General features: G+C 47.9%; 1 protein-coding gene and 1 long non-coding RNA gene across 3 annotated transcripts in view; one reads left to right on the top strand and one right to left on the bottom strand.

The window, feature by feature from the left end:
* Positions 1 to 5,501, bottom strand: part of NCOA1 (nuclear receptor coactivator 1) — a 261,684-nt gene extending 256,183 nt beyond the window's left edge. For both annotated transcript variants that reach the window (XM_083178823.1, XM_083178822.1), the window contains exon 1: positions 5,188 to 5,501. The gene's annotated coding sequence lies outside the window, so the exon portion shown is untranslated. The remainder of the gene's footprint in view (positions 1 to 5,187) is intronic.
* Positions 5,502 to 19,552: 14,051 nt separating this feature from the next.
* LOC146062810 (uncharacterized) lies at positions 19,553 to 49,070 on the top strand. Its single transcript, XR_014471531.1, has 4 exons — positions 19,553 to 19,581; positions 20,446 to 20,529; positions 33,126 to 33,217; positions 48,978 to 49,070. It is a non-coding gene; the product is annotated as an uncharacterized LOC146062810 (long non-coding RNA).
* The last annotated feature ends 23,019 nt before the right edge of the window (positions 49,071 to 72,089 follow it).

Genomic DNA, 72,089 nt, shown 5'->3' on the forward strand with positions numbered 1-72,089 from the left:
TGGTTCAGGGTGCTGGCTGTAAATCTCAGTATCTATTGTACTGAGCGCAGTGCCACTACCTTGGTTCAGGGTGCTGGCTGTAAATCTCAGTATCTGTTGTACTGAGCGCAGTGCCACTACCTTGGTTCAGGGTGCTGCCTGTAAATCTCAGTATCTATGTACTGAGCGCAGTGCCACTACCTTGGTTCAGGGTGCTGGCTGTAAATCTCAGTATCTGTTGTACTGAGCGCAGTGCCACTACCTTGGTTCAGGGTGCTTGCTGTAAATCTCAGTATCTGTTGTACTGAGCGCAGTGCCACTACCTTGGTTCAGGGTGCTTCCTGTAAATCTCAGTATCTATTGTACTGAGCACAGTGCCGCTACCTTGGTTCAGGGTGCTGCCTGGAAATCTCAGTATCTATGTACTGAGCGCAGTGCCACTACCTTGGTTCAGGGTGCTGCCTGTAAATCTCAGTATCTTATCTGCACAGCGTTGCTCTCCCCTCTATGTTCAGTGACCGAGGAACCATGAGATTGGGGCGCACACAGCATTCGCAGTACACGGCGACAATCCTCACCTCTCTCCCCGAGTCAGACGGAATAGATGCAGCGACATATTGCGCCCATTCAGGCGCTTTTACGTCCCACCGCCTCCGAGCGTCCCTCATACATCTGCATGATTAAGCTGTGATTTTGTAAATGGTTTTGGATCTTTTCACAACTTGTTATAACCTGATAAACGTGACTGTGAATCTCGCAACTTCCATTATTAGAAATGCTATCGGCTTGTCATCTGGCTGACACGGAGGTAAATCACCCACAGCAATGCTATCGGGGGTAAGATGTATGGAAGCGGGTGAGTAATGAAGCTTTGCGCTTCTAGAGGATGGTCATTTATTGCATTGCACACGCTCTGATTCCAACATGACCAAATAAAGGGCTTTCGTGGGCTCCCTGGCTTCTGTGCTTTCCAGGCAAGCTTTTCCATCATCCAGCAAGCTTCAAAGACCATCAAATGCGACCATCAAATTCCCTTCGCGTCACCCGAGACCCCTGCAGGGCCCCCCCCCCCCCCCCCCCCTCACAGCCTCCTGCTGTGCTGCTCAGACCAGTGACCTCCTCCTCCCTGCACATCTTCCAGGTACAGAGAGGAGGAGGCGGAACCCAGGCCGGGCGGCAGCAGCGTTACTAATCAAATATGGTAATGGATATGCGATTATTAACCATGCAAATGCTGGCGACGCTTACATTTGTTATATAAATTCAAATAAAAAAAATGTTGTGTAAAAAAAACATTGTAATCCCTCTATAAGGTGACATTACAGGTCATTAGGATGAATAAAAATGTCTAGGATGCAATAGAGCAGTGTTTCTCAAAGTCGGTCCTCAGGACCCCACGCAGTGCACGTTTTCCAGGTCACCCGGCAGGTGCACTCATTATTGACACATTTTAAAAAATCCACAGGTGGAGCTAATTATTTCACTTTATTCTGTGAGGAGACCTGCAAACCATGCACTGTGTGGGGTCCCGAGGACCGACTTTGAGAACCTGTGCAATAGAGAAATGATAGCCCCAGGGAATCAGCTACTGTCATTATTAATGACAGTTAGTAGCTAACTGGCTGCTTTGGGCAAATTCTCCACTTTAAAGCCCTGTACACACGCTTAGATTTGCTTTAGATTTGATGTTAGATTTTCTATTAGATTTGGCATTAGATCTGTACTTTTGCATTCGATTCGATTTCGACTTCACAGTGTAGGCACAATGTACTCATTCGATTTACTGGATCGAATTTGAGATTTCCTTGGCTGCACAGTAGATTTTTCTATTCGATTTTGAGAAAACGGGAGCGCGCATCGAATCGAATGCAGATCCAAAGTGTCCTAAAAACCATTCGATGTGGATTCGATTTTGCTTCTATAAGCAAAATCGAATCGAAAACAGGGAAAAATCTAAGCGTGTGTACAGGGCTTATCTCCCACCTACAGTAGGTGTGATGCCCCTCCCCCCGTAGTAACAAATAGGAGAATGGTAGCATCCATAATAGGGTGACAAGTGACACTGCGGTAACCCTGACAACAATCACAGAGACATCCAAGGGTCTGTTCCTGCTAACATGATTATTCCACAGGTGCCATCGATGTGCAAAGGAGTTGTCTGAGTGGTAAAGCGCACGGTGAACTAAGCCTTGGGGGAAGATAAAGTGGAGAGAGATAAGGCCAATAGGCTGCTAGCTCTCATTTTTCAAACAGCCCGAAAAATTACAGCTCGGAGCTAACTGGCATGTACCCTATCATTCTCCACGTTATCTCTTGTCCAAGTCTTTTAAAATAGGTCCCTAACTGTAACCTGCCAGTTAGGAGCTGATTGCAACCAACATCGCAAGGATGGCACAAGCCTCTCAATGGATTGGAATTTACTCTTTGGGTAAACGAATGAAGACGCCTGACAATGAGGATTATTTATTATTATTACCTCTCTGGGAAAATCATCAATTGCAATTTTTAGTTTAAAAAAAACTAAATTTGTTGACACGGTGGAGCAATGTTCAGTCCTTCCCTCCCCCCTCCCCCGCGACAAGTTTGCAGTAAGAACTTAAAAATTCAGTTTGGAAAAAATGTGAATTAAATAATAATAATAATAATACATAGAATATTGCTTTTAATGCATCTCTCCCTGTGGGTACCAGCCAGCTGGATTAGGCAATTGCAGGACAGCTACGGTATCTGTGATATATTGCCTCCCTCATGCGTGGCTTGTGGGTGCGTCACAGAATGCCCCCTGTAACCGCTATGGGGGTGATAATATGCACCAGGTGTGGCTGTCATAAATAGGTAAAAGCCCTAAATCCAGTTGTAGGGCCCCAAGCGTTTGACAAACAGACCCCTATGTCTGGCCGATCACATAACATTATTATCTCCAGATTTCATTATCTCTAGGTGAGTTTAACCCCAAACATTTCACCACCAACGTATAGATACAGGATGCCCCATTGTGTTCTATATACACCCATACAGATGTTCAGCTCTTCAGCCCAGTCCTTCCTGCCCAGTTACACCTGCCCTGGTGCAAAAACACTCTCCAAACTCCTACACAGTACACAACACAGGGCACAGTATCACATGCACACAAATAACACATTGTGCACAACACAATGCAGGACACAGTATCACATGCACACAAGTAACACACTGTGCACAACACAACACAGGATACAGTATCACATGCACACAAATAACACACTGTGCACAACACAATGCAGTGCACAGTATCACATGCACACAAGTAACACACTGTGCAAAACACAACACAGGATACAGTATCACATGCACATAAATAACACACTGTACACAACACAACACAGGATACAGTACCATATGCACACAAATAACACACTGTGCACAACACAATGCAGGACACAGTATCACATGCACACAAGTAACACACTGTACACAACACAATGCAGGGCACAGTATGACATGCACACAAATAACACACTGTGCACAACACAACACAGGATACAGTATCACATGCACACAAATAACACACTGTACACAACACAATGCAGGATACAGTATCACATGCACACAAATTACACACTGTACACAACACAATGCAGGTCACAGTATCACATGCACACAAGTAACACACTGTACACAACACAATGCAGGACACAGTACCATATGCACACAAATAACACACTGTACACAACACAATACAGGACGCACTATAACAACACACTGTCCCATTCTTGTGGAGATCTAGGCTTGTGACTTGTGCTTGCAGCAGAATAGGAATGTAAAAGAGATTATATATTATAGCCCCCTTACAGTAACGTGTACAGTACAGGGGTACAGTACAATGTACATTACAGGACTGCAGTGTACAGTACAGGGGTACAGTGTACATTACAGGGGTACAGTGTACAGTACAGGGGTGCAGTGTACAGTACAGGGGTGCAGTGTACAGTACAGGGGTGCAGTGTACAGTACAGGGGTGCAGTACAGGGGTACAGTGTACAGTACATGGGTACAGTGTACAGTACAGGGGTACAGTGTACAGTACAGGGGTGCAGTGTACAGTACATGGGTGCAGTACAGGGGTACAGTGTACAGTACAGGGGTACAGTGTACAGTACAGGGGTACAGTACAGTGTACAGTACAGGGGTACAGTACAGTGTACAGTACAGGGGTGCAGTGTACAGTACAGGGGTGCAGTGTACAGTACAGGGGTGCAGTGTACAGTACAGAGGTACAGTGTACAGTACAGAGGTACAGTACAGGGGTGCAGTGTACAGTACAGGGGTACAGTGTACAATACAGGGGTACAGTGTACAATACAGGGGTGCAGTGTACAGTGGTACAGTGTACAGTACAGGGGTGCAGTACAGGGGTGCAGTGTACAGTACAGGGGTGCAGTGTACAATACAGGGGTACAGTTTACAGTACAGGGGTACAGTGTACAGTACAGGGGTGCAGTGTACAGTACAGGGGTGCAGTGTACAGTACAGGGGTGCAGTGTACAGTACAGGGGTACAGTGTACATTACAGGGGTACAGTGTACAGTACAGGGGTGCAGTGTACAGTACAGGGCTGCTTGTACAATACAGGGGTACAGTGTACAGTACATGGCTGCAGTGTACAGTACAGGGGTAAAGTACAGGGCTGCAGTGTACAGTACAGGGTGTGCAGTGTACAGTACAGGGGTGCAGTAACACAGGGGTACAGTACAGGGGTAGAGTGTACAGTACAGGGCTGCAGTGTACAGTACAGGGGTGCTGTGTACAGTACAGGGGTGCTGTGTACAGTACAGGGCTGCTGTGTACAGTACAGGGCTGCTGTGTACAGTACAGGGGTGCTGTGTACAGTACAGGGGTGCTGTGTACAGTACAGGGCTTCTGTGTCATTTGGAGGTCGCCCTGCAGCACGTGTGGGCATGCCTCCTGCATGGTGCCACCATCCCCATTACAATCACTTATACATCCCGCTGCTGAGCAATACAACTTTTACAGCACAGGGATGCAACACAGAGGCATGCAGATTGCAGAAGGCAGGGTGCTGGGCACAAGAGCTTGCAATCTTGTGGCATGTGCTTGGGGAGGCATCACACCAAGCTGGATGGATGCAAGTTAACCATGAATGATGTAGCCATGCACTGACTGTTACCCCCCACTCACCCCCATACACTGCCCCCAGTAGGGTCTCACCTGCAGATGCCCAGGTGATCAGATCTGTGCTCCTCTGCTTGCCATCCCCGGTGCCCAGACAGTCAGTCCTCAGTGGTGGCGTCTAGGATGCATGCACTTAGTAGCCAGCCTGGCTCTGCAGACCTGGCACGCTGCAGCTGCCCAGAAGGGGGGTTTGTATTGCAATGTCTCCTCGGTGCCCCCCTGCACTTAATGCATCCCCATACAGTATATTATATCTGTGTGTTCCCGGATCAGATGCACCCCAGTCTCCCCCAGCTCCTGCACCCCACGCGTCTCCCTGTACCCGACCGTCTGTGTTTATCTGTAATCCTAGGTTTGTGTCTGTGTGATCCTCATGGGTTTCTGTATGTCTGTCTGGGTGTCTGATCCTCTGCCGCCCCCTATAGGCCATACTGTGTGTCTAGACTCTGTACAGTCTATTTACAGAGTCTGCTGCTCCTGTGCATTGGTAACATGGCCCTGAGGGTGCTGTGTGTGTGTGTGTGTGTGTGTGTCAGTCCCTCTGCCACATGCCAGGAATGGGCCTCTCTGGGGCAGATGTACTAAGGCTAGGTGAGAGATAAAGAACCAACCAACCAGCTCCTAACTGTCAGATGCAATCTGTAATGGGATACATATGGTATCGCGGCGGCCCGGATACCCTATCCCTCTCCACCTACCCCCATAACCCCCATACCCTGCCCCGCAGCCTAACCCTAACCCCCTCATATTACCTCGTAAGTACTGAAATCTAACCCAACCCCCTGCGCCGCAGCCTAACCCCCCTGCAGCCTAACCCTCGCTTCCCCGGCCACACACTATCCCACCCGCATACTTACTGATCGGGATGTCGCATGTCGGTATTCCAGCGTCGGCATCCTAATCTTTTTCACTGTTCCATCTCCGGGGACGGCATCGTCGGTATATGGAACGCCAGCATCCAAACCACATCATATAAAGTGGCAGTTAGGAGCTGATTGGCTGGTACTTTATCCCGCTGCGCTTGACCACTCGCCAAGGCTTGGTACATCTCTCCTGTAAATCTGCAGCGGTCTCACGTATCGCGGGCTAATTCTCACCAGTCGGGGTAACTCCGAAGGCCGCAGCGGTTCTCAGCTCCCGATCTGGAGCAATTATAATGATCGGAAAAATGATTTTATTGTGTCTTATCTGCGATTGCTAACGCCAACAGAGGTCACCATTAGGATATAGCAAAAGGTCGACATTGGCTATGATCGACGCATAGAAAGGTCAACTTGAGTTTTGGGGGATGGTTTTCATTTTAAAAAACTTTTCCATACTTTCTTAGCATCCTCTACACTGATGTCGGCATTTTTGTGTGTTTCGCCAGCGTTCACCTTTTGGTGTTGAACATTTTTCGAACCAGACATTGTCGACATAATATACCTCACCCAATGCTGACAGTGACACTTATATTACTAAGTTATATGAGATCCCAAGCAGTATAGAGGACATTTAGTAACGCATCTGAAGACCCCCATACACTAGGGTGATTTGCCCAATTTCACCTGATTCCGACAGATACTGCCAAGAAGTTGGGTGAAATTGGGCCAGAGTGCATGTGTCTGTCATCCACTCCGACCCGATGGGCGGTCCCATGCACATCGGTAGGAGGAGCTGCACATATGAGGCACACGGTCTCTGCAGATTCCAATGTGTCTGGTCGGCCATATGGAATGTGCTGAAAATGTGTCTCTCCAAAAATGGCCACCGCCTTGGAGGAGACAGATGCTAGAGGTCCTACTGCTGGGTATCATATATTTCACCTGAAATATTTATATATTGCCCCTGGAAACCAGCATATGGTAAAAACCACTGATGATGAAAAAGAAAACCCTGGCTTCGAGCATAAAAGCATAAAACCCCTGGCAACGAGCATGTTACGCCTGTCAAGCATAAAACCCCTAGCAACAAGCATGAAACCCCTGGTAAAGAGTATGTAACTCCTGTCAATAAGCATGTAACCCCTAGCAATGAGCATGAAGCCCCTGGTAACAAGCATGTAACCCCTAGCAACGAGCATGGAACCCCTGGTAATGAGCATGTAACTCCTGTCAATAAGCATGAAACCCCTGGCAAGGAGTATTTCGGTTGAAAAATTATAATAAATGTATGAGGGGAGGCACAGAAAATTTATACATACGCCAATGGACAGGATCTGATTGGTTGCTATGGGAAACATCAACTCTTGTCATTTTTACCACTAATTGTGCAGCTCAACATAGCAAAAGGCATAGTTGCCTCCCCTCCTGCATTCTGCAGGAGACTCCCTGACATAGCAGAAATCTCCCTCTCTCCCTCATTAGTCTAGCAATCTCCCTCATGTCACCTAGCCCACATTACACTGTTACATCATAGTTGCCTACCCTCCTGCATTCTTCAGAAGACTCCATGACATAGCAGCAATCTCCCTCTCTCCCTCATTAGTCTAGCAATCTCCCTCATGTCACCTAGCCCACATTACATTGTTACATCATAGTTACCTCCCCTCCTGCATTCTGCAGAAGACTCCCTGATATAGCAGCAATCTCCCTCTCTCCCTCATTAGTCTAGCAATCTCCCTCATGTCACCTAGCCCACATTACACTGTTACACCATAGTTACCTCCCCTCCTGCATTCTGCAGGAGACTCCCTGACATAGCAGCAATCTCCCTCTCTCCCTCATTAGTCTAGCAATCTCCCCATGTCACCTAGCCCACATTACACTGTTACATCATAGTTGCCTACCCTCCTGCATTCTGCAGGAGACTCCCTGACATAGCAGCAATCGGTACTTATGTAGTAACTGGGCTGCCGATTTTGAAATCGGGTCCATCGCATCGCATCGCACCCGACCAAATCGCATGCGATGCGATGCGATGCGATGCGATGGACCCGATTTTTCCATAGGATTCAATGTTAAAATGGACTGAGTCCATTTTAACATGGAATTCAATGGGAAAAAGGGGTCCTTTTCATACCCCTACTATCCAAGTGGGCATGGAGTTGGATATAAACCTGTGGCGAGCGTAGCGAGCCACCGAGCCCGAAGCGTGGCGAGCGTAGCGAGCCCCGCGAGGGGACACAGAATACCGTCCCCTCGCGGGGCTCGCTTCGCTCGCCACGCTTCGGGCTCGGTGGCTCGCTACGCTCGCCACAGGTTTATATCCAACTCCATGCCCACTTGGATAGTAGGGGTATGAAAAGGACCCCTTTTTCCCATTGAATTCCATGTTAAAATGGACTCAGTCCATTTTAACATTGAATCCTATGGAAAAATCGGGTCATCGCATCGCATCGCATCGCATCGTATGCGATGCGATGCGATATCGCATCGCATCGCATCTGATTGTATGCCTTAACTTAAGGCATACAATCAAAAAATCGGCAGCCCAGATACTACATAAGTACCCAGCAATCTCCCTCTCTCCCTCATTAGTCCAGCAATCTCCCTCATGTCACCTAGCCCACATTACACTGTTACATCAAAGTTACCTCCCCTCCTGCATTCTGCAGAAGACTCCCTGACATAGCAGCAATCTCCCTCTCTCCCTCATTAGTCTAGCAATCTCCCCATGTCACCTAGCCCACATTACACTGTTACATCATAGTTACCTCCCCTCCTGCATTCTGCAGAAGACTCCCTGACATAGCAGCAATCTCCCTCTCTCCCTCATTAGTCTAGCAATCTCCCTCATGTCACCTAGCCCACATTACATTGTTACATCATAGTTACCTCCCCTCCTGCATTCTGCAGTAGACTCTCTGACATATCAGCAATCTCCCTCTCTCCTTCATTAGTCTAGCAATCTCCCTCATGTCACCTAGCCCACATTACATTGTTACATCATAGTTACCTCCCCTCCTGCATTCTGCAGTAGACTCTCTGACATATCAGCAATCTCCCTCTCTCCTTCATTAGTCTAGCAATCTCCCTCATGTCACCTAGCCCACATTACATTGTTACATCATAGTTACCTCCCCTCCTGCATTCTGCAGGGGACTCCCTGACAGCAGCAATCTCCCTCTCTCCCTCATTAGTCTAGCAATCTCCCTCATGTCACCTAGCCCACATTACACTGTTACATCATAGTTACCTCCCCTCCTGCATTCTGCAGGAGACTCCCTGACATAGCAGCAATCTCCCTATCTCCCTCATTAGTCTAGCAATCTCCCTCATGTCACCTAGCCTACATTACACTGTTACATCATAGTTACCTTCCCTCCTGCATTCTGCAGGAGACTCTCTGACATAGCAGAAATCTCCCTATCTCCCTCATTAGTCTAGCAATCTCCCTCATGTCACCTAGCCTACATTACATTGTTACATCATAGTTACCTCCCCTCCTGCATTCTGCAGGAGACTCCCTGACATAGCAGCAATCTCCCTATCTCCCTCATTAGTCTAGCAATCTCCATCATGTCACTTAGCCCACATTAAACTATTGCATTTTTGGGGAAAAAAGGAATGAGAGACAGATACATTTACATTGAATCATCAGCACCATTTCCCAGCACTTTACCAAGTATAGTAGCTCTCACTAAGGCCCTTATTCTGATTGACGCGGACTTTACCGCGTACTTACGGATCGCGTCTTTACGGCGTCTGCGCATGCGTGGAGAACGCTACGCGCATGTGCCACGCCTTGACTCGGTACCAGTTCGGCCAAATCCCGTCCAAAACTGTTCACCGCTATCAGTCGGGAAATAGTGGCGTATTATGGGCGTCATGCGGAATGACACATGGGCGTAGTTTCAAAGTGGGCAAAACGGGGCGGAAACATGGGCGGACACGGGGGAGTACACTTATGTTGGGGGGCGTACATTCGGAAACCACTCCGAATGCACGCGATCAAAAAGGGCAGAAATGTGCGGTGTCCACAAGTGTACTATTGCTTTGCGGACACCACTCGTTCATGCGGTAGGCGAACGTACGCCTAATGACTACAACCATTAACACCTGAACCCAATAGAATCTACTCCTTTACTCATTACTCACTAATAGGCCGCTTGTCAGTGCTTTAATTGAAACCATTGCTGCTTCAAGGAAACCTTAGTAATCCCCCACATATGCTGTACTTGTCCCACACTTAAAAACTGCTAACAATGGACATGACTGAATATTAATACTATCAATACACATGTGTATTAGACATGTACTCATGAAACCACACATTTTTGGGCGGTAGCACCGCTTGGCTCCCGGTCGGATGCGGTATTTCCGAGCATACTCTGTAATACTCTGTAATACCGTGCCGAATCGGAGTGTTTCTCCCGCACACGCATGGTTTGTATGTCGTCCGTAAACACGCCCTGTTCTTAAAGAGTGAGTCCGTCCGAATGCGGAGGACACGTGGGCGTTTCTACGGACGATGGCCGCATGCGGCAAAACACCGTAGCGTGCGGACCGCTCCGTAAGAATGCGGGAATATCCGCACCGATCAGAATAAGGGCCTAACTGCTTTGGGGCTCATCTACATTTGGATATAAGTAATTTAAAAGATTCCTTTTAGATGTAGCAGTACACACCCACGCTTCTAGGTGCCACGGTCACAATCTCTTTTCACTATCTCTTCATATAAGGAACTGGACACGCCCTTTGAGTGGAGCATGACACGCCCCATCAATGGGGCACTGTGCAAAATTCTGCTACCAACTATAATCTCCCTGAAACTATTTTTCAAAAGTAGACAAGTATGGCTAAAGGCTCACTTTCACCTATAATTAATTGGGGCAACTCTTGTGTTTTGAAGATGATTGTCCCAAAAAATTGCAGAAGTATGTCGATTCCAATCCAAAAGTGACCGTTATCACTAAATCAGGTTTTGAAACTTGTTTAATTTGAGCGACCAATCGGCGCTGATGATCTGCAACGCGCGGCACTGACTGCCTCTGTCTCTCAAATGCTGTGGGCGGGGCCGATTGAGTATCGCCACTTAGCGGCGGTGCCGGATCTGGAGTTGATGCCGGCTCTGTTCGCCGATGTGGTGGGGCCCAGCAGAGGTCTGGATGCCCGTCAGTCATTATTACAGCGTTCAGCAGCGGGCACGAACGAGCTGACTTTGGTATAAGTGTGCACCCAGCTTTCGTACAGATGATTTGCATGTTGATCAGCGGCAGAACAGTACATTTCTATAATGATACACATAGCACGCCGAGCGCCAGGAACGTTTAGTGGATTGAAGTGTATAAGAGACAAACACATGCAAATCATACTTCAAGTTGCAGATAAACAGATGGAACATTTACTGTAACCGAGCTATTCGGAGTTACCCGAAACGACCGGGGGGATTATAGGGAACGATCGCTAGTATCCGGTCATTAGGTCGACATGCAGTTTTAGGGGACGTGTTCTCAGAATCCGTTGGCATTAGGTCGACATGGCAAAAGGTCAACATGGGTCTAGGTCGACATAGGAAAAGGTTGACATGGTTCTAGGTCGACAGGCCATTAGTTTGACAGGTCATTAGTTTAACAGTGTCTAGGTCGACAGTTAAAAGGTTGACATTGGGTTTTTCACTGTTTTTTGAGCCGACATGTGCCGACAGGTGGTATTTCATGCCCTACCATCCAATAGGGCGTGGTGGGAGAATAAAATTTTACATTCAGGTCAAAAAACAGTGAAAAACCCCATGTCGACCTTTTGAATGTCAACCTAGACACTGCCGAACTAACGACCTGTCGAACTAATGACCTTTTGACCTAGAACCATGTCGACCTAGACCCATGTCAACCTAATGGTGTCTACCTAATGACTGTCGACCATCATGCTCTAGACCAAATGATCCCAACCCCCAGCCCGATATAGAAAGCACCATCAGTTCTAACCCAATATTGTAAACATCATTGGATCCAGTCCAGTATAAAAAACATCATCGGTCTCAGCCCAATATTACCGGTATCATCGGACCCAATCCGATACGACGTTCTCCAGTGACCAGCTTTGCTATCAGTCTGGTCCCTGTCCATTACTATCCAAGAGGGTCTCCTCTCTATTTCCATCCAGTTCATTTCCTCTCCAGTGTAGTACCAGTAGACCCAACCAGGGGGCAGCGTCCTGCATGTCGGAGCCATGGTTTGGGTATTCGACAACTACTGGTAATTGTTATTACTTTCCATGTGCAAGAACTACCTCAAGCCTCAGGGTTTCCTCCAACAGACTACCGCCACTGCTCCACCAGAGTCTATTCCGGAAACACCAAATACCTGGATCTGACCATGATTTTGCTTCTTGAAAACTTTGTGGTTCACATGATGTTTGCAAATCCTTTATCATATCTCGGTGGTTTCCCTTTATTATGTCTCAAAGGACTTCTACCTGGTTGTTCGTATTGGACTTTTTTTGACCATCAGCTCTTTTTTATTATTATTATTATAATTTTATTTATAAGGCGCCACAAGTGTTTCGCAGCGCCGTACAAAGGAACAGTACAGGGAGACAAAACTCAGTATTACATTGTATAAATAACAAAAATACAGTACAAATAAAGAGCGTCACAGATCAATACACATTACAGCTTGGATATAAGTAGTGAGGACTCAATAACATACAACTAGAGGCTTGAGGCCAATGATGGAGATGAGAATGCGGACAAAGATGGTCACTGAGTGTTGGAGTATAGGAGAGCTGTGAGTGACATGGGAAGAGAAATGGGCTAAGACAACAGGAGGGAAGAGGGCCCTGCTCGGAGGAGCTTACAATCTAGTAGGAAGGGGAGACAGACAGATTACATGAGGGGGAGTCGGGGGTGCCGGGGGGGGGGGGGTCGCGGGAGCCAGACACACTTTATGTGGCTGGCATCGACAATGCAACTATCTTCTCTTGGAGTATTTGTTTCAACTTTATTGTAGGTGGTGCTGCTTTTGGAATATAACATATCTTGGCGTTATGAGCTTTTTTGTTGTGGTATCCCAAAGTCTGTATCTCTTGCTTTCTCAGCGTGAACTACAAGAACCAACAGGCCCATTAATGCCCTGCATGCTGGGACTTGTGATTCGCCAAGTTCCAGCATGCGGGGTGGTCTGCTGGGACTTGTAGTTCGACAGTGAAAACCAATTTTTTTTCTTTTCACAAATTAATAAGCACGGCACCCACCGTCAATGGGTGCCGGGGACAGCCTCCAGCTTCAGGCCAGGATGTGGTCCCCAATCCCCCTGGTACCCAGTTCAGGGCTGACCAGCCAGGGTGATCATGGTAGTGGCATGACACTGCTGGCTGTTGGAGCCCATTGCTGGCTCCAAATACGAGGGCCCCCAGGGCTGGTTAGACCCAGGGGAGGGGGGCTGGTTAGACCCAGGGGAGGAAACCCACCCAAAACCCACCCAAGGAGCTTCGGTGCTCCCCATACACTGACATCAGGAGAGGTGTGACCCATCACTTTTACACTGGTGCTTCCCATACACTGACATTGGGAGAAGTGTGACCCATCACTGGTACACCGGTGCTTCCCATACACTGACATTGGGAGAGGTGTGACCCATCACTGGTACACCGGTGCTTCCCATACACTGACATTGGGAGAGGTGTGACCCGTCACTGGTACACCGGTGCTCCCCATACACTGACATCAGGAGAGGTGTGACCCGTCACTTTTACACTGGTGCTTCCCATACACTGACATTGGGAGAGGTGTGACCCGTCACTGGTACACCGGTGCTTCCCATACACTGACATTGGGAGAGGTGTGATCCGTCACTGGTACACCGTTGCTTCCCATACACTGACATCGGGAGAGGTGTGACCCATCACTTTCACACTGGTGCTTCCCATACACTGACATTGGGAGAGGTGTGACCCATCACTTTTACATTGGTGCTTCCCATACACTGACATCGGGAGAGGTGTGACCCGTCACTGGTACACCGGTGCTTCCCATACACTGACATCGGGAGAGGTGTGACCCATCACTGGTACACCGGTGCTCCCTATACACTGACATCAGGAGAGATGTGACCCGTCACTGGTACACCGGTGCTCCCTATACACTGACATCGGGAGAGATGTGACCCGTCACTGGTACACCGGTGCTCCCTATACACTGACATCGGGAGAGGTGTGACCCGTCACTGGTACACCGGTGCTTCCCATACACTGACATCAGGAGAGGTGTGACCCGTCACTGGTACACCGGTGCTTCCCATACACTGACATCGGGAGAGGTGTGACCCGTCACTGGTACACCGGTGCTTCCCATACACTGACATCGGGAGAGGTGTGACCCGTCACTGGTACATCGGTGCTCCCTATACACTGACATCAGGAGAGGTGTGACCCGTCACTGGTACACCGGTGCTTCCCATACACTGACATCAGGAGAGGTGTGACCCGTCACTGGTACACCGGTGCTTCCCATACACTGACATCGGGAGAGGTGTGACCCGTCACTGGTACACCGGTGCTTCCCATACACTGACATCGGGAGAGGTGTGACCCGTCACTGGTACATCGGTGCTCCCTATACACTGACATCAGGAGAGGTGTGACCCGTCACTGGTACACCGGTGCTTCCCATACACTGACATCGGGAGAGGTGTGACCCGTCACTGGTACACCGGTGCTTCCCATACACTGGCATCGGGAGAGGTGTGACCCGTCACTGGTACACTGGTGCTCCCTATACACTGACATCAGGAGAGGTGTGACCCGTCACTGGTACATCGGTGCTCCCTATACACTGACATCAGGAGAGGTGTGACCCGTCACTGGTACACCGGTGCTTCCCATACACTGACATCGGGAGAGGTGTGACCCGTCACTGGTACACCGGTGCTTCCCATACACTGACATCGGGAGAGATGTGACCCATCACTGGTACACCGGTGCTTCCCATACACTGACACCGGGAGAGGTGTGACCCGTCACTGGTACACCGGTGCTTCCCATACACTGACATCAGGAGAGGTGTGACCCGTCACTGGTACACCGGTGCTTCCCATACACTGACATCGGGAGAGGTGTGACCCATCACTGGTACACCGGTGCTCCCCATACACTGACATCAGGAGAGGTGTAACCCGTCACTGGTACACCGGGGCTTCCCATACACTGACACCGGGAGAGGTGTGACCCGTCACTGGTACACCGGTGCTTCCCATACACTGACATCAGGAGAGGTGTAACCCGTCACTGGTACACCGGGGCTTCCCATACACTGACACCGGGAGAGGTGTGACCCGTCACTGGTACACCGGTGCTTCCCATACACTGACATCGGGAGAGGTGTGACCCGTCACTGGTACATCGGTGCTCCCCATACACTGACATCAGGAGAGGTGTGACCCGTCACTGGTACACCGGTGCTTCCCATACACTGACATCGGGAGAGATGTGACCCGTCACTGGTACACCGGTGCTTCCCATACACTGACATCAGGAGAGGTGTGACCCGTCACTGGTACACCGGTGCTCCCCATACACTGACATCGGGAGAGGTGTGACCCGTCACTGGTACACCGGGGCTTCCCATACACTGACACCGGGAGAGGTGTGACCCGTCACTGGTACACCGGTGCTTCCCATACACTGACATCAGGAGAGGTGTGACCCGTCACTGGTACACCGGTGCTTCCCATACACTGACATCGGGAGAGGTGTGACCCATCACTGGTACACCGGTGCTCCCTATACACTGACATCGGGAGAGATGTGACCCGTCACTGGTACACCGGTGCTCCCCATACACTGACATCGGGAGAGGTGTGACCCGTCACTGGTACACCGGTGCTTCCCATACACTGACATCGGGAGAGATGTGACCCGTCACTGGTACACCGGTGCTCCCCATACACTGACATCGGGAGAGGTGTGACCCGTCACTGGTACAACGGTGCTTCCCATACACTTACATCGGGAGAGGTGTGACCCGTCACTGGTACAACGGTGATTCCCATACACTTACATCGGGAGAGGTGTGACCCGTCACTGGTACAACGGTGATTCCCATACACTGACATTGGGAGAGGTGTGACCCGTCACTGGTACACCGGTGCTCCCTATACACTGACATCGGGAGAGATGTGACCCGTCACTGGTACACCGGTGCTTCCCATACACTGACATCGGGAGAGGTGTGACCCGTCACTGGTACACCGGTGCTTCCCATACACTGACATCAGGAGAGGTGTGACCCGTCACTGGTACACCGGTGCTTCCCATACACTGACATCGGGAGAGGTGTGACCCGTCACTGGTACACCGGTGCTCCCTATACACTGACATCGGGAGAGGTGTGACCCGTCACTGGTACACCGGTGCTTCCCATACACTGACATCGGTAGAGATGTGACCCGTCACTGGTACACCGGTGCTTCCCATACACTGACATCAGGAGAGGTGTGACCCGTCACTGGTACACCGGTGCTTCCCATACACTGACATCGGGAGAGGTGTGACCCGGTCACTGGTACACCGGTGCTCCCCATACACTGACATCGGGAGAGGTGTGACCCGTCACTGGTACACCGGTGCTTCCCATACACTGACATCGGGAGAGGTGTGACCCGTCACTGGTACACCGGTGCTCCCCATACACTGACATCGGGAGAGGTGTGACCCGTCACTGGTACACCGGTGCTTCCCATACACTGACATCGGGAGAGATGTGACCCGTCACTGGTACACCGGTGCTCCCCATACACTGACATCGGGAGAGGTGTGACCCGTCACTGGTACAACGGTGCTTCCCATACACTTACATCGGGAGAGGTGTGACCCGTCACTGGTACAACGGTGATTCCCATACACTTACATCGGGAGAGGTGTGACCCGTCACTGGTACAACGGTGATTCCCATACACTGACATTGGGAGAGGTGTGACCCGTCACTGGTACACCGGTGCTCCCTATACACTGACATCGGGAGAGATGTGACCCGTCACTGGTACACCGGTGCTTCCCATACACTGACATCGGGAGAGGTGTGACCCGTCACTGGTACACCGGTGCTTCCCATACACTGACATCAGGAGAGGTGTGACCCGTCACTGGTACACCGGTGCTTCCCATACACTGACATCGGGAGAGGTGTGACCCGTCACTGGTACACCGGTGCTCCCTATACACTGACATCGGGAGAGGTGTGACCCGTCACTGGTACACCGGTGCTTCCCATACACTGACATCGGTAGAGATGTGACCCGTCACTGGTACACCGGTGCTTCCCATACACTGACATCAGGAGAGGTGTGACCCGTCACTGGTACACCGGTGCTTCCCATACACTGACATCGGGAGAGGTGTGACCCGGTCACTGGTACACCGGTGCTCCCCATACACTGACATCGGGAGAGGTGTGACCCGTCACTGGTACACCGGTGCTTCCCATACACTGACATCGGGAGAGGTGTGACCCGTCACTGGTACACCGGTGCTTCCCATACACTGACATCGGGAGAGGTGTGACCCGTCACTGGTACACCGGTGCTTCCCATACACTGACATCGGGAGAGGTGTGACCCGTCACTGGTACACCGGTGCTTCCCATACACTGACATCAGGAGAGGTGTGACCCGGTCACTGGTACACCGGTGCTCCCTATACACTGACATCGGTAGAGGTGTGACCCGTCACTGGTACACCGGTGCTTCCCATAAACTGACATCTGGAGAGGTGTGACCCGTCACTGGTACACCGGTGCTCCCTATACACTGACATCAGGAGAGGTGTGACCCGTCACTGGTACACCGGTGCTTCCCATACACTGACATCGGGCGAGGTGTGACCCGTCACTGGTACACCGGTGCTCCCTATACACTGACATCAGGAGAGGTGTGACCCATCACTTTTACACTGGTGCTTCTCATACTCTGACATTAGGAGAGGTAGCACAGACAGTACTGCAATAGGTCGGGGAGGTGTTTGCGCAACAGACAGTCCTGGAATGGGTCAGAGAGGTGGCGGCGGCACAGATAGTCCTGCAATTGGCCGGTGAGGTAGCAGCGGCACAGGCAGTACTGCAACTGACAGGGGAAGTGGTTACAGCACAGACAGTCTTGCAATTTGCCGGTGGGGTGGCTACAGCACAGACAGTCTTGTAAATGGCCGGTGGGGTGGCTACAGCACAATCAGTCTTGTAATTGGCCGGTGGGGTGGCTACAGCACAGACAGTCCTGCAATTGGCTCATGAGGTGGCTGCGACACAGACAGTCCTGTAATTGGGCGGGAAGGTGGCTGTGGCACAGACAGTTCTGCAATAGGTCGGGGAGGTGTCAGTGGCACAGACAGTCCTGCAATAGGTCGGGGAGGTGGACGCGGCACAGACAATCCTGCAATAGGTCGGGGAGGTGTCAGCGCCACAGACAGTCCTGCAATAGGTCGGGGAGGTGTCAGCGCCACAGACAGTCCCGCAATTAGCCGGGTAGGTGTCTGCAGCATAAATAGTCCTGCAATTAGCGGGTGAGGTGGCTGCGACACAGACAGTCTCGTAATTTTTCGAGGAGGTATCTGTGGCAGAGACAGTCCTGCAATAGACAGGGAAGTTGGCTGCGGCAATTGGCGGGGGTGATAGTTGTGGCACAGACATTGCGCAGTTTGATTTTGACTCAAATCACTGTTGCATTAAAAAATTTGGTACGGTACAGTTTACACAAAACCATGTTGCGGTTTATAAAAAATATTAATGTCACCTCCAGTGGATTCATTCTGAGGGTCATCAGTTAAGTCTGCTGCAATAGTCAGAGGATCCGCAATTGCCAGAATCTGTAATCACTTTGCTTGAGCCCCAAAACACGAGAAGCATCTGACATCCCGCTGAGAGCGCCGGCCTGCGCTGCACGATGCAGCTGCACTGTCTCTTCCTTAGCAGGCTGCCAAACCAGTTCCATTATCTTAAGGAGAATGCCTCAAACCCTCAGACAGCATATATGTTTAATTATGTGACATCTCACAAGGGATGAAGGAATAAGCACCTCCTTCAAATCATAAATCTCACACGCCATATATCACACGTAGCGGGTAGCATGCGATGATCTCACCAGCCTGACACAGAGTACAGTAATGCAGAGAGAGAGGAGAAGGATCGGTGATTTGTAATGAAAACCATTCGGCCAAACACTTCCAGCACACTAATTGGCATGAATAATTGAGAACTAAATTCCTTATTAAAGAGCTTTCTAGCCTTGTTATCATTGCATGTAAATTGTCTTGTCTCTGGGGAGTGCCTACGTATATTTATGTTGTGTTCTGTTTTTTTTTTTTTTTTTTTTTATCTGTTTAACTGGGAATGACTCAACAGAGCTGTAGATGCACATGGTGGTCTTCCACAGAAGCCATTGGATGTTGCAGTTGCGGAGGCTACCACTTGGTGGAGCTGTAGAGCGCAAAGGAAGGGATTCTATCAACAGAGAAAGCACTCGTTAGTTTGACATGAGCAACTGAGCCAGAGTTACTCCGAGGAGCGGAGCTGGAGAGCAGGGTGAGGTGCCGCAGGTTTGAGAATACTGACACTGAGGTGGTGCCAAGCATCAGGGCCACTTAGTGCCAGTTAAACAGAGTGATGTGGCCCACAGCAGAGTGAGAGCCAGATTTGTGTAGACAGTGTGTGGCAGCACTCAGGGCTACTTGAGGATCCGTGGAGGCTGATGTGAGCTGAGTGTGGGAGATGTCCCTGCTTTAGGTGAGCTGCTGTGTAAATGGATTTATCTACCAGAGACTGAGAGCCTATTTTGTGTTTGCATGCAATGCCGATGTTTGCATAACTGAGCGATTATCGGCATACTGCACTTGCTCCTTGCTCTAGATTATGTGTAAGCCAAAAGTCTGATGGGTGTATGTATTTGTCTGCAACTTGCAGGCATCGATGAGTTCTCAAAGTAAGTCTTCCCAAAACATTTTTAAGGATAGAGTTGACAAAAGTGCACTAACAACTGATATACAAATATTACTGAGTGCTGAAGATAATTGCGCTATTAAAGCCTGTATTTACTGTGCCTTATTATTGGAGAAGTAAAGCTGTTGTTTTCTATGACTCGCCTCAATGCAAATGATCAGCCTGAAGTTTTGCTAGCTTGCTGGATCATAATATATTGCTATTTCATTATCGGTCCTGTTGAGAAAGTTATTGAGTATATTTAGAGAACATCTTATTAAAGTAATTGAGAAACTGTATTTTCTATTAGTCATAGCCAAAGAGGTGCTACAGCAGGTGGAGCAAGGAAGTTTATTTAAGCTGGGTGCACAATAAACAATGTATACCCAGCACCGTATCGGAAATGCATACACAGTTAATGTATTTATTAACAGTTTCTTATATAACGCAGCATATTCCGCTTTAACACAGTTGCCGATGACCTGCGCGAGGAGCGATGACTGGGAAGGGGGGACTGCTCCAGGACGGATATGCCTTTTTCCATCACTCCGCTGAGTAAGTCTTTGGTTGCGTGGTGCCTGCGATGTCTTGTGTCCAGTTAAAAAGCATTCCCATTGCACTCAGGTCTGAATGAGGCCCTAAGGGAGGGTCAGTTGTTATAGAGAAATAAACTGAAAACAACTGTGACATTCCGGGAATCTATCAGTGATTTGTTTCCGCATAATACAGGATGTTCTCACTTAGTAAGGGATGATAAGGGTACAAGTTGGCTAATGTCCACTGAAGACTATTCGGGGTGCCCCCCCCCCTTCCGCCCACACCCGTGACATCTCCTAGTAGCAGCCTGTTATCACATAGCCAGGATATTCTACATGTGGTTATAATTCTGAGGGATTCCACATTACTTAATCCTGCTCCTTTATGGGAAATAATTGTCAGATGTTATCTGATGGGAAGGTGATTCAGGAGTTATATATTTATTCTCCTCCACGGACATGATGCTGGTCAGCACAGACACACTGTATACTGTAAGCTGACATACAGGCAGAGGCTGATACAGGCCTGACGTAACAACAGCGCAGATCTGCAGTAAGTGCACCGGTATTCAGTGGCGGATTAAGGCAAATGGTAAAACGCTGATAAAAACGTCCATTAATCACGATTTGCGGTGAAACTTGGGCCCATATCAAGTGGTTTCTTAGTGACGGATAATTAGTGGCATGCTGTGAGATAAGCGTGGGCAAGCTGTGCGGATTTCAGGGCACTTACAGTGTTTATACCATATCCAGGAAGCAAATGCCAGCGTGCCAGTTATATCTATTTATTCAGTTATTTATATAGCGCACACATATTCCGCAGCGCTGTATTTGAGCATTCACATCAGTCCCTGCCCCAGTGGAGCTTACTATCTATATTCCCTACCACATGTACACGCACACACAGACATTCTAGGGTTATTTCTGTTGGGAGCTCAATAACCTACCAGTATATTTTTGGGAGTGTGGGAGGAAACCAGAGTACCCGGAGGAAACCAACGCAAGCACGAGGAGAATATACAAACTCCGCACAGTTAGGGCATGGTGGGAATTGAACCCATGACCTCTGTGAGGAAGTAATGCTAACCATTACACCATCTGTGGTGCCCTAGGAGATCAACACTTTTATTGGTAAGCTGCTCAATCAGAGGTCTGTCATTCAGGTGCCAACAGGGAGGGGTAAATCTGGTTAGGAAAAAAAACAGTTTGTATCCCTATTGCACACTGAATGAGAAATATACATATAATAATCAGATAATACAGAGATCTTGGTTGCATATATCTGCCCTAGGAGATACCAGGCACCGGATGCCTGTACGATCGCTCTGCTGGAGAGTCCCTGCCCGCTTTTGTCACATAACTTGCTCTGCAAGGGGTGCACAATGGAGAAGAGGATGTACAAGAATAAATATAATAAATAATTTAATGATGGAAGTTACAGCCTTATATCATACAGATAGTGGGTTTGATAAATACAGTAATGATCAGTATCGCGTCTGACGCTGTAGGTCACCTATCAACCTTAAAAGGCATTACCGACCTGTTAGCGTCAACGCAATTCCAGTGACAGTGATTTGAGGGGGTGGTGTATTTTGTGTCAACATGAGACTGTTGACATGGTGGAAATGCATATTGACATGCTCAGCATATCCACACTGACCACGTCCCTGGTGGTCTAGTGGTGTCTTACCTGGTACGACCAGTAGTGTCCCGCGATGACGTCATGAGGACTTTTAGTAGATCATAAATCATGTCGATGTTTTAACTGTGTTGGCCTTTATCCCATGTCAACCCTTTAGGGTTAATCTAGACAATGTCAATTACTGTTGACCTTTGGAACCACATCCATTACTGATGTCAGATCATGTCCCAATCATTGACAATGAGTGAAGTTTGACGTCTCTCCCAGTCCCAAGGTGATGTATCTCAGAGTCCCAAGATGATGTATCTCCCAGTACCAAGATGATGTATCTCAGAGTCCCAAGATGATGTATCTCACAGTACCAAGATGATGTATCTCAGAGTCCCCAGATGATGTATCTCAAAGTACCAAGATGATGTATCTCAGAGTCCCCAGATGATGTATCTCAAAGTACCAAGATGATGTATCTCCCAGTCCCCAGATGATGTATCTCAAAGTACCAAGATGATGTATCTCCCATTCCCAAGATGATGTATCTCCCAGTACCAAGATGACGTCTCTCCCAGTCCCCAGATGATGTATCTCCCATTCCCAAGATGATGTATCTCAGAGTCCCAAGATGATGTATCTCCCAGTCCCAAGATGATGTATCTCCCAGTACCAAGATGATGTATCTCAGAGTCCCAAGATGATGTATCTCCCAGTCCCAAGATGATGTATCTCCCAGTACCAAGATGATGTATCTCTCAGTCCCCAGATGATGTATCTCCCAGTCCCAACATGATGTATCTCAAAGTACCAAGATGATGTATCTCAGAGTACCAAGATGATGTATCTCCCAGTCCCCAGATGACGTCTCTCCCAGTCCCAAGATGATGTATCTCAAAGTACCAAGATGATGTATCTCCCAGTCCCCAGATGATGTATCTCCCAGTCCCCAGATGATGTATCTCCCAGTCCCAAGATGATGTACCTCCCAGTCCCAAGATGACGTCTCTCCCAGTCCCAAGATGATTTATCTTGGGACATCAGAGGGACGTAACAGGTTTCTATGCTGGGGCTAATGTTGCCGCTACAAAGAGGACTCCTGACGCTACTGTACAGTGCAGTGTAAACAGCTCTAACCTGGGAATAATCTGGATCAGAGCCTTGATGAAAATGGGGCCAGTCCTAGTTTGAACCATTTTGGAAATGTGTTCCAAATCTTGGGACAGACCCAAGACTAAAGGCCTCATACACTACCGTGTTTTGGGCCGGTTTTACCCGTTCCCGACAGAATAGACTGAGAAATCAGACCAAATTGTGTGCGTGTGTTCTCCTCTCAGGTCCGATGACTGGTCCCGTGTGCATCAGATCTGAGGGCAGATCGGCATGCAGGTCCGACCTTCAACCTTGAACCCTCCTCCATGTGGTGGGAAGGTCCCGGGCGGCTCGTGGGGGATCACAGTGAAGAAGCACCACTAAGAGGAGCAGGTTCTTTGCATGCTTAAGACAAGGTGAGAGGGGTCTGGAGAGATACCAAGAGGAGAGGAAGCTGCTGGAGGGACACAGGGCGTGGAGCTGCTTGGGGAACAGAGACAGATATAAGAGGCACTACTACTGTGGACATTTTGTGACACAACTGAATAAGGAGTACTACTGTGTGGCACAAATGAATAAGGAGTACTACTGTGTGGCATAATGTGAATATATGTCACTACTATGTGGTATAATATGAATCAGGGGCACTACATTCAGTCTCATGTGAACATGATTGTGCTACTGTGTGACATAATTTGAATTGTGGATACTACCTTGTGACCACACCTCTTCCTTGTGAGACCACTGTCCCTTTATAAAGTATGGTTTCTTAGTAGGGCACACATTTTGTAGTTTGCATGGAGTGAAGAAATCCCTGGCACTGGCACGTCTCCTCCTAATGGGGGGTGGGATAGTGGCCAGGGAAATGAGTTGCACCAGGACCAATTTAAGCCCTGATAACAGGATATCAAAAAATGGTTGTGTCATTTCAGCTAAACTAGTTTCAAAGGACCTCTTACCCAATTTCGGATATGTGTGTTCACAATACCAGCAGTTTTCTATTGCAAAAAAATGGGCACAACATTTTTTTTTTAACAAAACCCCACAGAAAATGTAAAAAAAAGTTAAATTAGAAACAACTTATACCCCACATTTTCTAAAAAAAATAATCACTGTTAAGTAATAAAAGGAAAAGAAAACAAATGCAAAAAAGTAGAAAAAAAGGTGATTTTGAGGTACATTGCCACCATTTTAAAGTACATTTTTTTTTTTTGTCAAAAAAAGTTCAAGCAATTACATTTGTTTTAAACAAATACTTTAATGGTATTTGGGGTGCATAAATTTTATTTATTTTGGGGTGATTTAATATTGATAATGACATGGAACTATTGGACCAATTAGGCTTATTGAAAACTTCCAATTGTCCAATTAGTATTTACGGTGGGGGGAGTGTTGTCTAAAATGGTCAGTAGGGGTCCACGACATTTGTATCATAAAATTGGGAGTTTACATTTTTTTTTAGACCTTTCAATGGTGATACGGCCACTAGGTCGACACAAACATTAGGTTGACATGGGGAAGGTTGACAGTCAAAAGTTCGACTTGGGGATTTCACTAGGGTGCGGTGGGACAATAAAATAGTGTGCTAAGCGTAGCGAGGCACCGTGCCCGAAGCATAATGAGCCATGCGAGGGGACGCGGTGTTACGTTTCGGTGTCCATGTTGACTGTGTTGACATTCGGGTAAAAAAACCCATGTCGACCTTTTGACTGTTGACCTTGCCCATGTCGACCTAATGCTTGTGTCGTCCTTATGACATGTCGACCTAACCCCATGTCAACCTTCAGTCATGTCTGCGGAATATGTATGCGCTATATAAGAAACTGTTAATAAATAAATAATAAATAAAATAACTGTCGACCATAATGCATGTTGACTTAGTGGTGTCGACCTAGCTGTTGTCTATCCAATGATCCGCACCCATAAATGATTTTGTATGAATGGAAAAATCTGTTGGTTTTTTTTTTCCACATTTTCCTCTGCACAGTTGCGTTGATATATTCTCATGACATCACCAACTGTAACCGAAACTGAGGTCACCCCACTTGTCTGCATGTCAACAGCTTCGTTCCAGAGACTTTTGTCATTGTGCCAAACATTTTGTCAAAATAATACGATACCATCCCGTTATAGTGCAATCTGGAAAACACGTCAAGTCTCGGACACCTTTTTTTTTCTTTTTTTACGCATTGAGCCCTTTTAGAGCAAGGTTAGTACAGAGCAGGTTACACGATACTGGTATAATCCCATCTAGAAATTAGGAGAGACTGCTGTGGTCTTGGCTCCCACCCATGTAGGATCAGTCTTAATGCAGGATAAGTCAATAAAATGGAATTTACAGTCTAAGTCTAACACTTGTGTGCAGGATTAAGATAAAACTCATCATTGGATTGAGTGGCCATAAGTAACTGACACTGACAGAGAGGCCGCTCAACAAGTTATTTGGCTTAAGAGATAATGCTCCTGAAGTGGAAAACATCTCCTCTGGCGAGCCCTACAATGACGGGATCAACATCAGTCAGTGGACTGTCATGGCTGCATGCTTTTATTTGCATACCATTATTAACTGTTCTACTGAATTATGTATCAAGCCTCCTAAAGGGTGGAGAAGCGGACCCATATCAGCCAATCAGCTGCTGGCTGGCATTTCAGTTACATGCCACAGAATGATAGTTAACAACTGAATGGCTGGTCTGGACAACTTCTTCACTCTTTTGGAGGCTTGACATAGCTACCTCTTCATGCTTTGTTTTGTTATGATAGAATATTGTACTGTTATTGAATAACCATGGCCATGGCTGTATAGCAGGAGCCAGATGTAATACGGTATGGTGTAGGAGTTTTCCATCTTGAGATCAAAGCTTTTCACAGTATTTATATCATTGGTTATTTGTATTGCTCTGACATACAATATAGCCCTACTGTTCCCTTTGCATTACAAGTTAGGGACCTGATTCAGTTTGGCTCGCTAGACAGTGTACATTCGACTGCCGAGGGAACACCTTAATGCCGCCCCGCCAAAGACTCCTAACTCTGTTAAACCAGACCGGGGTCTAAATGCGGACTGTCTGTGCCAGAGACAGCGGTCGTAAGAAATGGGATATTTATCATGCGATCTGGAGTTCTGCAGCGCATCTTGTATGTTGTTCTCAGCTTGTGGTCTAAGTTTGATGGTAATGATGGTGTGGGGGCGGCTGGACAGAAGGCATTGAGCAGGACAAGGAAGTCCATCTTTCGGAGTATTTCTCAAATTGAGGAGCACTAGAAACATGTAAAAACCACCTCTAGAACATTTGTTACCCAGGTACTTTGCAGAAGGTACATCCCTTTCAGCTAATCTGTTGGACTGTGGATACTGGGGACTGCTGGTGACATGTGAGGTGGTTAAAGTCTAGACCTCACCACTCATGAACTGATGGAACTGTCAGTGAGTAGCAAAGATGGACCAAGTGAGGTCAGGAGCCTCATGGAGACCTAGCAGGTGCTTGACATGAAAGCATTGCAGTGGGGACAGGCAGAGACAACCCACTCAATGTCAGCAGCCATAGAAGGCCAAAATAGGGAATCCTTAACCCGCCGTATGGTAGCTTCACGCCCAGGGGGCCTCTGGTGGACCTGCTAAGCATAGAAATCTTGAAGGCCATAAGGTATCACGAAATGCTGACTATGCAGAGGATGTCATCGGAGAGGGTTAGTACATCATGAGAGGTGAAGAAAGAATTGAGGTCACAAGACAGTTCCTATTAGGGAAGCCAATCCCGGGGCATTTTTTCAATCCCGGGATTCGGGATTGAAAAATGCTCGATTCCCGGGATCCCGGGATTGGCTTTCCTAATAAAAAGACTGCCCCACAATTACTGCCCCAGTAATTACAATGTAATTTCTTACATTTGATGGTTGCCTGGTGGGGGGACTGGTCGTCCATGCCGCTGGCATGCTGGCTGGGTGAGCGGGTGAGCGGGTGGGCGCGCAGGCTGGCTGGGTGGACGCTTGTGCTGGGCGGGTGGGCACGCTGGCTGGGCGGGTGGGCGGCGCGGCATTACAATGCCGGGCGCGACCTCTGCCTGCATTAGACTGCGCGCATGCGCAGTCTAATCCCGAAATCCCGGGATTGGAAACTCCAATCCCGGGATTGAAATCCCGGCGTTTTGGGGGCCAAATCCCGGGATCCCGCCGATCCCGATCCCGGGATTGGCCACCCTAGTTCCTATGTAAGAAGAAGGCCTCACAGGACACGTGACACAAGGCGTTGATTGCGTGGAAGCTCTTTCCACGACTGTACACCACATCCAGGTGGGACCTCGAGCAGAACATCCATGCTGAGGCGATATGCAGTGGTTTGTGTACAATGATGATCAGGGAATTGTGGTCTTTAACCCTTTGAGGTCCGCACCAAAAAAAAAAGTTTATTTCAAACTGATTTCTCAACCGTTTGAGGCATATATCTCAAAAACTGTGGGGTCTCATTTTAAAAAACTATTGATTGTTGTTTGTTGTTATTAGTATTATCCTCAATGAATAAAAAATGCAAAGAAAATGTTTTTCCTTTTCTTTTTTTTTGTGGTGCGGACCTCAAAGGGTTAAGCAAAAATTTAGTGTAAAAGAGGCACCAAAATATATCACTGCCAATCAGAGCTTAAGAGTTGCCAGCCATGTACAGAACAGGACCCGCTCCCTATGACATGGGGCAGACAGGGTTAAGAATCCTGCTGTTACCTTCAGGAAGGAATCTTCACACATGTGCATTACATGAGCGTGATTGGTCTGGGATGGGTGTATAAAAGGAATGGGGATCCTGTGGGCGGGGCTTACGATGCTAATTAGCAGCCTGATGGTAGCTATGGCGGTCGGGGTAATGGAGTGTTGGGAAGCCACAGAGGTTCATTTTTCACAGGGATTGGTACTTGGTGAGGATAAAAATTATTTTTAGCAGCAATAAGATAAAACAATAGGCATACTGTCGGCAACGGTCCCATGAAATGCGTCACAGAGTTTAAGCAGTCAATCACATGATGTACCAGCACACATTTGTATCGATGCCAAATCACAAATCTTTAGTAAACTTTCTTTTGAAGAAGTGGTGAGGCCATTCGTCTGGGGGAACCCGCCCCAGAAAGGGCATCGTTTGGATTCATTGAAAAGGTGGCACATTTAAAAAGCTCAGAGATTACCGAAAGCCCCCAAAACACCTCTATATGTAACATATGAATTACCTAATATACTTGGGACAAGTGTAATGGAGCCCAAACTCTAGGTGATATCACATGATTGTATGCATATTGAATGCGCCACACGACGCGATTTGCGGGCCCGTCGGTCGATAAGTATTATGTGTTGCATTTAATATTTATCGAATTGCATGAGCGATTGCATGTGGTTTTTAACCACATGCAATCGGTCGCAATGCAATTGGCGGGTGGCAGAAGGGCTGGCGTGCGGCGTTAGTCAGCGTCGGGAGGCAGAATTTGGAAAAACATTTCAAAAGACTGAGGGCCGCCCAGTGTTTTGAAATGTTTTTAAAATTCAGCCGCCTGTTGCTGACTAGCGCCGCCGCCAGCCCCCCTGCTGCCTGCTCCGCTACACCGCCGCCCGCCCTCTTCCAGCACCCGATGTGGCATCGCCCTGTTGCGTCGCATCTCATCGCACCAGTGTATGACCACCATTACTCAAAACCAGGATTCTCCTCACAGAAATTGTATTATTGAACTGTGACGCCAGCATTCTCGCTGCTCGCCCCGCCGGCAGCTGGTATGTATCGCTCATCATTGGCAGGTATAACTTCATGTGTCAGTATCACAGAACGTCGCTGTGCAGCCTGCTGCCCGCATGCATTAGGCAGAGAGCTGACATGTCGATAAAACGTTATTTAGTGCTTCCTGAGGAGCTGGCTGTAATATGTCCCAGAGAGGGTTATGAGGCGCCTGGCGTTTCGCTGTATGGAATGCGTGTGTCGTAAACCAGGCTGCTTATCGTTCAGGCACCTAAATAGAAAGAGCAGGACACACTGAAGTCCCCGCGCAGCTGCGTGTCCACGCTTTCCAGGGGGAGGCAGGGGGCAATTGTACCCAGAGCAATCTTTGCACCTATGTAACTCTTATTCTCACCTACTGTATGTAACACTGTTATCACATAGGGAAGCTGCTGCTTCTTACTTATGTAACACTTCTCACTAATATGATCATATCCCCCAACTGTCCCGATTATTGTCTTCTGGGAATCCCACCCGGGGCCGGCAGTGTCCTGCTGTGGGGGCAGTTGGGAGACCCCCCTGCCTGGCGCTGTTCCCGGAGACAGAGGGGCTGGGGGCATGGCTGGCTTGGGGTGTCCAGCCTTGGACTTGAACCTTCGGCCAAATAAGGCCAGGCAGTGGTTGGGCCTATATTTTTGGCTGAAAATGATGCTAAGCGCCTCAGTATTGTTTTATATTAGATTGCAGGGTGTATTAGTACTCTGATTAGCATTGCTCAGTACTACACAGTACATCTGCACTTACTGGTGAAAAATGTATATAGCACATGTAACTGTGACAGGTAAGGTGGCCCCTATAAGCTCTGGGCCCTATAGCAGCTCCACCACCTGCACCTATGGTAGTTACACCCCTGTATATAACACATGTAACTGTGACAGGGAAGGTGGCCCCTCTCAGCTCTGGTCCCATAGCAGCTGCACCCCTGCACCTATGGTAGTTACACCCCTGTATATAACATGTAACTGTGACAGGGAGGGTGGCCCCTCTCAGCTCTGGGCCCCATAGCAGCTGCACTCCCTGCACCTATGGTAGCTACACCCTGTATATAACACATGTAACTGTGACAGGGAAGGTGGCCCTTCTCAGCTCTGGGCCCATAGCAGCTGCACCCCCTGCACCTATAGTAGCTACACCCCTGTATATAACACATGTAACTGTGACAGGGAAGGTGGCCCCTCTCAGCTCTGGGCCCCATAGCAGCTGCACCCCCTGCACCTATGGTAGCTACGCCCCTGTATATAACACATGTAACTGTGACAGGAAGGTGGCCCCTCTCAGCTCTGGGCCCCATAGCAGCTGCACCCCCTGCACCTATGGTAGTTACACCCCTGTATATAACACATGTAACTGTGACAGGGAAGGTGGCCCCTCTCAGCTCTGGGCCCATAGCAGCTGCACCCCCTGCACCTATAGTAGCTACACCCCTGTATATAACACATGTAACTGTGACAGGGAAGGTGGCCCCTCTCAGCTCTGGGCCCCATAGCAGCTGCACCCCCTGCACCTATGGTAGCTACGCCTTGCTCTTGGGTGTCCTTGGGTGGGCTATAGCACTAGATTTCTTCACAGCTACTTTGGAAAGGAAATCATTTATTTATTAACACCATATTCAGTCATGTGTTATAATTAAGTGTAGTCATCAAATCTCAAAAACCTGGCAACAAAATGGAAATGGTCCTTGGGACAGGGGTTGGGTTTGGCCAGGCATATTTGGAAAACTTGGCTCTTATGTGCTCACATGTGAGTTCAGTTCAGCATTGAGTAGGAACAGAAATGTAAAACAGGTTATTTGCCATTAATGAGTTCAGTAACAGCTCCAAAATGCTGCATAAAAAAGGAAAGGTTAGATAACTGCGCTATGTGAGGAAATAATTCACTGTATAATATTCAACAATTTATTAACCAATAAAAATACATTCCTATAAAAACATAATAAACATGATTAATGTAAACATAATACAATTATTTTACTTAAGAATGCCAATACATGGCTGGCTGGTAGTGCAAATGTGCAAATTGCAGGTGATTTATTAGCCCCACTAGATTCTGGGCAAGGTTTTTTTGGGATAGTGCACCCCACTTATCCCTTTGGTGTGTGGATCCTGTTGGTATTACTCCTTGGACACTGTGAATGAGGGGGGGGGGGAGAGAGAAGCAGTCAATTACGTTCACATATATAGGTGGTCCCCTTGAAGATCGTCTTCCGATCTCCTGAATGATCTCCTCTAGCGGGGCTCCCAGCTTTTTCAACGCGTTAGGCATTGACACCCCCATCCATACTGTACTGTGGACCGCAGATTACAAAGCCAGGTAACCCTACTCTGAACCTGGGACTCCAAAAATTCGGACCTAATTCCAACTGGGGACCAGGGGCGTAACTATAGCACCGCAGCCCCCGCCACCGCGCGGGGGGGGGCGCTGTGCATGTGGGGGCGCCGGGGGCTGCGGTGCTATAGTTAAACCCCCCCTCAATCCCCCGCAGGCTTACCTATCGCGCTGGTCCCGGCGGCTCCGTTCTTCTGCTGAGGACCACCACAAAATGGCCGCCCCCATATAGCACACAGTTCTCTGAAACTGTCTGCTGCATGGGGGCGGCCATTTTCTGGTGGTCCTCAGCAGAAAAACGGAGCCGCCTGGACCAGCGCGATAGGTAAGGCTGTGGGGGATTGAGGGGGGTTTGCATGGGCGGCGGGGTAGGGGTGCTCGGCGGGGGGGGCGCCCCCCCCCCTAACGGCGGGGGGGCGCCCAAAACGTAGCTACGCCACTGCTGGGGAGCATTCAGGAGATCGGAAGACAGAACACCACTTCACGGGGACCACCTCTAGAACAACCCCAGTGCTAGGCCGCATCTTCCCCCACTATTCTTTATTCATTACTACCAGGGCTGTGTGGATATCTGTGGGGCCTGGGCAGGGGTGTATTAAGAGAGCAGGGGCCCCAGGTGCAGTCTCTGGCTATAAATTACTAAGATGTGATGTTGCTATGGGCAACCAATCAGAATCTACTTCATATTTATTTAGAACTTTCTTGAAGATGATACTGTATATAGAATCTGATTGGTTGCCCATAGCAACAATCCCGTGTGAAATGGAACTCCCATCTTAGTAAATTTCCCCCCTAAGCACTTGGGTCGTTAGGAGACCCTAGCGATGAGGCAGAGTCTAGTGCGCATGGTGGCCATTTTCCCAGTGATTTTAGTACTTCGGGAAAATGGAGTGGGGATTTGTGCAGAGCTACATAGACCCCCAACATTTTATAATGAGCTGCAACCAAGCGTGATTCCCTAATTCATGAGATCGTTGTGCTATGGAAGGGCATTTACCCACAATGCTCAGCCAATGGGCTCCGTGGACCGAGCTGCTTGGGGCCTAAGAAACTTACATTTTTCTATTGGCTTTTTTGGGGGAAAGTAGTTTGGCAGAGAACTGCACATTCACAGCACATGCCATTTATTGTGCTGCAGGGAAGGAATAATTCTCACCCCAGATGATGCAGATGATTTATGTACACACGTCACACGTCATCACCTCCATCGCTGGCCTCCTGACACTGAGAAGCTTACACCGAGAAGAGAACGGCCAGGGACCTCGTGACCAGCAGCTGGGTCTGCACACCGTGCTCTGATGATCGCTGGGGAGTTATGTTACAGAATAATGGACGGTTTCTGCAAAAATAAAAATACTAATTATTTATCGAGTCTTTAGAACAAATTCCAACTTTTCTCTTTTTAGTGCATTTTACACTGGGAACAGACACACACGTTTTACTGTTTTACTTTTATATTTGTTTTTAAGTTAACTGATACACGACTTGATTCTGATGCCGGAGGAAATGCAGACGGATCCCGCGGATATCTGCGATCTGCGCCGTACAAAGTAGTCCCCGACCGCACACAGCGCACGTAGGGGCCGATTCCAGTTCATTCGCAATTAACCGAATACGGGCCCTGTCCCGATGGTCAGGGTTTGCGCTTGTGCACTGACGCAAACCCCCGACTGCGAAAGACACCGGTGATATGCAATGCGGGTGGGACGAGGTGTGCCGGGGGTGGGCAGCTGTAACCTACTGGATACATCTCAAGAACCTATAGGTTGTTGAAGTTGGAGAGCGCTACTGAACATATTCCATGTTTAAACTCCAACAGGGATGCATAATATCGTTAACCAAGATGGCCGCCGAGTTTGAGTTGACCGGAATGGGCGAATATTTCCATGGAATATTTGGGGTCCCGCATAAGTAAGTAATCCATGTTAAAATGTTACAATGTGCGAAACGCGATGGTGTTAAAAATGCTGTAATACAGGGGTAGATGTATGAAGCAGTGATAACGGAGAAGTGATAAAGTGTCTGGTACTTTATCACCGGCCAATCAGCTCCTGACTGTTAAGTTACAGGCTGGGTTTAAAAAGGGACAGTCAGGAGCTGATTGGCCGGTGATAAAGTACCAGGCACTTTATCACTTCTCCTCCCTTATCACTGCTTCATACATCTCCCCCTCAGAGCAGTAGGAATAGATTTATAGCAGCAAAACTGTACTTAGGAGTCTGTCCGTCCGTGGAAGAAAGTTCAGTCTGAGATGCAAATGTTTCCTCGTTTTCAGGATAGTGCCCCATAAGAAACCACCGTACCCAATGGCAATGTAAATAATCTGCATTATCAAACGTAAACATCTCTTCCATCATTGGCTGTACTCACTGTCTTGTGTCTGTCTATTGTAATGCCAGACTCAGATGTATATACTGCAGCTTGTCTTTCCGAATCAAAATAAACAGAATACCAGCGGAAAGAGGAATTGGATCCATACAGAGGGAAACTGAATAATAAGAAGTGTGTGGCATAGACCTGGTGTATATATATCTATATGTAAACTGTGGGATGGATACCCGTGTACTGGGAGCCATAAAACCACATTTATATTATATGTCGCTGACACAGTCAATGAAAATCAGATTACACTTGGTTACAAAATGCCAACATTGTATCCTTGTCACCGCGATAATTTGGACAGTTAATTGGGTACATATCGGCACCAGTGTGCACATAGAAATACATTTAGAATTGCTTACAAATGTGTTGGTTGCTATTCTACCCTTAATACTGTACATCTGACCCCTGATTAGGGAGGCCAATCCCGGGGCACTTTTTCAATCCCGGGATTCGGGATTGAGAAATGCTCAATCCCGGGATTCCTAGGATTGGCCTCCCTAATAAAAAAAAAAAGTCCCCTCCCCCAAATGTCACTATTAAAAAATTGCACCCCCCTCTCCGCAATCCTCCCCCAACCCCCCTGCCTTGTCCTGTCACTCACTGCGGCAGTGGGGAGCAGGACCGTTTGAGGGTCTCCTGGGGGGCGGCACAGCAGGCTCTGTCCGGGTTTGGGGCAGTGACTGTGCTAAGTCTGACAGGCATAGCGGCGGCCAGGCTGCACAGCATGACGTGATGTCAGGGGTCACGCTACACAGCCTGGGCGCAGCCATGCTTGTCAGACTCAGCACAGCACACTGTCCCTATAACAGCATCGGTGTACGGAGCAGTAGTCAGGTAGTGTCTGAGCCATATTCTAAGGTGCTCAGCGCTGCCCGGCTTTAAACAAAAAGTTAATTTTTGTATGGGGGGTACTAATCCCGGGATTGGAAGCTTTAATCCCGGGATTCCAGTCCCGATGATTTTAGGCCAAAATCCCGGAATCCCGCTGATCCCGATCCCAGGATTGGCCTCCCTACTCCTGATGTTGACATTCATCATGTAGACAGTGATGACATCTTGACATGTTAGATTGCTGACATTTCCTCCTGGCGGCCCAGCGGCGACTTACCTTCTCTTGATAGCGATCAATATTCGACATTGTAGTGCCAAATTTATGAATCTCCTCATTGCTACTGTCGACCTTTTGACCAAAACTCTCCACACCCCCCCCCCCCCGACTCCTATACAGTTGATACTGAACTTTACAGTACAGTTGATTTTTGTATATATCTTAAAATTCAATCAATTCTACCAAACTACTGAAGCATAAATGAGCGCTGTCCTTGCAATGGGGTGCAGCAGCAGTATTGGGGTAGTTCTTGGGAAAACAGTATCATGTACTGCGCATTGCACCGCAGCGGTTCACATCGCCTCTACTACTTTTATGGATGATCCAGAGGCAAGTTCGTCCGCCATAGTGGAGACACCCAAAGATCGTACGACCTTGCTCGGTTTGGCCGGGCGAAGAACCTTGTCGCCACCACCAGGATTGCGTAATTCACAAGCCTGGAGATAGTGGCCTGAACCTCCACCATATAAACATAGATTTAAGTTTCTTTACCGCTGACGCTCCTCCAGTGAAAGCTTCGGCTGTAGAACACTTCTGTGCTTTTCCTGGGCCTCCTGGTCTGAGGACTCGCTGACTAATACATTTTTAGCCAGGGTCTCATTAGGGGCTGAATCAACCCCAATGACCTCTGGGAGGATCAGAACATTTTTGGTTAAGAGTTCTTGCAACTGCACTAGGGACTGCTGCAGAACCTCTAACAGCCCAGGTTTTAAGGCAGAGAAAGCCAAATTTAGAGCTGCTAGTGACTCTTGCATGGCCTGCATGGTAAAGCTGTGCAAGATCACAGACTAAACAACTACAAAAAGACAAGACACAAACTAGAAAGAACCGGACCAGAGCAGTCTGGAATGAACTGACCTGGAATGTTCCAAATAAGAAAAATACTCCATTTAGTTTGTTTTTTTGTTGTATGTCCGGTGATTATGTTAGGACTATGACATACCTCCCAACTTTTCAAGTTCTGCAGTTGGGAAGATGCTCCTGCGCGGGAGGGGGGGGGGGGGGGGGGGGCGTGGCCTATACTCGCGGCTCTCCCACGAGGCCACGCCCCCATTTTGCCGCTATGGGGGCATGACCCAGAGGCTCTGTGAGCCTCTAGCCATGCCCCCAGCCCCCTGGCTGCGGGAATAGACGCTGTGCGCATGCGCACAGCGTTTATTCCCCGCTGCTTAGCAGCTGACAGGGGGGACTCCCAACAGCCCCCCACACCGCGGGACACTGCCGCCCGCGGGTGGGACATCGGGACAGGCCCTGACAATCGGGACTGTCCCGATAAAATCGGGACTGTTGGGAGGTATGCTATGATGGGATTCCAGAAAAGAGGTTACCCGGAAGGGGATGCGGTCATTTGGTCTACTGCATTATGGTCGACAGTCATTAGGTCGAATCCATTAGGTCGACATGCTAAAAGGTCGACATGACTCTAGGTCGACATGATTCTAGTTCGAAAGGTCATTAGTTCGACAGGTCATTAGTTCGACAAGGTTATTAGTTCGACATTGTCTATGTCGACATTCACAAGGTCGACATGGAGTTTTTCACTGTTTTTTGAGCCAACATGTGCTGACAGGCGGTATTTCATGCCCTACCATCCACTAGGGCGTGGTGGGAGAATAAAATAGTGTGCCGAGCGTAGCGAGGCACCGTGCCCGACGCATAGCGAGCGCAGCGAGCGATGCGAGGGGATGCAGTGCACTTTAAACTGTGTCCATGTCGACTGTGTTGACATTCAGGTAAAAAAACAGTGAAAAACCCCATGTCGACCTTGTGAATGTCGACATAGACAATGTCGAACTAATGACCTTGTCGAACTAATGACCTGTCGAACTAATGACCTTTCGACCTAGAATCATGTTGACCTTTTCCCATGTCGACCTAGAATCATGTCGACCTTTTAGCATGTCGACCTAATGGATTCGACCTAATGACTTTCTACCATAATGCAATAGACCAAATGATCCCAACCCCCAGGAAGGACGGGCCACGATCCCAACCCTAACTCTAAGCAAAATGTGGCAGGGCTGTCCTTCACAGGAAGGGATCCTCCAGCAGGCCAACGTCCATTTTTAAAATAAGTAACCCCTACATAGGTCAGAAACACCAGCATACCTCCCAACTGTCACGATTTTAGAGGGACAGTCCCGATTTTCGGGTCCTGTCCCGCTGTCCCACCCGCGGCAGGCATTGTCCCGCTGCGGGGGGGGTGACAGTTGGGAGACCCCCAATCTAGTAGAATAGACGCTGTGTGCATGCGCACAGCGTCTATTCTCGTATGAAAATGAGGTTGCGGCTAATTAGCATAAGCCGCGCCCTCATTTACATACGCCCCACCCCCTTTTCGGACGCTCGGACAGAAGTTGGGAGGTATGCACCAGGGAGTTGAGTGGAAGAATATGGGAGCAATCCTCCACTGATCTCCCAGGAATGCAACAATGCAAATAAATAATTCCTCACACCCACACTTGTAACTACAGATACACGCTTCGGGGTGACGTGGAGAGTGATGCTGTTTTAGGTGTTTTACCATATGAACTACTGAGATCTCATCTCATCTCACATCTCACGCCACAAAAAAGGACCATGCAATGCGATTTCACTCAGGGTGCAGTGAATAATTTAACTAAATTAACTACTGAGCACATACCCTCCAACATTTCCAACAGGAAAATCGGTACAGGGGTGTCTGGCCATAGACAGAGGGGCTTGGTCATAGGTAAAGGGGGAGTGGCCTCAACTGTTTTATTACATATCATACCAATTTCTTTAAGTGTCAGTCAGTCCCGCCAGCTGTGCAGGATCTTCCAGGAAGATTGGCCGCTGTTAGTCCCCGCTGCCTGCCGCCGGGTTGCCCATGCTGTTGCACATTTGGCCGCCTGCTGGTGACGTCACGCCGCCCACTCTTTCAACCCAGCGGCGGCTTGCGCTGTAACAGCAGAGTGCGCTGTTGGAAGAGAAATCAGTTTGGCGGCTTGGCCACACAGTACAGTACACTGTGACTTGTCTCCCCCAACAGCACAGCAGTCTCCACCTGAGCAGGGGGAGGCGGGGCTGCTATGTACCTTCGCCGTGCACCCTGGGAGATGTAGTTTTGGCCGGCGGCTCCCCCACGCTCCCTGGGGAGCAGTCGGCAGTGTTATAAACTACAGCTCCCAGAGTCCCTCAGTCAGCCAGAGCTGATGTTTAAAAAAACGGTACAATCGGTACAGTTTATTTTAGCTGGTACAGACCATTAAAAAACGGTACTGTACCGGCTAAAACGGTACAGTTGGAGGGTATGTGAGCGTACATAGGAAATCTGGGCGCCCTGCTAGGAAACAAGTACCATTTGATTTATTAATTTTTATTGCACCTGTGCTAAGAATGAAGATGAAAATTTTCACAAAAATTTTTACGTATTTTTCAACATAATCTCCTTTCACAGCAAAACACTTTTCCCAACGTCCTTGCCATTTCTTTAAACCCTCTAAAAAATATGATTTGTTAAACTCACGTAGGCTTCTGTCCTGACGATTACCTCCTCGTTTGAGCTGAATTTTTTTCCCGCGAGCCATGTTTTCAGGTTAGGGAACAAAAAGAAGTCGCAGGGAGCCAAGTCAGGCGAGTACGGTTCATAGCGCAATTCATGCAATTTGGCCACATCAATTCCAGATGAGGGAGCTGGCGCATTGTTGTGGTGGAAAAAAAAAAATAAACTACAGTATGAATCTATCTGAAATATGGTATGGCGTTGTTTGAAAGATAGTAGTGCACAATAGTATTACCAACTTTCCTCAGCAACGCCACCTGTCTTCAAACACAAGTGCTGTACTTATTGATCCACCATCCTACAGTACACTGGCAAAGAAAGTTACTGAAAGGAAGAACATAAGTCTGGCAATAATGATCAGATTGCTATGTGTCTGGACAGCTACTTGCAAGTCAGATAATTCTTCAGAATGGTGGGCTCATAGTCACTATTCTTAAGCCCTTTAAAATATATTTTGGACTGCCATTCACACCAACCGGATATTGACTCCGGCTTCTGGATGTCCTGAAGGTCATTGGCTGCAATGTTTGCAAATTCTTTATCATACCTCTTAGGTAGCTTGCCACTGTTTGACCTGTTCTGTAGTTGAACTTCCAGGCTGGTAGTCTTTTTTTAATGTTTGGATTTCACAATCTGTAACCTTTGCTTCCAAAAACTTGGAAATGTTTTACACTGGTTTCTTTATTTTATAGAACTTTAATAGATGTAATGTCCGTTAAGGCAACTGTAGAAAAACGATTCTTGAGATAAACTACTGTGGACACGGCTTCATCCTTTACCATCTACCTAGCTCTCTCTAGTATACAGACTGCCCTTTCACTAATGCGGTTTTACATATTTTCTTTTGAATTGCTCAACCTTTCTATTGAGATATTTACCTAAACTTGTTTGATTTTCAGTCTATTGTAATATGCAATCTTTTTCAAGTTTTGCAGCTGTAAGTACTTGTTGGAAAATCCCTTTAATGGTAATAGGGTCACAATTGTTTAATGTGGTGAACCTCTCCTCATTGCAGCTGAAATGCCTTGATGTTCCCAAATCAATATACCAGCAATCTTTCCATGGCTATCTATAACAATTAGGGCTTATTCATCTTTGTCCTTGCATTTCTTGCTTTGCATAAGATTCAAACTGTTCTGGTAGAACTCAAATGCGTTGTGACCTCTCTTGTGATAATTATAGCAGCTGAACTTGAATTTTCTGAATGTTACACTTTAAGTATGCAATGCAGTAGTCTCAGCACTTGGACACAGGACACACATTAAGAACTTTGCTCTGTGTCTGTGGTAAGCTATTCTATGTTTGCTTCAAATGCCACAACAAAGAAGCCACAAACAAGAAGAACTCAGATGTCAAGTTCTGTTACATTGCTGTAGCAGTCTCTTTATCATATACTTGCACTCCAAATGTTGTCTATGTGATTACTCATACTACTGAATTCACTCAAATTTGTGTTATGCAATACACGTCTCTAATTTATTCTCGTATGACCTTCATCTTTGTATGCTACCTGTAGTGCTGTCCACATGTATTTTGCTGGCATCTTCCCATGTAAAAAATACATATGGTGACCCACAATTAAACCAGTAGTGCCCATGGCCCTCTCTAGATCATCTGAGAAGGATTCCCACCCGGATCTACCATAGTCTTTCACAACCTTTCATGCTTCACTTGCATCTCCATAGCAAATTTCCAGATTGTATAATTCTGTGCACTTTTTAACTTGATAAACCCCCATTATGGGTGTGGGTCCTGTATTCATATTTCTGATTCTTCCATAATCTGTTGGAACAACTTTGTAGCAGGTAATAACCAGATCTCTCATTGGAGCTAAGCAGGAGAGAAGGTCATACCCTGCAACATTTGAAGGCCAGAAATCGGTACACATAAAGGAAGGGGCGTGGTCATGGGTAAAGTGGGTGTGGCCTTGTGTAAAGTAGGCGTGGTCACACCCCCAGGCACCCGGCCCAGCGCCTGCTGCAGCTCATGTCACATGGTGGCTTGGTGGGCTGCTGGCATATTAAATAAGTATATTTAATATACTTATTTAATAAATAAGTATATTAAATATACTTATTGATTATGCCAGCAGCCCACCAAGCCACCATGTTACATGAGCTGCAGCAGGTGCACATGTCACACGATTTATTATTCGAAGTGCATCCTGAGCCAGAGGCGTAACTAGGACCCTATGGGCCCCATAGCAAAATCCTGATAGGGCCCCCCCCCCCCCTGCAGAGAGGGGTTTGCAGGCACACACGGATAGAGCAGGGGGGCAGGCTGTCACATGCAGAGGGGGGGGGTTGCAGGAAGCACACAGTTGAGCAGGGGGACAGGCTGTCACCTGCAAGGGGGGGGGGGGGTTGCAGGCACACACAGGAGAGCGTGGGGAGGGGGCAGGCAGTCACATGGGGGGATGTCAGACGGATGTGGAGAAAAGTATAGAGGCAGGCTGACACTTGCCTGGGGGAGGGGGGGTCGCAGGCAGCCTGGTGGTGAGGATGACAGCCCCCACCTCTATATGGTTACCTGTCTGCGTGTGGTGGGAGTCATCCTGACAGCCTTTCCCCTGGACGGAGTGTGCCACCAGTGTCCCTCTGAGTCCGACATCCCGTGCATCCTGCTGAAGTACAGGATGGAGGAGCCGCGCGCCGGGCGCCCGCCAATAACACATTATCTCAGCGAGCGCCTGGCAATTACAAAAGTGAGCTGCAGCGCCCTCTATTGTAGCGCTCTATGCAGCCGGCGGCCCAACCCTAACCCGCCTCCCTCTCTTCCAGGACGGGAAACCTCACTCTGCGCTGCGGCGCACCACGGCACCTCTTTTAGTAATAAAAGGAAAAACATTCAGAAGGGTGCAGGGGATTGCTTGCTAGGACCTCGGGCCCCCCCAGCGGCCGGGCCCCATAGCAATTGCACCCCCTGCACCCTCCATAGTTACGCCACTGTCCTGAGCCCAGCCACCTATGTGCTACATGGATGTGCTGTGAAGTTCATGCAGGCAGCAGGCTCCGATGCGAAGATGATCCCCCCATCACATGCGCCAGGGCTGGCAGGCCACCGCACCCCACTCAGCCCTTCATGCCCACAATTGTCTGGGGATGCGGAGAATGAGGGCAGAGACTTCCTGCTTTCCATTGATGCACAGGGTGCGCGGTCCCGGCGTGTAACATCATGGCGCACGGGACCGGCCGCAATGCACTCTTCGGAACGGGGGAGGGCCGGCGAACCGAGTGGCAAAAACGGAGCTGAGCCCGGGGAGCTAGGAGGGAAATTATGCGCAGTGCCTGACCGCCGCAATCTGGAAAAAACTGTACATTCGGTACAATCTATATTTGCCGGTACAGACTGTTAAAAAACTGTACTGTACCGGCAAATTCGGTACAGTTGGAGGGTATGCAATCCTGTACATGCTCAGTAGTGATCTCAGTGGCATCTTGGGTTAATGCATGAAGCCCCTGAAGAACAGGAAGACTGTGCTGCTAGTGGGAGTTAGGTTTGGAGGGAGACTCCAACATTCTTGGATAGGGAAGGACCTGGATATAATTACTGTATATCACAATGCAATTTGCCATACAAAGACGCAAGAGATCGCTGTTGAACCAGGTAGGTGCCTTCCCTGCTTCTGCTGTGTCCCAGGAAGCACCTTGGGTAGCTCTAATAAGTAAAATAATTCCGAGACATCCTTCCCTAACAATTGCCAACAACTCTCACTTTCTTTTAATGAAAACATTGGTGATCTCACATCTTCTTGACTTGACTTGTTTGAAGTTACGCAGACACCTGCTGGATTAAGTTATTTAAAACAACACAGATATTGAACTTTCCCAGTCTGAACGTAATGGCTTGTTGTCTGATTCTGATAGTGCTGGTGTCTGTTGGGCTCTCACTTGACCGAACTATTTATCTTTTGAGGGGAATTAAACCGTGACAGGTCTTTAATTACAAGACACCAATCCATGTATTAATGACACTATTAGATAAGGTTGGTGCGTTTTGCCTCTCGGGAGATTCATTCATTTATTTTTTAAACCATTTTATCTAATGTAAAAAAAAGGTTACTCAATTCTTTGGAATTGTCTTTTTTAAATATTACGCAAGGCTTGTGCTCAGGCACTTGTGGGATTTGCTGCAGGATTTTAACCGTATTTACATAAACAACTGAGAGGAAATTTGACAATGTAATGACATCCAGCTCATATTTATTATTACCGCTTACAGCTGGGGATAGCATTCTTATCACTGACAATAACCTATACATTGTGCAGTGAGCTGAGATTGATGAGACATTAGGGGGGTCTAGTAACAATTTTCGGGGGATATCGCCAAATATTTAGTGTGACAAGGATCACAAACACCAGGACTCAGATGAAGGCAGTAGCATACATGCACTCTCAGCATAACAGACTCTTGATAGTGTTACGTTTCGGGTGTGCACCCGTAGCCGGGACTGCTGTTTAGGACAGCCACGGTGGAGTCCTATGCTACCTCTGTTAACCCCCAGAGTTGGGTGACCGGTTCCTGCGAGAACTAGGCTTCGCCTGTAGCCGCCACGTTTGAGAGGGCGAGTTAAGCCCGCCCTAGCTCCGGTGCAGCCAGGAGTTAGGTAAGAACAAAGAACCGGGGACCCCCTCAGGGTACAGTCAAAAGGATAATCTAGCTGAGGGACCCTAACTGAAATTAAGGAAAAAGGCAACTTGCCGAAACTAACTAACGCGGCTAAAGGCGCCAGCGACCACGTCGCATACACAATATAAATACACCACACCAAAGCACACGACAAAACGATACGCACAAGCACAGAACAAAGAAGATAACCCCAACTGGCAAACCCCAGACAGGGGAAACTGAAAACCCAGCAACTGCTGGAGATGCCCTCAAGAAAATCAAACGGAGGGTTAATAAACCAAACAATACCCAGGCGGGCAACTTGCAAAAGGGGAAAGAACCAGACCCCCAAAAGGGGAACTTACAGTAGCAGGAACTGACTGACAGGATCAGGATGGCTCCAAGCAGCAACAGACAGGCACGGGAACAGGAGAAGCGGGATCAGGCAGGTGACAGCGTCAGAGCGGAAGCTATCACCGGCGGGGTCTGGCTGAGCTGACTCCCCTTAAAAAGGGAGTGTAACCAATGGGCAGTAGCCTAATTAATCCCTGCTGGGATAACGCGCGCTGGACAGCGTCCTGCACGCTGCCCAGCAACGCCAGAGCAGGGAGAGGTGTTTCCGGCGCCTGTCGTAGGCGTCCTCCGTTGCCAAGCAACCCCGACGGCTTCTGCCGGGGGTTGCTTCCTGATGTGGAGACGGCTAGCGTCTCTGGTTGCCGAGTAACCAGACGCTACGCTGTTGGGCGGCCGGGCACCCCTTCCCTGCCAGAGTGTGCCCCCGGCGCCTGACAGATAGGCTCCAGTGGTCCCTATGCTAAAACACCCCCGGCCTATCACTTGGGCGGCTATTCCACCACCAAGAGCAAGGTGACTCTGCCCTGGAAACCCTTATATCAGGAAATCCCAGGTGCTGCTGATTACACACCTGGGATTCTGCTACTGCTCCCAAAACCTGATCTGGATCCTCCACATTATGTGGGGAAATGCTGTCTCGTCCACACTATGGGGTAAATTTACTGAAGCTGCTAAAAATGAAAAGAGGGGATGTTGCTCCCAGCAACCAATCAGATTATAGCTGTCATTTCTCTATTGCACCCTAGAAAAAAAAGACAGAATCTGATTGGTTGCTACATCACCTCTTTTCATTTGTAGAACCTTTATCAAATGTATCCTTTAGTAACACCCCAAGGTATGATATATCCAATATCTGCTGTGGACTCTCCATCTCCACGGGCAGCCAAAGCCATTGAAGACCTAGGACCACCCCTCAGGACCATAGCCTTCCAATCAATCAGGTACTGAAGACATCTCAAATTCAATTCCTCGCTGGGCCCTGTCGCGCTCTCAGGCTTATGACGTTGATCACCGGGCCCGGAGATTGGCTAGACTTGATGCAGGGGTGTGGAATCTTACCGCGCCATAGGTGTTCACCAATGACCCCTTCAGTTGGGATTTGGGCTTCGCTGTTATGGACGGTCGCGGTCCCCTGATCAGATTCTCCACTTAGGACTGGTAATCCCTGGTAAACAGGTGGAGTGCAGTCAGGAAAGCTCATGGTCCTATTAGCCAGGTAGGAATGAAACGGGCAAAGCAGGAGCCGAAGGATAAGGCAATAGGAAGTCCAAGGTCAGGCTGGGTCATACGTGAGGATGTTCACTGTACACTGGGATAAGGCAGGAGAATGGGTGCCGGGCGGGTTCCCGACAATCAGGATCCCGACAGTCGTTTACCCGACGTCAGGATCCCGACTGTCAAAACGCCGACAGCCGGGTGCCCGACGGCCACCCGCTATTTTCCCTCGTGGGAGTCCATGACCCCCATAGAGGGAGAATAGAATAGGTGACTTGCGTAGCCTGCATGCCTGCAGCGTGGTGAGCACAGCGAGCCCGCAAGGGGCTTTTTTGCGCTCGCCATGCTGTCTGACTCCGGGCAGTCGGGATCCCGACATCGGGATAATGACTGTCGGAGTCCCGTACCACACTCAGGAGAATAATCAGGAAAGCAAACAAGCCAAAGTCAAACACAGGTCGTCTCTGGATACGGTACACCAGGATTAGGCAGGAGAGTAGTCAGGAAAACAAATCAATCACAGGTAGTCAGGAATCTCAGGACAAGACACAGGAAACGCTGGAGCTGGAAGTGCCTTTTATTTGGTCTTGATGCGTCACTGACGTCCCTGCGTCACTCACCGACGCTCATTCGTACTGAAGGCATAAATGTCTCTCTGGTGAGATGGGCGCACCTGGATGGAAAAATGGGGAAAGGGGGAGGGGATGGGGGCCAGGTGCACAGGACTGATTTGCTAACAGGTAAGAAGGTTAAACTCCAGTCAACATGTGAGTGAATAAATTATGTTATAATCTCGTTGTGGAGGTGCTCCCGGGGAGTATGGTAAGTACAATTGGAAACGGGTTGATATTCAAGGGAGAATATCAGGAAAGAAACTCCCGGGTGGGGCACTGCCTTCTATAATATAAACGTATTAGTCTAAAATATCAACTTTATTAATACTAAAATTGATCCTGTTAATGGATCAAGAGACGAACATGAGACGAGGACATACAGATAACATGAATAGAAAAAATTGAGAAAAGATCGTGAAAATATGATATCTGGGTCTGAAAATGGGCTAAATGCCTCTGTTCAATATGGCTGTAATATCAGCGTATTCCTGTAAAGGATTATTTCAGACTAAGCACGTCTTCAATTAACCATATTGGTTATCATAAACACATATCTAATAAATGCGTAACAAATGGCACACTGTCTGGCAGTACAACTTATTGTTATCTTAATTACTTTCTAATGGTCGAAAACTGTGTGTAATCTCACTCTAATTGGACTGCAAGATCCAAGAGAAATTGAGAATTGTGGTGAAGTACCTGGGTTGAAAATGCTCGCCTAGTGGCTGCTGCCTGTGCATATGATGGCAACCGGACAACTGCACAGTTGAGCGGACTCTGCGAGCGTCACAGGTACAGGAGTTAAGACAAAAAGGAGGTTTCTGCTGTCTCCAGGGGTGACCAACCTGGCCCTGTTATACAGTGACAGCGCAGAGTCAGGTAATGGGTCCCCTGGGGATGAGAGAACCCCGACTATGGGAGATGCCAGAAAAGAAGAGCAATTTCACTTTAATCCCAGGTATACGCTACTGTCCAGTGTGTACGCATGTAGACATAGTGAACAATGGTTGAGCGGTATATCTGGGTAGTGAATTGCAGAAGGAAGCACAGGGTGCACTCTGGTATTGTTCCTAGTGGGTCGCTGCTATACCGTGCAAAGGTAGTAAAAATGGAGGAGATTTCAGAAGATGCACAATCTGTACTTCACATAAGACTGAATATCTTGCTCTAATTGGCCGCAAGCCCAAGAAAGAAATGGGCTAACAAAAATTGATATAACTCCCAGTCAGATGGATATCTATGATGGAATATACACAATGGTTTAGAATGCAGTCCTGGTCTGTAGTCTTGTGTCGGCACACACTATGTGTCGACCTTACCCAAATACACTATATTCAATGTGGACATTTTTGATGAATGGAGGGAACAAGTCCCACGTATGTGACAGGGTGAGAATATATATGAAGGAAAGAATCCCCTATAAATACGGAGTCACACTTTAAAACCTTAAGTCAATCAATACATTCAAATATAGCATAAACTGGTATAGGCAGGGTGACAGGGTGGGGTAATTGGAGAGAGAAATCCTCCATGCAATACAGGTTCACAATTTAGTGCATGCAACTCCCAGTCAGATGGATATCTATGGTGGAATATACACTATGGTTTAGAATGCAGTCCTGGTCTGTAGTCTTGTGTCGGCACACACTATGTGTCGACCTTACCCAAATACACTATATTCAATGTTGAAAATTTTTGATGAATGGAGGGAACAAGTCCCACGTATGTGACAGGGTGAAAATATATATGAAGGAAAGAATCCCCTATAAATACGGAGTCACACTTTAAAACCTAAGGTCAGTCAATACATTCAAATATAGCATCAACTGGTATAGGCAGGGTGACAGGGTGGGGTAATTGGAGAGAGAAATCCTCCATGCAATACAGGTTCACAATTAGTGCATATAACTCCCAGTCAGATGGATATCTATGATGGAATATACACAATGGTTTAGAATGCAGTCCTGGTCTGTAGTCTTGTGTCGGCACACACTATGTGTCGACCTTACCCAAATACACTATATTCAATGTTGAAATTTTTTAAATGGAGGGAACAAGTCCCACGTATGTGACAGGGTGAAAATATATATGAAGGAAAGAATCCCCTATAAATACGGAGTCACACTTTAAAACCTAAGGTAGATCAATACATTTAAATATGGCATCAACTGGTATAGGCAGGGTGACAGGGTGAGGTAATTGTAGAGAGAAATCCTCCATGCAATACAGGTTCACAATTTAGTGCCTAGGTGAATCAACATGTGATATCAATAAATATAGGTAGGGGGTTGTATTGCCATAACCCTGTAATTCCAACCATTAAAAAGCAGATAATGACAGTATTGCCCTGAGGGCTGTTGGTAACTCACGGACACCAGTTCCCGGGTGCAGCGCTGGGAAGTCTGTCTATCCGATAGCAAAATCCCCAGTGTGTACACTCAGATACTGCTGGCTGCAATTGGTCGGTAAAGGTGAAGAAGAAAGTTTTTTGTAGATGGGCGCACCCTAAGGAGGCTGCACGCCCGCCATTGCCGCTCATGCGACTCAAACGCCCAACTGGATGTTGACAGCCAAACCCCCGGCCTTGCCGCCCACTGCGTCCCGAGCGCTGCAGATTACACAGAACGTGCAGAGTTCGACCAAAGCCCCAGAAACCCTGGAACAGGTGAGTCACAAAACAACCCTGAAGGATGTGACAGGCCCCTTTGGGGACATGGTTTGGAAGCGATTCCAGAGGAGAATGGAGACATGGAAGGTATTTGGTATATGGAGGATGGAGGCACTGGATTAATGATACATTATGGTGCCCTCACTTCACATTACGGTAAATTGTTGTGCTTCCAGTTCACGTTATACCTGTGCCCTGGTTCACAATATCCCACACACAGTGCCCTCAGGTCACATTATACCACAGTGCCCCTAGTTCACACTGCCAGCCTCACATTAATGTAGGCCTCAAACAAGGCTGCTTTCTCCTTTGCCTAGTGCTCTGACCTCTGCGGGGCCTATTTACTATTGAATATTTGCAGCTAATTCCCGGAAAACACCAGTTTCCAGGGATTAGGCGAAAATATGAAGTAAATGGGCCCCAAATTCTGCCACACGTAGTCCACTGAGGGCCATTCCCCCCCCCCTGTCGCAATGTTCAGTCTGCAAACTACTTGTCACGATCCAGTGCGTTTAATACACTGCAAACTGATAGACTGTCCCTTTCTGTATTCAGTACAGTGTCACTTGTTTTTGGGGCAGGGCCCTCCATCCCAAGATCATGGCACCCCATTTACCCTCTATCCTGACACCTCTGCTTGCAGGTTAACAACTGCAACCAAACACTTGATATAAGTCTCCATGCTTAGAACGCTCTGATTGCAAATACTTCTGGTTTGTTCCCCAGCTCCTCCAACTTCTAAAACTTCACCTACAATGACTGACACGCAGCTGCAAGGAATGTGAAAAACATGTCATTTCTTTTCCCGAACGCGCTGCAAGCTAAACATATACAGCTGGACTTGAAGGTTCGCTCGCTGTGCTCTGGGCACCGGTTCAGCGCTGCTAGCGGCGTCAAAGCATTCTAGTCACAAACAGCCTCTGGGAGCTTGCGGCAGATCCTCGCCCCCCTGGGGATACCATCTTGGCACAGAGGCCCCAGCGTAGTAGCGACGGCTTTGAACGCCCCGGGGTTGGTTGAAGGAGGTCTCGATAAGAATCAGCACTTTTCCTAAGCTCTGTCACAACTGCTGTGCTAACCACACACTCTCTTCTGTACACGCTGCGAGCGTTTGATCCGGGGAACCTGCCTAGAACTCCGGCGCTTAGGGAAAAAGTTTACACAAATATTTCAACTTTTTTTTTTCTTTTCTGCAGCTGTTCGGAGCGGAATCATCCGTGCGAGAGAAGTCGCTTTGTTTGGTGGCTGTTGGATCAATCAGAGGAAATTGGATACCCCGCGGCCGGTGGTACTTTAAGGAGGTGCAGATAGGCATCTATAGCAGATACTGTATTTCCATTTTTGATATATTTAAAAAAATAAATATATATGCATGTAGTTTGTAATGTGTGCAAGATTTCATTGTGGGGGCCACAGGGGATCACCAGGCGATAAGTGCTAAGGGGCCCGTCACTTCACACAGAAGCCTGTCATTTTCTGGTACGGGTGCATCTTGGTTTTCAGGGTGCCCTGGGTTGCATGACAGTGTGGAGGATTAACACTCATTCCCCTCTTATTATCTGCAATGGTGGGGGAGATAGAGGGATTTAAGCACCCTCTACCGTCACTTCCCAATAGCAATCCCATAGTTGCCTGCAGCCCTCGTCTGTCATCCAGGGCAGCCGAGAGGGAGGGGGGGGGGGGGTGTACTAATCACCCGGGCCCAGGCTTGTTGAAGGTCCGGCCCCTCTCTTCACCCTCCGTACCTCCCGTGTAGCAACAGCACACTTCTACAGCATGTGCTGTGCTGACAGCAGGCTCAGCAGGAGTGTCTCACTGACGGCGTGAGAGGTCATGCTGAGCCTGCTGTCAGCACAGCACATGCTGTAGGTGTGTGCCAGTAGCGCACGCAGGGGGGGTTTCTGAGTACCCAGAAACCCCCCCAGGAGTCTAAGGACCCTATGCTTAAAGCTGAGGGTCCCCTCTTTCCGTGGGTACAAGAATTTTAAAAATCGGCCCTTGGGAACTGGAGATATCTGACCTCAAATGAGTGGTCCCCATCCAAGCCTGTTAATTGCTCTTCCCAGTAAGATATTTCAGGTTCTGTCTGACTTAGAGTTTTTCTGAGGGTATATTCCAAAAGCTGGGACTCTCCCCCTTTGATGGACACTAGTAGCTTGTCTCTACTTTTCCCAGAACCAGAGATATCAGCCTTCCAGCAGCTGTTTACTGCTCCAGCTCCCACACCTGGTATGTTGTTTTATTTGCTCGTTGGCAGATTGCTCTGCCTCCTGAACTCTGATCCCCTAGTCCCCAGTACCATTTGGTAGGTGGGATTCTCTAGTTTTTAATTCCATTAAAATCTGAGAAATCTATTTCCGGGAACTGGAGATATCAGCAGTCAAGCAAGCTGTCCCCCCACCAGAAAATTATGAATAATAAGCCCACTCCACTATACACCCCTCCTCTGCGTATTAAACATCCTCTACCACTCTGGAAGTTAAATATCAGGGCCCCTTCATTCAGCCCAATGCCCCCTTCTCCCACCCCATCTCCCAACATCTGTGCAGTAAAGGGGTAATAAGTGGAAATTACTGATCCAGGCCCTACATGCTGAGCGGTTGATATAATACCCCCTACCACCCGCGGGACATCAAAGCTTCCCCCACCCCTACCGCTGGAGGATCAGTAGGGGCCCCAATACTTTAACTGACCCGGCATATACTGGGTCACCTAAGTGTCCATCTCCGTGCTTTGCTCCGCCCCACTGGAAACCCCCTTCTGAAAATCCTGCGTTTGCCCCTGGTGTGCTGCTGCTGCTGCTGCTGCTGCTGAGTATACAGTTTTTAGAGTTTTCTTTCACCTTCCTCTAAACATTTGGGGGTGTGGCCTAAGTGTGGGAGGTGCCCACACCTCCCACACTTAGGCCACGCTCCCACAATTTTACCGGGGCCCGGCACCCGGCATTCCTCTCGGCTGCCCTGCTGTCATCAGGACTAGTGGGAAATAGGTAAAAATCACACCCCCCCCCCCCCACCCATTTTGAAGGACAAGTGGGATTCATCCCCCACAGATGCTGGGAATGAGCACCTCTCAAAATTGGGTATTTACTCACCACAACAACGCCATATATGTCAACATGGGGCCTGATTCAGACCTGTTTGCTGGGCTGCGTATTTTCGCAGCCTAGCGAACAGATAAATGTCTGCCCCCTCCACCGCACGAATGACCTCTCTACAGATGGAGAAGGTCTCATTAGATCTGATCGCCATCTGCCTCCCCTGCCCCGTCCGTCAGAACGGGGCACACATGCGCACGAGTCGCTTGCTCTCCCCATTCTCGGCAATGGGACGCCGAGCGTGTAAGATGCTCGTGCGTCCCCTCCCGTCCGCCGGCCGTACCCCCCCACCAGAGCCCGCCAGCGCTGTGTATATATCGGCTGGCTTCATCTGTACCTTGCTAGCACATCCCCCCACAAACGGCCGAATGGGGGCGAGATCGCTCACCATTGAAATCGTTTTCTCCGCTTCGGTGATAAAAGACAATCTAGACTGCCCGCTATACGGCTAATTTGGGGAGGGCGTTGACGTCACACGATGTCAGCCGCCTGCGCCGCTCAGGCATCACCACGCCTGTGTTCATAGATGACCGCCCAGCGGGGATGGCCATAAAACACTGGGTGATCCACTGCTACCGCCCCCTGCCCCTCCCTTCCCAGAGCGAATGGCTCGATGAGTGTGAACTCGCCAAAGCCGCTCGCTCCCGGGGTTTGCAAATGCTCAAACCGTAAACATCGGCGGCGGGGTCAGAATGTGGATATTCAACACCAACATACAGTAGGGGTACGTTTGCTAAAGCTTATAAAAATTATTAGGTGATGTTGCCCATAGCAACCAATCAGAATCTGTCTTTCACTTGCCTGTTGCACCATAGAAAATGATAGACAGCATCTGATTGGTTGATATGGGCAACATCACCTCAGCATCACCTTTTTCAGCACACAATTTGGGGTTTAGGTTAGCGTTAGACAACAATTAGAGTCCACAGTTCCCTTTGCTTATTTGGTTATCCATTAGCATCAGTCGCGCCCCCGTCTATGAACACACAATATGATTCTGGATCCGCTGCTATAAAATTATTTAAATAAAAACATTTTTTTTTCTTTATGAAAAACATTCACATGAATCCAGCAGGAGATGAGCGATACGGGGTTAAGGTTTTGGTGAAGGACTCTTTATCGCAGCCAAAATAAATAAGTTTCCCTGCTAGATAAATAGCGCAGTCTCCCCCTGCTGCGCACTGTTGGGGCGTGACAGCCGGTGATAACCGGACCATCGCTGGTTCCCTGCCTGTGACCACATGAGTATATACAGTCTACGATAACATCAGCAAACCTGGGCCCTCAGACACACTTCCCAGCTTTCTCTCCTTGGGACATATGTACTAAGCTTCAAAAGTGATAAAATGGAGAGTTATAAACCACCAGCCAATCAGCTCCTAACTGTCATGTTACAGGCTGGGTTTGAAAAATAGAAGTTAGAAGCGGACTGGTTGGTACTTTATCTCTCTCCATAAAACTCCCCCAGCACGGGCATATTTATCAAAGTTATTTTTCACACTTATTTCAGTATCACCAGAATGTACTAAAGGGCAAATGGAGGAGAAATATACTCTCTCCAAGCCCTTAAATCCCAATTCCATTGCATTTCCCGTTCTTGAAATAAACACCCCCCCCCCCCCCCCAACAGAAAACAGCAGAGTGAGCCCTGAGATAATAATGTTATCTTGAGACAGCATTATCTGGGCTTCCCAAACTCTTGCACAGCCTTCTCTGACTGCAGACAATAACTGCCTGGCTACAGGCTGAGAGGCAAGAAGAGAATGCTGCACTCTGATTGGTGGATTGCTTCAGCCCTTCACCAATCGACATGCTGACAGCCATTCACTGTCTGGCTGCAAGGCAGGAAGATAATGCTGCACTCTGACTGGTGGATTGCTTCAGCCTTTCACCAATCGACATACTGACAGCCATTCACTGTCTGGCTGCAGGCTGAGAGGCAGGAAGAGAATGCTGCCCCACCGCACTGATTGTGCGACCACCACCAGCCCCTACTTCAAGGCCCCTAGAATTGTGGGACCCAGGCTAAATGCCCACTGTGCCTAGACATTAAAATAGCCCTGGTCAGATACAGCATGGTAAGCTGGTATCCAGTGGTGTAACTATAGCCCCACAGCCCCCGCTGTGGCGGGGAGGCGCTGAGGGACTGTGGGTGCCGGTCTGCGCCGTGGGGCTATAGTTACTACTAGTATGCGTCTGTGTGGCCGGGGGCGGGACATATTGGCAGTGCCGCCCCCCTCCCCCTCCCACCTGCCCACCCAAGTAAATTTAAACCCCCCTTACCCCTCTGCATGCCGCCGCCTCCGCATTCAGGGTCCCGCAGCGCAGATCTTGTCCTGGCTCCGTCTCCTCCTGCAGTTCTAATGAAAAATAACTATCAGAAAATGGCTGCCCCCATGCAGCAGACAGTTTTTTTGGGATGCTAGAGGAGGTGCGATCTAGGGGGGGGGGGGGGGGGGGGAATATTCTAGTTATGCCACTGCTGGTACCGTTCACTGACCCAGCTCAGATATAGGTTACAAAAACTGCAATAGAAAATATTAATAATGTGAAAAAAATGAAATATACAGCATGGTGGTGTATACTGTGTGTATATATATTTATATCCATATTTAGTAAGTACGACCTTTGCACAGCCGTGTCCTGGTCCTTACTGGACATGGTGCTATGGTATATCAGAGGCCTCCGGTACATGCAGTTCCAGTATATTATCATAGACCATCTCCAATCAATCACTAAGTTAGTCATGTTACATCTGACTCACTGCCTGCATTAAAAACCCATTAAAAATCCATTCTCGGTTCTTCTGTTCCTGATTCCATCCCCCTGGAGGTTTGAGGTCTGCAGGAGCCTCTCTCTCAGCTAACGGGAGCGGTGATGTATATTGTCCCTGCGTTTCCCATAGATACAGCACTCAGGATTCATTTGGAAGTTACCAGTCACACTTGTAAACATCGATGTTACAGCAGGACTGCGCACTTAGCTAATAAGCCCTCTCTCCCAACTTGGAGACGCAGGACTCAGAGCGCAGTCGGTTGTACGTCTGCCTTATTTATATTTATATTATATGAATGTTGTCATACTGTACATATGTATTAATAAATATGAACACTTCCATATCAAGATCGACACGTGAAAAAGATATCTCCCAGACCCCGGAGTGCTGAAACCACGCCCACTCACATAGCCCCATGACCCACCCCTTTTTCCTGGGTCCAGCACCTGGAACTTTCAGGGCCACACGGGTGTCATCATGGTAAGTGACCCTTCTGTTATTTAGTGTTTGTATGTCATTATATTTATGTTGAAAATGCGACTTTTACTTTTCTGGCTAGCCAACCCAGTAATATTATATTATGTTATACTGTATACAAGTAGGGTAATGTGACTTTAGCATTTACTACTGTACTACTACTAGCTGAGCATACATACAGTATAGCTGCAACATCCTGTTTAAGCTTTGGGAAGAGTCCTCTAGTAAACACTGAATGGCACCTAATCAGCTGAAGATGTAATAGTTCTCTGGTGCTTTTTATTTGTATTACTGAGAGCAAACTATACAGCTAACGCGTTTCGCCTGTCATATATGGAGTTTCTTAAGGAGATGTTGAGATAGTATGAAAGATTAAAGGGAAAAAAAGATTGATCTAAACAATAGTAACCACAATATAAGGAACAGAATTAGTATGTATGTAAGTAACAAGATACGCATCAACCTCTCATTGGGCCTGATTCAACCTGCTTGCTAGGCTGAGTACAGTCGCTGGCTAGCGAGCAGGTTAACGCTGCCCCACTGCACCGGCTGGATTCCCCTATCATACCCTCCAACATGACCCATTCCATTAGGTACAAAATGCTCTATTCCTGGACTTCCCTGACAGTGGCAGTTACAGAGGTTGGACTCCAGCACAGTCCAATATTCAAAGAGAGGGAGTCATATCAACTGCCAGTGAGTCCGGGACAGTGATGTTTGGGGTGGCAGCAGGTGTGGCTCCCCTTTTTAAATATTGGACCGTGCTGCAGCCCCACCTCTGTAACTGCCACTGGCAGGGAAGTCCAGAAGCCAGGACTTAATTTTTATTTGAATTGGGGGGCAGGCACTGATGTCATGTGACTTCATTCGCCTTCCCTGTGCAGGCAGAGACACACCTGCGTTTGCTGGTGTACACCTAGCATTTCTATGGGCGCACCCACCGTTTTTGTGGGCACGCCCATGAAACGCTTGATGGACCCCAGCGAAAGTCCCCCTGCCAGTCTCTCAGCCTGCAAGCGCCCCGGTGAATTACATTTTTGCCGAAGGCGCACGCTGCGGGGGCTTACGCAAGCACATAAGCACTTATGCCCAGGCCCCGATCATTGGACCCGTACCAACAGATCTGAATCAGACCCATAGTTTTATATACAAGTTTTCATTAGTTTTACAATATTATTTGTAGTTGTCTCTAGGCTTTATCGTTTCCAGTATTAATAAATGCAAATGGAACCCTTAAAATGTATCCTGAATGGTACGATATATCACGTGAAATTGTGGACATGAGGTTTGTACATTTTTGTGTCAATGCTGACACCTGTCGACATGTAGCGGCAATTAGCTTATCCGTGCTTCGGACCACTTTACTGTTCCCGATCGGGGTCCACATTGATGTTACCATATGAAAAAGTCCAATATATATATATATATATATATATTTTTTTAAAAAGACGTGAAAAACTCATGTCAACCTTTTGTCAACTTTTTGGGGTTGCGGGAGCGCAACACAATTTTTGGGAGCCCCCGGCCGTGTCGGGAGGGTAGGAAATATGGAATGATGCTCTATCTGTTTATCTGTCTAATGTATCTATCTATCTATCTATCTATCTATCTATCTATCTATCTATCCACAGTATCTATCTATTCAGGTGAGTTTTAAGAGAGGAGAGAGCGAGTATGCAGCCTCCGTTGCGAGCCCTCTCCTCCCTGGCAGCGAGGAGACTCTGGTATTTTGTGCAGCAGCCATTTTCCAAGTGATTTATGTCTGCGGTGCGGGGACTCCGCTGCCGGACTGTACAGTATGTCGGTAATCTGAGATGTATGCGTGAGTGCAAATGTACAGATGGGATGCGGTCAATATGCCGGCGGTCGACAAAATACAGACGCCGGAATCCCGACCGCTGCAGTGCTGGCACTTTGTCCCTCTATGGGTGTCAAAGACATCCATAGAGGGAGAATAAAATAGTGTGCTGAGCGTAGCGAGGCACCGGGCCCACTGCGTGGCGAGCGCAGCTAGCCCGCGTCGGATTTTGACCGCCGGAATTCCGACTGCCGGCATTTCATACTGGATCCGTACAGATGCCCGCCATCGCTATCAATGGCCCATACATCTACCCGATGCTAAGTGCAGGAAATGTGACACAATGCAATTGTGCACCGCGCGTTCACGAGCCTCAGAATTAATAGTAACTATGACTACACGCCTGCAGAAACTTTCTCTTACACGCGGAAAGTTCCACCTAGTTGCCAGCCATTACCGCCCATTCTGCTAATATTCAGCGGCCCGCGTGAGTCAGAATCACTGGTAAGCACATGCAGCTCTGTGACGCATCCAGTGTCAGCGGGAACAAAACAATTGCAAGATGAGGCCGCATTTGCACTTGAGTGCAACTCAGAATCAGCCAACTTCAACCGCTGGGTACATAGAATATAACGAAAATAGATAGTTAACAAATAAGAGTATAACAGAGGCTCATCCGATTAATGCTAATCTCATTAGCCGGAGCAATCAGCTGGGGGTAGATTAGCCCAGCAGTTGGTTCCGTAGATGGGATTCAGGTTGGGTGCACCAGGCAGATAACAGCCGGTTCCCGTGACTGTGATCTCATTGGGCCGCTAATTCCTAAATTCCATACGCTGAAGACATTAGAGCGTCTCGGTTCTACGCAGCAGTTGCTGGAGGATTACGGGTTTAATTTAATAACCACTCTAGTGGGTTTTTAGTGCTTTAATACATCTGAAAGATGCGTTGCTTAATGGAATACAACTGAAAGAAAAAGTAAGTGTGCTTTCAATAGCAGCGTCCCCAGGATAATTACGCCGCTAAATCAGTGGCTCATTTTACTTTTGGCCAAATAAGCAAAAATAAATCTTCTTAATGCCGAGGTGATTAATCATTTAAATGACTGAAATATCTGAATCTGCCAAGTAGGAGAAAGAGGCAATTCCTCATCTCCCGCTCTGTTGTTGCACATTGTCAGAGGCGTATAGCGTTGTTAGACGGACAGTAATTCCGCTGATAATATAGAAGCTGGCTGAAAGCATTCAGACTATTAATAGTTCCCCCTACACTCATACTGCGCACGTATGGAATACAGGGCCCTGCGTGCCTGGGATAATTGTCATCATTCCTGTACAAGGCAGTGGGGGGAAATTCAGTAAGATGGGAGATCTATTGGGGAAGGGGTGTTGCTATGGGCAACTAATCAGATTCTACAGATGGAGCAGGTCTCATTAGAGCTGCTCCTGGTGATAGAATCGCAATCCACCGCCGTTTGCCAGCCGTTCTGACGGAGCTCGCCGCCGTACTCCGCCTCCTCCCCCCTGCTACCCCTTACTCCCCCGTAGCTGCCCGCAGCCCCCTGCACTGGCTGAGAGGCGCTCCATCTGTACTTCTTATTTATTTAGCACCTTCTAGAAGATACAGATGGAGCGCCTCTCAGCCAGCGCCGGTGCTCGCCAGTATGCCCCCGCTGGCGAACGTCAGTGGAGACGCGCGCCATCTGACTGGGACGCACGAGCATCTCACATGCACGCGCGTCCCAGTTTTCGGGCAGAGGGGGACTCAAACCCTGCCCGTCTCCACTTCAAGGAGATGGGCTGGGTTAGGGGGGGATGCAAGGAGACGTCAGGTACCGACGGGGAGCTCCATCGGAAGGTAACACGCGAGTGTCTCGTGCGTGTGCGTCCCTTTCCGGCGGCTGGTGGAGGCTGGCTGGTTAGAGTTAGGCTGTGGTAGCACATGGTTAGGAGGAGGCTACAGGAGAGAAGGGTAAGCGTTAGGGTGTGGTAGCACATGGTTAGGAGTAGGCTACAGGAGGGAAGGGTTAGCGTTAGGGTGTGGTAGCACATGGTTAGGAGGAGGCTACATGAGGGAAGGGTTAGGGTTAGGCTGTGGTAGTACATGGTTAGGAGTAGGCTACAGGAGGGAAGGGTTAGGGTGTGGTAGCACATGGTAAGGAGGAGGCTACAGGAGGGAAGGGTTAGGGTGTGGTAGCACATGGTTAGGAGTAGGCTACAGGAGGGAAGGGTTAGGGTGTGGTAGCACATGGTTAGGAGTAGGCTACAGGAGGGAAGGGTTAGGGTGTGGAAGCACATGGTTAGGAGTAGGCTACAGGAGGGAAGGGTTAAGGTGTGGTAGCACAAGGTTAGGAGTAGACTATAGGAGGGAAGGGTTAGGGTGTGGTAGTACATGGTTAGGGGTAGGGTACAGGAGGGAAGGGTTAGGGTGTGGTAGCACATGGTTAGGAGTAGGCTACAGAAGGGTTAGGGTGTGGTAGCACAAGGTTAGGAGTAGACTATAGGAGGGAAGGGTTAGGGTGTGGTAGTACATGGTTAGGAGTAGGCTACAGAAGGGTTAGGGTGTGGTAGCACAAGGTTAGGAGTAGACTATAGGAGGTAAGGGTTAGGGTGTGGTAGCACATGGTTAGGAGTAGGGTACATGAGGGAAGGGTTAGGGTGTGGTAGCACATGGTTAGGAGTAGGCTACATGAGGGAAGGGTTAGGGTGTGGTAGCACATGGTTAGGAGTAGGGTACAGGAGGGAAGGGTTAGGGTGTGGTAGCACACGGTTAGGAGTAGACTATAGGAGGGAAGGGTTAGGGTGTGGTAGTACATGGTTAGGGGTAGGGTACAGGAGGGAAGGGTTAGGGTGTGGTAGCACATGGTTAGGAGTAGGCTACAGAAGGGTTAGGGTGTGGTAGCACAAGGTTAGGAGTAGACTATAGGAGGGAAGGGTTAGGGTGTGGTAGTACATGGTTAGGAGTAGGCTACAGAAGGGTTAGGGTGTGGTAGCACAAGGTTAGGAGTAGACTATAGGAGGTAAGGGTTAGGGTGTGGTAGCACATGGTTAGGAGTAGGGTACATGAGGGAAGGGTTAGGGTGTGGTAGCACATGGTTAGGAGTAGGCTACATGAGGGAAGGGTTAGGGTGTGGTAGCACATGGTTAGGAGTAGGGTACAGGAGGGAAGGGTTAGGGTGTGGTAGCACACGGTTAGGAGTAGGCTACAGGAGGGAAGGGTTATCACAGTAGAGGGTTACGGTTATGTTACAGAATGGCTAGTGTTAGACTACAGGAGGGAAGGGTTATCACAGTAGAGGGTTACAGAATGGCTAGTGTTAGGCTACAGGAGGCACAGGTTATGGCTAGTCTGTGTCAGTGGAGCATTAGGGTTTGACAATGGGGGAGAGTTAGGAATAGGCTGTGGTAGCTAATGGTTAGGCTGCAGGAGGGGATGAGAAACAATATACACAAGAAGAAGGATGTCTTGAAAAAGGTGTTTTACACACCGAAACGCGTCGACAGCCAGTGTGGAGTGTGAGCAGCCATCACCCTTACCCATTTCATCGACATTGGATGTATGTATTTTTCAGATTTTCTTACCTGTTTTTAAATTTTTAATTTTTTTCGTTTTTTGGATTTTTTTGGATTTTTTTGGTTTTATATTGTTGATAAATGTAGACCTTGTATGGTCAATACACTGTACCCCCCCCCCCCCCCTTTTACTGTTGCGGTCTTTTTCATGTGTTATGGAGATAGAGGCTGCACAGAATCAGAATAAAAACTTTTTTTACTTTTCTAAATACCTTTGACATTCGAATAATTTACTACGGATCATAAACTTTTTTCTCCCGGTATATATACCTACCATTGGTGTGAGAGGAGGGACCTCTATAGAAATATAGAGCAAAGAAAACGCTATGGGAACATAAAGACTTGCCTTATCGTAAGTCTGGTACGCCACCCCCTAAAACATACCAATCTTTAGGTATACCACAAGCTCATGGTTCCTTATGGTGAAGGTCTCTCATGGTGGAGGATTCTGACCATTTTTACATAAAGATACCTTTATGCACTTTAAAAAGCACAACATAGTGTGAGTCTTGGTACGCTTCTGTATTCCTACCGGTTTAGAATAAATCACGTGGCACAAGAGTTTTTTCAAAGCTAGTCTACACAGTTTATTTCTTCACTTTGCATATACTACATGGATGTAAGATCTTGAAATCTTCTGAAAAGCAGAGGACGTAAAGTACCCGCTACGGGCTTAGATACCTTCAAAACTACCGTGAGTGGGGTACGCCCATCCATGTACTTAATTTTGGCACATTTATAAAGAAACCTTTATAGGTGTACCCCCACCTTTTATTTGGTGAGTGAGGTACGCTTACAAAAAGGAAAAATTCAGCCTCAGGTCCACTTAAAGGGACCTACCACCCTCTCAAAGCAAGTCTACACATTGTTTATTTTCTCACTTTTGCATATACTACATGGATGTGAGATTCTGAAACCACCTGGAAAGCAGAGGACGTAAAGTAAAGTACCTGCTACGGGCTTATACATCGTCTAAACTTCCGTGAGTGGGGTACGCCCATCCATGCATTTATTTTGTCACATTTAAAAAGAAACCTTTATAGGTGTACCCCCACCTTTCATTTGGTGAGTGAGGTACGCTTACAAAAAGGAATAACCCAGTTTTAGGTCCACTTAAAGGGACCCACTATTCTTTAATACAAATCTACACATATCACACCTTTTTATTTTTCATGTACATAAAAATCGGGAGTATAAAAAGGAGGATCATATAGATGAAAATCAAAGGAAAAACAAGATAAAGAAAACGCTACGTGTCTGTACACCACCATAGATTCTGTGAGTGGGGTACGCCCGTCTATTTTCCCCCTTGTTTCCGTGTGCCTCGTTTTTTAAGCTTTCTAAAACACATGGAATGATATGTAACAGTTGGCTCTCTTTTCCTATTTGGTCGGTTCCTCACATCGGAAATACATCGAGAGTGAATACTCAAGGTGGTGATTACATCGATCGAGACACTGATGCTCCACATCCTTCATAACATCGCGCCTCAGAAGTCCGGAACTCCAACTTTTGTATTGCAGGAGGGGATGGGTTAGGGTTAGGCTATGGGAGAGATGGGAGATCGGCTGTGGCAGCAGAGGGTTACGGGTTAGTCTGCAGGAGGAAGGGGTTAGGGTTAGGCTATGGGAGAAGAGTTAGGAATAGGCTGTGGTAGCAAACAGTTGGGCTACAGGAGGGGATGGGTTAAGGTTAGGCTATGGGAGAGTTAAAGAAAGGCTGTGGCAGCAGAGGGTTAGTCTGCAGGAGGATGGGATTAGGGTTAGGCTATGGGGGAGAGTTAGGGATAGGCTGTGGTAGGGGAGGGTTAGGGTTTGGATACAGGGGAGAGATAGAGATAGGCTGTGGCAGCAGAGGGTTATGGTTAGGCTGCAGAAGGGCAGGGGTTATGGTTAGGCTATGAGTTAGGGTAGTGGAGGGTTAAGGTTTGGATACGGGGGGAGAGATAGTGATAGGCTGTGGCAGCAGAGGGTAATGGTTAGGCTGCAGTAGGGAAGGGGTTATGGTTAGGCTGCAGTAGGGAGGGGTTAGGGCTAGGTTGCAGGAGGGGATGGGTTAGACCAGGGCTGGGCAATTGCAGCCCTCCAGATGTTGAGAAACTACACATCCCAGCATGCCTTACATCAGTTTCAGCATGGCCACATAGCAAAACTAATGCAAAGCATCCTGGGATGTGTAGTTCCTCAACATCTGGAGGGCCGCAATTGCCCAGCCCTGGGTTAGACTATGGGGGGAGAGATAGAGATAGGCTGTGGCAGCAGAGGGTTATGGTTAGTCTGCAGGAGGGAGGGATTAGGGTTAGGCTACAGGAGGGAGGGTTTAGGGTTAGGCTGCAGGAGGGAGGGATTAGGGTTAGGCTACAGGAGGGAGGGGTTAGGGTTAGGCTGCAGGAGGGAGGGATTAGGCTGCAGGAAGGAGGGGTTAGGCAGCAGGAGGGAGGGGTTAGGCAGCAGGGTTTGGGGTTAGGATGTAGTAGGTAAAGGTTAGGGTTAGGCTGCAGGAGGGAGGGGTTAGGGTTAGGCTGCAGGAGGGAGGGGTTAGGCTATGGGTGGGGCTAGGCATAGGCTGTGGCAGCAGAGGGTTAGCAATAGGCTACAGAAGGGATGGGTTAGGCTGTGGCAATTGATCATTAGGGTTGGGCTATGGGAGAGAATCAGAACCTCCCATTGGTTGATTCCATGGATATGTAAATGAGGCTGTATATAGATGTAGTCATTCTGCAGCTAGTGACATACACCTGTTCCTATTAATCCTACACCCTCTGTATGGGGGGAATCTAATATGGCTATCTGTAATCTGTCAAATCCGGGAAAGGTGAATCATCACATAAATCATCTAACAAGCCAGTAATCTCCACGCAGCTCAAAATCACATAAATGATCAATTTCTGCGTATTACCTACAGAACTGAGGGGATTTAGTAACAGGAGGTTTGGCACATCAACAATAAAACGTTCAGAAGAGATAATAAAAATACCTTTTTGAAATGACTGAAAACTAGTAAAATGTGTGAGAATTTCCAAACAATTAAACTCGGTTCATCGGCCTATTCATTTCAATGGGGCTTCTAATTTGTACTTGGCAGGCAGTAGCTCCACTGAGATGAATGGGCCGTTTGCAAGAGTTGACTAAATGTTAAAAATGCCCAATAGACAGTCTGTGCTGTCTGTCACTAAAGGGCGGATTCTGGATCACCTGTAGTGATCCAATTTCGGCCCATTTCTGCGCATGTGCAAACCCCTAGTGCAAACGATCGCCGAGCCGTTTGCGGCGGGTAGGGAGGGACGGGGGCAGTAGCAGCACTGGGCCATGGGAATGTATCTATGTCGTAACCATGAAAATGCTGGGCATTTCCATGGGTACATGGGTGGGCCAATGACTGCCGGGGGAGGCGGTTGACGTCACATGACTTGACAGTTAAGACTGACTTTTATTTGCGTACATGGGAGAAATAATTAGATGGTCAAGGGGATACGGTGGCAGGGGGTGGGGGCGGGGGTTGGCTGAGCGGTGGGGAGGGCCTTCTGGCACTTTGTAAGCTTTGATATTCACAGCTTACTGAATCAACCAGAACCAGGTCCTAAAGGTGCCCATACACTAGTACGATTTATCTTCAGATCTGGCTGGTTGGAACAAAAACATGGTTATGGATGAGTGACAGTTTGTCAGGTTTCCAGCATTTCCAAGCAAATGGTCAACTGTCATTTGCTCTGTTCCATAACCATGTTTTTGTTCCAGCAAGCAGGAGGAGGAGTTTGCAGGTGCACACTAAATATATATGCTAGACCTTTTAATATCTTGCTATATTGCATTTGAGGTTATTAGCATAGTAATGGCCATTAGTATGGGCTTGTCCACCGCATCCAGGTTACCTCAATAGGACAAGTCCCTAACACTACTCTGGGACAGGTCCAGGGCACAGGGCCCCCCAGGCCAGACCAGCAGAACCACCCCATGGCATCACATTAATTAAAGTGATAGTAAAAGGGATAGGGGAAATTATATGTGATAGGACTTACCTAGGTAAGAAGTAATAATAAATGTGAAGGGTGCTACATATATATATATATTAAACAAACTAAAGGGGTGATTGAAAGTATACGATATGATGCCATGGAGCAGCCCAGCAACAGCAGCCCAAAGAGCCCAGCGCCCCAAACACAGTCCCACAGACTAACACAGCATATATGTATAGTAGGACTTACCCTCATAGTGCCAAGCTGAGGTGTGCAGTCTTGAATGTTGGGACTCCAACCTATTTAAAATCAATCTGGGACAGGTGGGTGGGGTGCTAGTTAAGGAGGAAGGCGTCTCTAGTTCCTTCCAGTGTGTATGAATACACAATATATAGTACATAGGGGGAGGGGCCCTAAACTGCACACCCTGGACATATGAGGTGCTACCTGCTGAGACTTGTAGTGCAGCAAGCAGGAGGAGGAGTTTGCAGGTGCACACTAAATATATATGCTAGACCTTTTAATATCTTGCTATATTGCATTTGAGGTTATTAGCATACTAATGGCCATTACTATGTTAATAACCTCAAATGCAATATAGCAAGATATTAAAAGGTCTAGCATATATATTTAGTGTCCTCCTCCTGCTTTCTGCACTACAAGTCTCAGCAGGTAGCACCTCATATGTCCAGGGTGTGCAGTTTAGGGCCCCTCCCCCTATGTACTATATATTGTGTATTCATACACACTGGAAGGAACTAGAGACGCCTTCCTCCTTAACTTGCACCCCACCCACCTGTCCCAGATTGATTTTAAATAGGTTGGAGTCCCAACATTCAAGACTGCACACCTCAGCTTGGCACTATGAGGGTAAGTCCTACTATACATATATGCTGTGTTAGTCTGTGGGACTGTGTTTGGGGCGCTGGGCTCTTTGGGCTGCTGTTGCTGGGCTGCTCCATGGCATCATATCGTATACTTTCAATCACCCCTTTAGTTTGTTTAATATATATGTAGCACCCTTCACATTTATTATTACTTCTTACCTAGGTAAGTCCTATCACATATAGGGTGGTATTCAATGAGCCTGATTCGCCATGTTTTTATGGCGAATTTGTGCTGTTTGGCGAATTTCTGACTAAAACGGTGAATCACCCTATTCAATGACCACATGGCGAATACATTTCAAGGTTTTTTTCACCATGATTCACCAAGTAGCAATCGCTATCTTTTTATGGTGAAGTGGAATGTGAACTTTTAAAATAAAGTGTTTTGTTTTTTACATTTGGTGTCAAAAAATCAGGAATTTTATTTTGAGGAGGGGCATGCTATTTTTATTCATGTGCTGTAAGCACATGAATATATATTTAATTAAAAAAAAAATATATATATATATATTTTTTTTTACACAGCAGCCAGCAGGAGGCGCCGGAGCCGAGCCGCTCATTACATATTCATATATTCACTGCACCCGATCGTTACGATCGGGTATAGTGAATATACGTCCCCTGCTGGCACCCCCGGGGGGCAGCCTGTGCTGCCTGGCACCCGGGGAGCCCACCTACCCCCCACAAAGTTCTGGGGCAGGCAGAGAGACTTCCATCTCTTTGCCTGCCACCGTCCTCAGGCTCCCTGCGGCAATCGCCGCAGGAGCTCATATTCACCAGTCAGGGGCAGCGAGCCCCTGACACGTTGAATACCGGAGCCCGCCGGCTCCGGAACGTGGCGAATGTGCAGCGAATACTAAAAAGGATTCGCTGCACCTCGCAGGTATTCTCATTGAATACCGCCCATAATTTCCCCTATCCCTTTTACTATCACTTTAATTTCACACTAATGTGATGCCATGGGGTGGTTCTGCTGGGCTGGCCTGGGGGGCCCTGTGCCCTGGACCTGTCCCAGAGTAGTGTTAGGGACTTGTCCTATTGAGGTAACCTGGATGCGGTGGACAAGCCCATACTAATGGCCATTACTATGCTAATAACCTCCAATGCAATATAGCAAGATATTAAAAGGTCTAGCATATATATTTAGTGTGCACCTGCAAACTCCTCCTCCTGCTTGCTGCACTACAAGTCTCAGCAGGTAGCACCTCATATGTCCAGGGTGTGCAGTTTAGGGCCCCTCCCCCTATGTTTTTGTTCCAACCAGCCAGATCTGAAGATAAATCTGCGTGTGTATGGCCACCTTAAGAACGGTGAACTACCAGAGTGGGGTCCATCAGCCACAGTGAAAACCAGCCAGAAGCTAAACAACTTTTGCATCACATAATATATATATATATATATATATATATATATATATATATATATATATATATATATATTTCAGGATGGATTACACAACAGGACTATTCCATTACAAAAGGTACTGTAGAAGAAAGATTTATAACGGGAAAAACCAGGGTGTTTGAGGAGACTTTTATTTCCCTTTTGATTGATTAGAAGCTGCTGGACAATGTCTTTATAGATCCTTCCCCCTTAGACTCCTGATTGCTCCCTTCCCCCTACACATGATGCCATATTTATGGAGTGTTAGAAACTCAGGGAATAATGAGCCAGATGTACTAAGCTTCAAAAAGTAATAAAGTGGAGAGTGACAAACAACCAGCTCCTAACTGCCAGGCCACTGGGTGGGTTGAAAAATGGCAATTAGGACCCCTGGACTATTATCTGCCTTTTTTTAATATAGAATGATTCATACACAAAGCCTGTACAGTCATTCTCTATGTAATTGGGAATGCACATACAGTATAATTGAATTATATTTTGTTTTGTGCCTAAGTATCTTGATGCTACCGGACCTGTAATCTCTTATATACGTAACATAGCGATTGGAGACTTTGTATTGTTTCTTGACCCATGTTATTAATAATAATAATAATGATATTTATATAGCACTTTTCTCCCAATAGGACTCAGTGCTTCACCATTGTCTTTACAGCTCAAATACAAAACAAGCTTAACAGTGGATGTCAGTGAAATGCTGAGTAAATAAGTCTTTAGTCTATTTTTAAAGGATTCTACAGTGGGGGCTTCTCGCACTGTGGCCCTTATTCTGATTGAGTTGGACGGCTGCGTGTTCAGTCGGACGGCTGATGCATTGTGTTTGCGCATGCAGAGGCGAAATGCTGCGCACGTCCGAATACGGCATGAATTCCGTGCAGAAAAGAATGTACGGAACCATCCAAGCAGGGGGTGGTGAGGGGCGTGAAGGGCTGTTTGGGCTAATTACCATATGCGTAAACCCTGTGTTTCATGGACGTTCCCATACAAACGCTGGGAGTACGTATGGTAATACAGGCGTGACGCACGTGTGGGGGGCGGACATATGACATAGCCGGATGCCAGCTGCCCGCCCATATCCCTGCTTTCACACGGAAAAATGTCCGAGTCTGGAGCTGTCTGACCGCTCGGTCCATCATTCGATGGTCAGCGACCATCGGAGGATGGGGGAGGTTCCCACAGATGGGGGAGGTGTTCACATGAAACATCCACTCGCGGTCTCTTCGTTCGGCGTCTTACCGCATTCGGACGGTGTGAGCGATCCGTACAGTAGGCGGGGCTAAGAACACTCGGTGGCCGTCCGAAATACGCATCCGTCCGATTCAACCAGAATAAGGGCCTGTGTGAGGAAAAGAGAGTTCCATAGAGTTGGAGCAACAAAGTTGAAAGCTCGACCACCAGACGAATTCAGTGAAATTCTGGGTACTGTTGCTTTAGTGCTTTATAGTACAACATGTATTGGTTTGATGTGATGCTTTAAGAAAAGGAGTATAAAAAAAATCATGAAAAATCCATGTTGCCACCTTTGTCTTGAGAGATTCCTGGATATTGTCCCGCCCCTTGACTCACACACAGCCCCGCCCCTTGACTCACACACAGCCCCGCCCCTTGACTCACACACAGCCCAGCCCCTTGACTCGCACACAGTCCCGCCCCTTGACTCGCACACAGCCCCGCCCCTTGACTCACACACAGTCCCGCCCCTTGACTCACACACACAGCCCCGCCCCTTGACCTTATCATGTTTTTTTTTAACCCTTGCTTCAATTCTGGATTTTGGACACTGTAATACCCCTTACACATTATGTCACACACCATACTGCCCCTTATTTCCCATATATTACATGGATTAGTGCCTGATATTATTTTACTATCCAGGGACAGATGTTCTGCAGAGTGAGATGGGTGCAGAGCAGCGTGAGGTTTTGTCACCAAATTCTATGGATTTTGAGGCTTAAGGGAAATTGTAGCAAACATTGTAAAGAAATTATAGGCCACGTAATACACTTTGGGGGCCACAAACCAGTCATAACATACTTCTCTCTCAGAGACTTGGCAAATGTGCACCAGGCCAGCGGGCAGCGGGGGAGGACCTGGGGGGGGGGACACCGTGCGTCCTGTCCACATGCGACCACCTGGGGGGGGGGGGGGACCTGTGCGTCCTGTCCACATGCGACCACCTGGGGGGGGGGGACCTGTGCGTCCTGTCCACATGCGACCATACCCGATGCTGGTAGCCTGCAGACAACAAAGATGATGACATCATCATCTCGAGAGAGGTCTGTAGGCAGCTCCACAGTGGCTGGCAGACAGTCAGTTATTCCAGTCCTCCAGTGCCACTAATTGAACAAGCGTGGCGCGCGCTGCCCACTGAAGCCGGGTACACAGGCTCACTCTCAGCCTGATTACCATGGCTCGGTACTTGCCCGCAGCAGCCAGCAGGCCGGGCAGCGGCAGCGCCGCGGTGGGAGGCTGTGGAGGCATTTCCAGTCACCTGGATTCCCGGGAGAATCACAGAAGCTCCTGCTGGGTTGTCCTCAAATCCGAAAGAATCCCGGAAATCCAGGAGAGGTGGCAACCTTTGCGATCATGCTTGCACTGGCGTGTTATATGCACAATGATTGCCAAATAGGGACCATTTGGGCGCGTTAACGTGGAACTAGTGGCTGAAAATCTTCGTAACCCAACGATAAGGGAGCCGCCTCTCCACTGAGTGAGATCCCGCCCCTGTGCACGGCTGCGAATGCGGTTGAGTTCAACATCAGCATCGCGGGAAGATTGTGTTAGTCTCTGTTTCCTTCCCATGTATTTTCCAGTTATATTTTCAATGCTTTCAAATATATTAAATTGACCGAGAACTTAATCATGATGTCGTCAGTAACGGTCGCTCCGTCGGCGGGCCCTGCTGTCTACCTATTGTGTCCCAGACACAGACAAGACATCCAGGAGAATTCAACTGACATCACAAGTTCTATACATACAAAAGGTTCTCGGCGGCGTACCACCGGCAGAATGTATGCATTGTTCCCATGCGATTGTGCTGAACAAATACAGTAATACTGAAGGAGGGACGATAATAGTAATAATACAAAATATCCCACAGAGTGATAATAAAGAGCCATTCACTAATATTCTCCACTGTAGTTTGACTTAACAGGAAAACGTTCCACAATTGCCTGGTTTGAGGTGACACGAGGCGTTGACACTGAGTCACCGACACTCAGACCCATTATTGACTGGAAGGTAATTGGTTCTGAGAATAATTCAGCTGCACAAAATAAACTATCTCTCCTGTGATTACTGAGCCCGGCGACATGACTGAGCCCCAGGTACATGCGTACAGGCGCATCGTGTGGGCTGCTTTCCCGCAATCCACACCAAAAGGCCGACATTCACTGTCAACATTGACAAAAGGTGGACCTAGTGCATGTCATCCTTTTCTGACTGTCCGTATAGTGCGTGTCATCATTTTGGTGTTGACATATTGGGCCTTATTCTGGTCTATTCGCAGGGGCTTCGATGGTGGGCGCATGTGCAGGGTCATTTTATAGGGTAGGGAACTGTGGCGCCCCAGTTCCCTACCCTATACGTTGACCATTGCTGTACTTATTGCATACTTGATAAAGGTCTTCAGGGACTGAAACGTCGGCAGGCCTTTTAACTTGAACTATTAAACTGGATGCTGACCTGGATGATCCTAATGACAGAAGTCTGGTGAGTGCTGTTCTCGTATTTGGGAGTAAGTCTGTATCCATATAGTATTGTTTGCACACTACTATTTATACGGCATCCCGGCAGCTACCTAACGGAAGAGGGTGAGAGTGCAGGTTTTGTGGATATATATATATATATATATATATATATATATAGAATTGGAATGAAACAGGCAGCGGCACTCTTAGGATTTTTTAAATAGTGTAATGAACACAACAGCCAAAAACCAACGTTTCGGGGCTGGCACGCCCCTTTGTCAAGGTGTGGGTGAGTAACTCAGAGTGCTGCTGCCTGTTTCATTCCAATTCTACATACTGATCCAGAAGGCACCTGGGTGGCTGCAACGTTGAAAGGAGTGCCAGGCCGTTACGCATCTATATATATATATACAGTATATGTATATATATATATAGTGAAACTTAATACCCAAGTGGATATATGAGGCAGCACTCCGGATTCAAAGAAAAAGTTTTTACTTCATGGGTAGTGATTCAGATACATACTGGGGTTGCAACTGATAACATGAAGTTAAGCATGGGTTCAGGGTAAACATAACATAGTCACCACAGCAGTAAAGTGGCAGTCAACGAGCCCCGTTTCGGCTTATCCAGCCTTCATCCTGGACTGACCCACAATAAACAAGTGCTCCCAACCAGTATATGTAGCAGAAACAATCACCAATCATTGAAAACACCAATGTATTATGAGTCATGCACGCAGCCCCAGGGCCCTACCTCCGTCCTGGTCAGCTGGCCGGAACTCCATGTAAGGAGCTTCCGCGTCAGGGAGCCAATCGGCTCACTCCTGTGTAACACACCTCCAGGTGCGAGTTGTGGAAGTCGAGTTGCACACACGCCATTTTAGGATAGTATGGCCGCCATTTTGGTTCGCAGAGTTGCGCAAATAAAGTTTCCATACCCGAGTATGTGTGACAAAGTGGACCAGAAGAGTAGCCATACTATCACACATAAATTCATAATGACATACTTACACTAAATAAAATATAGTTAAAGGTTTAGAACGCCACACATAGCTTAGTTAGCATTGCATACATCTATCTGCATAGTGTTTAGTACCGTTCCGTTCCATTTCTTATGCGCAGTATTCCGGTCATTGCGAATATTTCGCAATAGACACGGCCCGATAGTTATGGACATAATTCCATATTCTCAAGACAGTTTCGGTTGAAAGTATATAACAAAGGAATCTAGATGTAACCGGTTTCTACAGCTATTTACGACTCCTGACGTCGATACCAACAAACAAAGGACTCCTAAAGTTCACTCCCCTGCACCTATTCAAACCAGGTGCCTCATCTAACCCCCAATCACAGTGGACCTGACATACGATCTCTGACCAATGGGAATGGCCTTTGACCTCCCCTTTCTGACCCTATAAGATAGGCGACCCAGAACAGTCAGGTCACTTCGGCACATCTTTCTTTCCCTGACCTTCAACCGGGCTATAGTTCAATCCTGAACGATAGCGAGCTCTGACCGGACTGCGCTTCGCATATTTGATGAGACGGTAACGGTTGCATTCACGGTACTTATACTTATTGTATTGTTGGCTGATTGTATCCTGTATCTGTTTTTCTTCTCTTAGTAGAGCCTGTTTAGTATATTCATTGTTAGACTATTGTATAACTTGTTATACCTGTATTTTCTATTTCTGTAACCCCCTTTTGTCCATTAGGGACTTAAATACAACCTTTTACGGAGTTCTTATCTCCTTATTTCTATACAGTGGTTTGTGTCTGTTATTCGCACTTAGCGATAAAGGTATATTACGAACACAGTCCTTAAAGGTATATTCGCAGATTAGAGACAAAGTACTGCGAAGGGATCTCTTATTAAGGTATTGGTTCTTGGGTGTAATATACACAATAAAGGTACGCTACGCTGCGCTACGCTTTGTTCGCACGTAGCTAGGTATAAAGGGTACGCGGGTTACGGACAGAATACGTAACCTGCGCTTTTCACTTATTGTTACTTTGGTCATAATTCATCGTCATTAACAATTGAGGGCTCGTCCGTCCGTTACACATTCTGGAGCTCAGTACCAGGCGCGCGGCTTGACCTATACCAGCAAAAGGGTGGAAGTATTATTATCCATTGCTGGATAGGCCAGGTCCGCGGCGGTGCGGGGTTCGGGAAGTGCTAGCGTTGAACCCGAAGCACAATAAGTGAAAGCCACGTGTTTTAAAGCATATCATATCTAAGTGTTTAGTAAACTGTACTTCTGCCTGCCACAAGTAGTTTAACGGGGTATAGTGTCTTGGGTTGCTTGTTTATTACAGTATATGTGCCACGTGCGATAAAGTTCGCACACGTGGAAACAAAGGCCTGTGTTTTATTATAGTACATAGAGGATCCCTTCTGTGCAAAACTATAACTTGTATTGTTAGTTACTGCAGGGCCAGGGACTCCGCCACGTGGCGATAATTTCTGGGCCTTTTACAGTAACATAAAGCGTCTATTGTATATTACGCAAGGTGCGCGCGCACGTGCCCATATCGGGAAATTTTCGCATCTTTGTACGTGATTTACGGATTAAGTGCGGGATTTATTTCGCATCTTGATACGTAACTTTCGGACGGAGTTAAGGGATTTATTCCACATTTAGGCGCAATTA

This window comes from Crinia signifera, chromosome 3, assembly GCF_055691185.1.
Source record: "Crinia signifera chromosome 3, ASM5569118v1, whole genome shotgun sequence".
NCBI lineage: Eukaryota > Metazoa > Chordata > Amphibia > Anura > Myobatrachidae > Crinia > Crinia signifera.